The 72,089-nt window shown below is 34.5% G+C and overlaps 1 pseudogene; it reads right to left on the bottom strand.

Annotated features, from left to right (window-relative positions):
- Positions 1 to 39,511: 39,511 nt before the first annotated feature.
- Positions 39,512 to 43,271, bottom strand: LOC141511887 (H-2 class II histocompatibility antigen, E-S beta chain pseudogene; annotated as a pseudogene).
- Between the last annotated feature and the right edge of the window lie 28,818 nt (positions 43,272 to 72,089).

The following is a 72,089-nucleotide window of genomic DNA, read 5'->3' as shown; positions in this document are numbered from 1 at the left end:
CAAATACATGTTTGGTGTTCTTTTCTTTAAAAAAAATGATATTCAAATTCTCTCTCCCTCCTTCATTTCCACCTTGATAAAGCAAATAATTTGCTATTGATAATACATATACATCCAGTAATGCAAAACACATTTCTATGATAACAATGTTAAAAAAGAAAACAAACACTCAAGAAAAATCTGTAAAATTGAAAAGTATGCTTTGATCTTCATTCAGACACCTTCAGTTCTTTCTCTGGAGGTGAACAGTCCTTTTTAGCATAAAGTCCATTGAAATTGTCTTTGATCATTGTAATGTCGAAAATAACTTTCAACTATTGCTATTTCTCTGCACGGTGTTCTTCTAGTTCTGTTCCTTCATTTTGTATTAGTTACTACTAGTCTTCTCAGTTTTATCTGAAACCATCCTGCTAATGATTTATTTTAGCTAATAGTATTCTATCATAATCAATCAGCAGAATTTGTTTAATTATTCTTCAATTGATCAACACCCCCTTAATTTCTCTACTTCTTTATCAGAACAAAAAAGAACCATTATTAATATTTTACATAAATAGATAATTTTTTCTTTAATAATTTGGATATAGGCCTAATAGTGGTATTAATGAATCAAATAATATATTCAGTTTTATAGACATTTGGTCATAGTTCAAAATTGTCCTCCAGAATAATTTGATCAGTTCACAACTCTACTAACTACAATAGCATTTGAATTTATCTACATTTTCTCTAATATTTGTCATTTCACTTTTCTGTCTTATTAACCTATCTGATAACTGTGAGACATTGTCTAGAGCTTTTTTAAATTTGCATTTCTTAATCAATAGTGATTTGGAGAATTTTCTTTTTTTATTAATTAATTAATTAAATTTTTTTTAAGATTTTATTTGAGTTTTACAATTTTTCTTCCAATCTTATCTCCCCCCCCCCCCGACATGGAAAGCAATCTGTCAGTCTTTATTTTATTTCCATGTTGTACATTGATCCAAATTGAGTGTGTTGAGAGAGAAATCATATTGTAGTGTTCTGGTTTTTAATCCACTCTGCTATTCACTTCCGTTTTGTTCCCATTCACATTCAAAGTTATGATTACTAATTCTTTATTGCCCTCAGTGCTATCTTCCCTATGTTTGTATTTTCCCCCCTTTCCCCATCCTTTATCTGTATTCCCTAGTATTTTGTTTCTGTATATCACCCCCTGCAGTGTGTTTGCCCTCTTATTATCACCCCCTCCCCTGAGAATTTTCTAATAAGAAAAAAAGTAGATTTGATTTCTTCTTTTGAAAACTGCCTATTCATATCCTTTGAACATTTATCAATTGGGGAATGACTCATAATTTTACAAATTTGACTGAGTTCTCTGTATACTTGAGGAATGAGACCATTATCATAGAAACATAAAAATAATCTCAATTTTCAGCTTTCTTTCTAATATTGATAGCATTGATTTTGTTTGTGCAAATCTTTTTAAATTTGATCTAATCAAAATTATCTGTTTTTTACATTCTGTGATACTATCTATCCTTGCTCACAAATTCTTCCTTTATCTATAGATGTAACTGGTAAAAGATTCCATGCTTCTGTGATTTGCTTATGATATCCTATGTCTAAATCATTTACAAGTTTTGATCTTATCTCGGTATATGGTATGAGATCTTGGTCTATTCCTATTTCTGCCAAACTTCTTCCTAGTTTTCTTATGAATTTTTTGTGAAATACACACAGTTCATGTCCCAAAAAGTTTAGTTTTGGGGTTTACAAAACTTTACATTACTTTTGTCATTTTTTACTATGTATTGTGTCTCTATTATATTACACTAATCACTCCACTTCTTAGTGATACCATATTGTTTTGATGATTACTGTTTTGTAATATAATTTGACACCTGATACTTCTAGGCCAAATTTCTTCATATATTTTTATTGATTCTTTTGATATTCTTAAATTTTAATTCTTCCTGATGAAATTTATTCTTTATTTTTTTCTAGTTCTATAAAATAATTTTGGTGGTTTGATAGAGTTGACCCTCAGTGAATTAATTTAAGTGGAATTGTCATTTTATTATATTAATTTTGCATACTCATAAACAGTTAAATTTTTCTAATTGTTTAGATTAGACCTTAAAAGTATGAGATTATTTCGTATTTATTTTCATATAAATCTTGGGTTCATCTTGGCAGGTAGTCTATCATCTGAAGCTTTTTAGTTTTATTTATTTATTTATTTGTTGAAGGCAATATAGTTAAATGACTTGCCCAAGGTCACATAGTCAGGTAACTATTAAGTTCCTGAGGGCAGATTTGAACTCAGGTCCTCCTGACTCCAGGTCTGGTGCTTTATTCACTGCTACACTCTTTCTCAGCTGAGTCCTGTACTTGGAGATCAAACTGTATGTTATTTCACTAGCAAAGTTTGAAAGTTCCCTGTTTCATTGAAAGTCCATCTTTTCCCCTAGTGGATATGCAGTTTTTCTGGGTAGTTGATTCTCAGATGCAAACCAAGATCTTTTGCCTTCTGGAATATCATATTCCAAACCCTATAAGCCCTTAATGTAGATGCTGCCAGATCCTGTGTAATCCTGACTAAAGAGCCCTAGTACTTGAATTGTTTGCTTCTGGCAGCTTTTAGTATTTTCTCTTTGACTTGGGAGTTTTGGAATTTGGTATAATATTCCTGGAAGTTTTTCTTTTGGGATCTTTTTCAGGAGGTAACTGGTGAATTCCTTCCATTTCTATTTTACCCTCTGCTTCTAGGATCTCAGGGCAGTCTTGCTATATTATTTCTTGAAAAATGAAGTCTAGGTTCTTTTCCTGGTCATGTCTTTCAGGTAGCTCAATAATCTTTAAATTATTTATTCTGGATATTTTTTCAAGGTCAGTTATTTTTCCAATGAGATATTTCCTATTTTCTTCTAATTTTTGGCTTTTTTTTGGAAGAATTTTATTCCTCCCTGATTTCTCACAAAATCATCAGCTTCTTTTAGTTCCATTCTGCATTTGAAGTAGTTGTGTTCTTTTATCTCCTTTTCCAGATGACCAATTCTGCTTTTTAAGGCATTCTTCTCATTTGCCTTTTGTGTTGCTTTTTCCATTTGGCCTAACTGGTTTTTAACATATTATTTTCTTCAGTATGTTTTTTGTATTTCTTTCACCAAGTTGCTAATTTGGGTTTCATGATTTATTTGCATCACTCTCATTTCTCCTCCCAATTTTTCCTCTACCTCTCTTAATTCCTTTTCAAAGTCTTTTTTGAGCTCATCCATATCCTGAGTTTATTTTCCATTTCTCTTGGAGGTTTTGGGTACAGAAACTTCAATTTTGTCATCTTCTGAAACTTCCATGTGACCAAAGTAATTTTCTATGATCAGATTCCTTTTTTTTTCTTTTGTTTTCTCATTTCCTCAGTCTATGACTGATTTACTGCACTTCCAAGGCTTTGGGGTCTTTTGGAACAACCACAGGGACCTTTATTCCTCCAAGGTCTCATAATAGGCTCTGACTGCTCTCTTGCCTGTGCTTTGGTATGTGGATGACCACAGGTGCTCCCCTCTGCCCTAGAGCTCTCAGGAGAGGACCTGATCAGGTATGATAATATAGAAGCCCAACCTGAAACCTGGATCTGAGTGTGGGCTAGAAGGCTGAGTGTGGGCAGCAGGGCTGCTCTGAAATCAGCATTTGCTCCACACTCACTCTGGTGTGACAGATTTCTCTCACCACTGTTTCAAGCCCTTCAAGCTTTACCTGGTGATCCCTGGGCCAGGAAGTCTATAAACTTCCTCTTCTGATAGGGACCTAGGTGACAAGTTGGCTGTGCCATGTCTGCAGCTATGCTCACAGCGGCTTTTTCCAACCCCTGACCCCAGTGCAACAGACCTTTCCCGTGGAAATTCTAAGTTGTCTTGGACTGGGAAATTTTATCACTCAATCTTTCTGTGGGTTCTGCCCCTCTAAATTTTAGCTAGAGTTATAACTTGACAGCTTTTGGAGTTTGAGGGGATTGAATTTCTGGATATTCCTGCCTTCAAGCTGCCATCTTGGCTCCACCCCTATGTTCAATTTCCTTCAGAAGGCCAGCATATTCAACTTTTTCTAAAATTCTATTCATTTCCTTAACTTATTTCTCATTTATTTTATGATTAGATTTACCTAGTTCTAGCTGTAGCAATAAGAGAAGAGAAAGAATTTGAAGGAATCAGAACTGGCACTGAGAAAGGAAAGGTCTCACTCTTTGCAGATGATATGATGGTATACTTAGAGAACCTGAGAAAATCATCTAAAAAACTCCTTGAAACAATTAACAGATTCAGCAAATTAGCAGAATATAAAATAAACCCACATAAATCATCAGCTTTTCTATATATGAACAACAAAGCCCAAGATCAAGAGATAGAGAGAAATTCTATTTAAAGTAACTATAGATGACATTAAATACTTGGAAATCTACCTCCCAAGCAAACTCAAAAACTATATAAACACTATTATAAAGTTCTTCTCATCCAAATAAAGTCAAATCTAAATAATTGGAAAAATAAAAAATGCTCATTGTTAGATCGAGCTAATAAAATAAAAATGAAAATTCTACCAAATCAAATTGATTATTTTGTACCATACCAATCAAATTACCAAATAAATACTTTACCGAGTTAGAAAAAAATAGTAATAAAATTCACCTGGAGCAGCAGAAAGTCAAGAATGATAAGCAAACTGAAGAAAAAAATGTAAAGGAAGGTGGCCTAGCTCTACCAGATTTAAAACTATACTCTGAAGCAGCAGTCATCAAAACTTCCTGGTACTGGTTAAGAAATGGAGCAATGGGGGCAGCTAGGTGGATAGAGCACTGGCCCTGGAGTCAGGAGTACCTGAGTTCAAATCCGGCCTCAGACACTTAACAATAACTTAGCTGTGTGGCCTTGGGCAAGCCACTTAACCCCATTGCCTTGCAAAAAAAAAGAAAAAAGAAATGGAGCAATGGATCTATGGACTAGGATAGGTTCAAAAGAAACAGTAGTAAATGACTACAACAATCTACTATTTGACAAACAAAACTGGTAGAAGAACTCACTATTTGACAAAAATTGATGGGAAAACTAGAAAATAGTATGGCAAAAACTAGACAGAGATCCATATCTCATACCCTATACCAAAATAAAGTCAAAATGGGTACAGGATTTAGATATAAAGAGTGATATCATAAATAAATTAATAGACCAAGAAATAATCTATCAGATCTATGGAAAGGAGATAAATTTATGAGCAAATAAGAATTAGAGCACAATATAAACTACAAAATGAATGTTTTTGACTATATTAAATTAAAAAGGTTTTACACTTATAAAATCAATGCTGCCAAAATTAGAAGGAAATCAAAAAGCTGGGGAAAGATCTTCACAACTAGGAGTTCTGATAAAGGTCTCATTGCCAAAATATATAGAGAATTGCATCAAATTTATAAGGTTACAAGTCATTCCCCATTAGACAATTTTCAAATGAAGAAATTAAAGCACTATATATGCATATGAAAAATTCTCCAAATCATTATTGATTAGACAAATGTAAATTAAAACAACAATGAGGTATGACCTCCCACCCAGAAGATTGGTCAAAATGAGATAAATGGAAAATGATCAATTTTGGAGTGGTTTTGGGAGGATTGGGACACTGATGCATTGCTAGTGAATCCAATCTTTCTGGAGAGTAATATGGAACTAGGCCCAAAGAGCAATAAAACTATTCATATTCTCTGATCCAGCAATTCTAATTCTAGGTCTATATCCAAAAGAAATTATGAAAAAGGTAAAAGTCCTACATGTTGCAAAATATTCATAGTAACTCATTTTTTGTAGTGGCAAAGAATTGGAAATTGAGGGGAGGCCCATCAATTGGGGAATGGCTAAACAAGTTATGGTACATGAATATTATAAAATATTATTATTCCATAAGAAACCATAAATGTTTGGACTCTAGAGAAGCATCGAATGAGTCACAGGATCTGATGTTGAAAGAAGGGAGCAGAAGCAAGAGAACAATGTACATATTAATAACAGTATTGTGAGATGATCCGCCTTGATGGATGCAACTCCTCTCAGCAGTCCAGTGAGCTAGGACAATCATATTAGCCCAACTATGGGCAATGTTATCCCTATCTAGAGGAAGAAAAATAAACCAAAACAAAACACACACGCAAAAGAACCTTTCAGAATTTAATGAACACTTTATAAAAATTATCTCTTATATATCTCTTTCCCTTAATCTTAATTCCTCATACATAAAACAACTAATTGGAAAAACATTTTATCAAAAATATGTATGTACAATGCTAACCTGACAATTCACCACTGATATGGGGGGGGGGGTGATGATAAGGGAGAATGGAAGGAAATTTTGTAACTTAAAAATATACATGTGTAAATTGGTTGAAAATCAATTAAAAATAACAAAAAAATATTTGTCTAGTTCTAAGAGAGGAAAATTGAAGTCCCTTACTACTATACTTTACTTTCTATTTCCTCATGGAAATCAATTAACTTTTCTTTAAGAAATTAGATGCTATTCCATTTAGTATATATATTTTCTTCATTCTCTAAAATACCTTTTAGTAATCTGTAGTTTGCCTATTTGTTTCTTTTAATTAGATGTATTTTTTCTTTTGCTTTTTCTGAGATCATGATCGCTACTCCTGAATTAATTTACTTTAGCTTATACTAAAGATTTTTTCCATCCCTTATTTTTTATTCTGTGCATGTCTCTCTCTTTCAAATGTTCTTGTAAACAACATTGTGTCAGATTATTGTATTTTCTCCATTGTTCTATCTGTTTCTACTTTATGGGTGAGTTAATCTCATTCACATGTATTCCCTTCATTATATTTCTCCCCTATTTATCATATGGTTGGCTGGCTGTCTCTGTCTGTCTCTATCTATCTCTATCTCTCTCCATCTCCCTCTCTCCCATTCATTTTTATGTGAGATAATTATTTCCATTCTACCTGTCCCTTTTCCCTTTTCCCAGTGCATTCCTTTTCCTATTCTTTAATTTTATTTTTTGAAATCATTCTAGTTGACTCACACCCAAATCCTCTGTCTATATAAACTCCTTAACTGCCTAATAATGATAATGTTCTTAAGATTTACACATATCATCTTTTCATGTAGTAATTTAAATAGTTTAAACTTGTAGAATCATTTGTGATTTTTCCTTTCTCTTTACCTCATCTTACTTTACTTACCGTACTGAGACATTTGTTTGAAAGTCAAATTTTCTTTTCAGTTTTGTTCTTTTCATCATAGATGCTTAAAAGCCCTCTACTTCTTTAGAGTCATTCCCTGCCACTCATACCTCTACTTCACACCCTGAAGAATTATATTCAGTATTGCTGGATAGGTGATTCTTGGTTGTAATCCTATTTCCTTGGTCTTCTGGGATATCCTATTCCAAGTGCTCCTTTTTAGGAGAATCCTGGTTTGAACCAGGGATTTCTAGATTTGCAGTTTAATGCTGAACTAAACAAGGCAGGGAGTCCTTGGGAAGAATGGGGTTGGAAACAGCATCAACAAAGTAAGGTAGCTACTACTAAAGACCTGTGCATCTCAACCTGAATTCACCATTGCAGTAAACATTGGCATCTTATAGACTATATTATTGTAAGGAAAAGAGAGAGATGGAATGTGAGAGTGATGGAGGCAACATGTAATGCAGTGGACTAATCACAGATTTATTCTCTTGAAGCAAAATTTTCACATTCAACTGAATTAGCAGACCCTAGGCAAAAATAACTACTAGAAAAATTTATTTCAAGAGATTTGATTGCTTCTCTGAGGGGAAATAGTCATTCACGTGGAAGGAAAGTTGGGCCAACACATACAGTTGGCAACAGGGGAGCAGAAAATGAGTAGGAAGCTTTTAGAGATTTGTTGTATTGCACTTCATTTGCTCAACTGTGTCAGAACACTTACAAGCATCGACTGGTTTGATAAAAATGATGGGGATATAAAGAAGCTGCTAAATGAAAAACGAGAACTCCAAGATTTACCAGTAGAAAAGTTCATAGATATCAAAGAGGGCAGCACTTAATTCTAACAAAAGTAAAGTACAGGTGAAGCTTAGAGAGATGCAGAATTCTTGGCTATGGAAAAAGTTTTATTGGATAGTAGCAATCCAAAGTGCTTTTATAATGCACTGAAGGCACATCAGACTGATTGTATTCTAGATGATATTTACAAGACAGAGACCCATTACTCATACAAAAACTGACTGAGGGAAGGTTAAGTGGCTCAGTGGATAGAGCACTGGCCTTGGAGTCAGGAGTACCTGAGTTCAAATCCGGCCTCAGTCACTTAATAATAACCTAGCCATGTGGCCTTGAGCAAGCCACTTAACTCCATTGCCTTGAAAAATCTAAGACAAACAAAAAACAAAAAGAAAACTGACTGAAATTTTCCAGGTTATATGGCATGAGAATGTTATCCCCAAGAGTTCATGGATGCCTCCATTCTCTCTCTCTATAAAAGTAAAGGGAATTGATTGCCCTGTAACAATCACAGGGATAGGGGCGGCTGGGTGGCGCAGTGGATAAAGCACTGGCACTAGAGTCAGTAGTGCCTGGGTTCAAATCTAGTCTCAAAAACTTAATAATTACCTAGCTGTGTTGCCTTGGGCAAGCCATTTAACCCCATTTTCCTTACAAAAAAAACTAAAAAAAACACAATCACAGGGATAATTCTCTTTTAGTCATGTCTAGTAAGATTCTTGCTAAAGTGCTCCCTTAATAGACTTGTCCTTCATCTGGATGATGGTCACCCACCTGAGAGCCAGGTCAAGAAATGGTCAAAGATCAGTCAAGATGGTATTTGTTGTCTAACAACTCCTAGAAAAATGCCAGGAGGAGAAAAGAGATTCACAAACATTTGTAGATCTGATCAAGGTCAATTGTGAGGGTTTATGAAAGATTATGTCAAAAATTGGTTGCCTGGAGAAGTTCATCAGTGTTGTACATCAATTTCATGATGGAGTGCTTGCTCAGGTTATGGCTAGTGAATGATGCTCTCACAATTTTCCAGTCGCCAATGGTATAAAAACAAGGCTACATTCTTGCCCCCATGCTTCAGTTATGTTATCGATTGTCTTCTTTGATCATGAATTCAGCATCAAGATCATCTTCTGCATTGATAGTAAATTCTTCAACTTGAAAAGGCTACAAACCAAAATTAAAATGGAGAAAGTATTGGTGCCTGGTTTTCTGTTTGATTGTGCACTCAAAGCAGCCTCTGAAGCGGAGATGTAAGAAAGTATGGATCACTTCATATACTTGTGCTAATTTTAGCCTAACAACACCAAGAAAGCACAGATCTCCATCAGCAAACATCACACTATCCATATGTGGAACCATTAGTTACATCAAATAGAGAAGTTTTGAATACTGTGGATAAGTTCTCTTACCTTAACAATGTACTCTCCTGGGAGATACATATTGATAATGAGGTTGAAACACACACTGCTAGAGCTAACTTACTATTTGGAGGATACAAAAGAAAGTGAGGTAGAGAGTTATTAGTGTGACTACAAAACTGAAGGGTTACATAAGTATTATCTTGATTTTATTGTTGTATGCTGTGAAATCTGGACAGTCTATCAGCACCTTGCTGACATGCTTTCATTTAAATTTTCTTAGGAAGATTGTAAAGATCACTCCGTCTTAAGTAAACTGCCAAGTATTCAAATGTTACTAAAAAGAATACAACTCCAATGGACTGGCCATGATGTTCAAATATAGTAGCAATTAGTAGATTATTAATAAATGTTTGCTGATTGATTGATTGTGCCATCACTAAGGTCCCTTTTACCTCTAAAAATTCTTTGCTCAAGTTCTCTCAACTCAACTCTAAAGAACTTTGCCTATCAGCAAAGAAAAAATGTTTGTGGTACCTATGAAAATTTTCTTTGAATTTTCCTTTCATTCAATTGTACTCTTTCCACAGTTTTTCTCACTGTCCTTGAATTACCTAACTGATTGAACTTTTGCCAAATCTTGTCCTGTGCCAGACCTCCATATCATTTTCTGATCTTTTTCTTACTATGCTGCCAATAGTCCTTCTATCATTCTCATTTCCCTCTAGGGAAAGAGTCCAGTGTACCCAGCGAAGAGAAATGAGTTTTGGCCTTGTATTGTTAAAAACTGAGTCTTGACTCCACTTTCTAGCTCATTTCCACACCTATACAGGTGTGAAAATGGCCTAGAAAGCATATGTGTGTGAGTGTGTGTGTCCATGCATACATACCTTATTTTCTTCTTGCTATTATGCATTGTTTTCCTCCATTAAAATATAAGCTCCTTAAGGAAACTATCTCATTGGATTGAATTTTTATCCAAAGCTTAACATAGATCTTGGCAATAGTTAACTCTTTTTTTTTTTAGGTTTTTGCTAGGCAATGGGGTTAAGTGGCTTGCCCAAGACCAGACGGCTAGGTACGCCACCTAGCCGCCCAATAGTTAACTCTTAATAATGCTTTATCTATCTTTCTATCCATCTCTATCTAATTATCTATCCATCCATCCAACCATCATCTCTCTATCTCTCTATATCTATCTTCTGAATCTCTGATCACAGCATAAGAAGAGCAATGTAAATTTTATTTTCTCATTAAGGCTACCCTTAGTACTCTAACTATCCTTTTCTTTGAGAGACAACACAACAATTTTAGAAATTGTCAGAATCAAAAGAACTATTTGTTTTTGCTCAGAACTTGCCTAGTGATTTAGCAATTGTTTGAAGACCTAGACTAAAAAATCTGTAGGACACAGAGTAATTGTCTCCTCCCTTGAGAGCTGACAATGAAATTTAGCCACGGAACCTGAATTCAATGCTTTATATTGTCAAAGGCAAAAGAGGGATAAGAAAAGATGAAGATATCTTTTTCAGAAATTATAATGCATGGGGCGGCTAGGTGGCACCGGCCCTGGAGTCAGGAGTACCTGAGTTCAAATCCGGTCTCAGACACTTAATAATTACCTAGCTGTGTGGCCTTGGGCAAGCCACTTAACCCCATTGCCTAGCAAAAAACCTAAAAAAAAAATTATAATGCATAATGGTCTTAACTTTATAAAGTATCTTACTATCAGTTCCCAGTTTTAACCCCTTTAGAGATAGCTGGTGGCATGGAAAGAAGGCTGGACCTGTAGTCAGGAAGAACTGAATTCAAATATGACTTCAGATACTTGCTTACTGTGTGACCCTAGGCAAGTCATTTAACTATTGCTTGCCCCTCATTTTCCTCAACTCTAAAATGGGAATCATAATAGTCCCTCCTCATGGGGTTTTTGTGAGAATCAAATAAAATAATATTTGTTAAATGTGTAATGTCTGGTACATAATAGAGATAATTTAAGTGATTATTTCCTTCTCTTTGATTCTTATTTTGAGTGAACTGTGTGAAAATCTCCAAGGATAAAAATCTCTAAGTAATACTTAAGCTCTATTCGGTTTATATATCCATTCTTGATTTCCATTATTTTCAAGTATAGCTAGCATTTAACTGGCATTTAAATAACACTTTAAAGGTTGGAAAACAAAATTACATATGTTATCCATTTGAATATAGGCAAATCACAGCTCTTCCCTTACAAGTGAAGCAGAGAGAAATGAAGTCATTGGTCTGAGCTCACACAGAACACCATAAATTGAATTTTATCAACTCTCACTTCTCCAATCTTCCACATTTGACTGCTTCCCTAGAGAGCTGAGGGTTTAGGAAGGTTGATTAAAAATGTGTCTATGTTATTGTCAAGAAGTCAGGTCAAGTCTATCATTCTGGAAGAATTCATATTCTTCCTAGGTCTGGTAGATAGAAAACTTTGGAGCCTTCTTCTAGGAGATATTTAACTTAACTGGGTTAGGTGTCAGAAGGCAGTGAGTAGAAGAAGGAAAGATGTTTTTCTTTTTATTAGTTTCCCTGCATTGCCTTCACATTTAGTCTTTGTCTCATTATTTGCCCTTCATTCTCAAAAACAACAATGGTATAAGAGAGATGATGCTATGACATATAAGTGAATTGAATTTAAGGGAGGGAGCACTGTGCAAAGTCACCAGTCTCACTCTTCTCCAGTCATCTGAGTCCAGTGGCCAGATTTGGATCAGGAAGACTGGAAATGGCCCTGGATGCAGTAGGAGACCTTGGGCCCTGTCTCAGAGCGAATGTAAATAGCAAATCCTGGGGGTCTTCCATTCTCAAACTGATTTTTAAAAATTTATTATTAGGTAAAAAGGGTCATTCTTTGTTACATTTCTTTCTGATTTAGACTTAATCACGGAATGGTCAATGCCTCAATCAAACTGAGATTTGTTGGAGAGCTTAGCTTAAAAAAGACCAGTCTCCCATTGCATCCAGGGCTCCTTTAGATGTTATCTGTATCTTGTCACTGGACCCAGATGACTGGTGACTTTACACAGCCCTCCCTCACTTAAATTCAATTCACTTGCATGTCAGGGCATCATCTCCCTATTGTTATGGTCCTCTGTAAAAACAAAGGACTAAATAACAGCAACAATTTTACAGAGGACAAAAATGAGGCAGAGAGAGGTTAAGTGAATTGCCCAGAGCAATGTAGCTATTAAGTGCCTGAGGCCATAGCATCCTAGAGATTATAGGATTTAAAGCTAAGAGAATACTATGTTGTTATTGTTAAAGTCCTGTATTACTCTTCTGATCCCATTTGTGATTTTCTTGGCAAAGTTAATGGAGTGTTTGTCATTTTTCTTCTCCAACTCATTTTGCAGATGAAGAAACTGAGGGAAATAGGATTAAGTGACTTGCAAAAAGCTCACCCTTAGTATCTGAGGATGGGTTTGGAGTTAGGTCTTCCTGACTTCAAGACCAGCTCACTCTATTCACTGCATTATCTAGATGCCCAAAAGAGGATCTATCAGGATCCTTTCATTTAATTCCTTTATTTTTTACAGAGGAAGAACCTGAGGATCAGAAACATTAAGTGATTTGTCCAAAATCCCAAAATTTGGGTTTAGAACCCAGGTTCTTTTTGTGACGTAGTGTTTTACAGTATTTTGTAATTTTAATATGTCTTTAGAGTAGGGTTTTTAGAATGCTTTATTTGGAATCAGAATTTGGGTCTGAATCCTGTCTCATATATTTACCAAGTCACTTAGCCTCTACCAGTCTGTTTCCTTTTCTGTGAACAGGGGATAATGATAGCACTTCCCACAAAGGGGTTTTTTTGAGGCTCTGATGACATAGATATGAAGGTCTTTGAAAAGTAAAGTCCCTTAATAAATGTTAATTAAAATTATTAACACAAAGGAATAACATGATGGATAAGGGAGGCTAATCACACATCATTCAAGAAATGAAGAAAAATCCTTGGCCAATACATTATCCATATGTCATTACTCAGTATTCAAAGGCCTACTATGTATATGGAAAGTAATTTTTTATTTGTCTCTTTCTGGACCAGGTTGGAGTTTTGGAGTTTCCTCTTAAAAATTCCATTTTTGGGGAAGCTAGATATTGCAGTAGATAGAACACTGACCCTGGAGCTAGGAGGAGCTGAGTTTAAATTTGGCCTCAGATACTTAATTGTTACCTAACTGTATAAACCTGGGTAAATCACTTAATCCCATTGTCTTGCAAAAGACTTTAATCCAATAAGCCCTTTGGAGTATTGTGTAGGTGCTTTATAAATGTGTTTAAATGAATTGAAAAATTGAATTCAAAAATTATGAAATGATCATATCTGGTACCATTTTTCATCATGAATAGACACTGGAACCCAATGCTATGACAATCAGTATAGCAAGTCCTTCCCTGATTCCTTTCTAAAATTCAGATTAACATCCCTTCTCCTGACCCCAAAGGACTCTCAAGTAGTAAAATTCATCAGTCACTTGAGTAATACTTCTAGCCTTGTCCAATTCCCACCTTTGAAAGTTTAGTATCCTATTCCAATGAGAGTGCCTAAATATAGTCCAGATTTCCTCTTCAAGGTATCTGTAGTCCTCTAGCAATAATTAGCTATCTTTCATCAAAGGTACTGGCTGATCAAGTGCAGTGTTTTCTATTTTCCAAATAATGAAAACCAGTCATTTCTGAGTTGATAAAAAAGATGTGAGTCTGAGGTTTTTCTTTTAATTACCTAAGCTAATACTACTTAAAAAATAACAGTTCCTCTTTCTACTACTGGAAAAAAGGCCTGGGTCTTGTAGTGATAACAGAAGAGTCATTGGAATTTGGATTGGATCCTGTCAGAGCTTATAACCATTTTAATTGCTCCTCCAGGCTCTTCACAATCCCTGCCAAATTATTCATTTTGAAAGAAGGGGAAGCTGCCTTTATAATTATATAGGTAAAACTTATATTACCTCAGTGTCTTTAAATGTCATTCTCTTAGAATGGAAACTCTAAGGATGCTCAAATCAAGTCATTCAGACCATACTTAATTACTTGACTAGAATTGGTGACATAGCCCTCTAAGTATTCGGTTTCTACATTGTTATACATACTGGTGTGGTGAACCCATAGTAATCCTAGGAAGAAACTAAGAGATCACTACTAGAGTTAATATCAGTACCAAATTGTGGATAGGGCTGAATGGGAATGACCAAAACCAAGGCTAAGACGGGGAGGATAGATTCAGGGCTGTGAGTTCATTCAGATTCAAGAGTACAAGCAAAATTTAGTGGTCAAGATTGCCTTCTTGGACCAACACTTAGATATTTAAGCCAAGTAAATAACAGAGCCAGAAACAAAGTCAACATAAGGGGCTATGTCAAAGTAAATGGTCAAAGACCTGAGGCATCAATAGGCACAAGTTCAAATATTTGAAAAGATTTTAGGTTAGGGGTCAATGTAGGGACAAAACCCAGGAATATTCCTATAAAAGTAGACTGGTGATGTTACTGGATCCAAATTGTAACAATTCTCAACAGTAAAACTCCCTGTGGCTTTAAATTGAAGACATCTGTCAGGGAGCAATTCACACATAAACACACACACACACACACACACACACACATACACACACAAAATGATGTTTTTGCCTTTTGTCCTCAAAGAAGACCATGACATCAGGGAGATAATGCAATGGCAAGCACGTGAGTTGGATTTGAGTGAGGGGGGTGCTGTGCAAAGTCATCAGGCTCACTTTCTCCCTTGGAGACATCTAGGACCAATGGCCAAATATGAAACAGAACAACTGTTGCTCGCCCTAAATTTCAGGCTATTAAAGTTAAGTGACTTGTCCAAGGTCACACAACTTACAGGATTTGAACTTAAGTTCTCCTGACTTCAGGACCAGTGCTCAATACAGTATACCATCTAGTTGCTCCTTAACAACACATCCCATAGCTAATATCATCCCTTACTAACATTGATCATCAGAGCAAAGAAGGAACAAGGACATGGTATTAGAGTAGGTGAAAAGTAGACTTGAAGAGAGCTCAATTGAAAATATGTTCTGGGGGTGGCAAGGTGGTGCAGTGGATAGAGCACCATCCCGGGAGTCAGAAGTACATGAGTTCAAATCTGGGCTCAGTCACTTAATAATTACCTAACTGTGTGGCCTTGGGCAAGCTACTTAACCCCATTGCCTTGCAGAAACCTAAAAAAATATATATATATATATATATATATTCTAAACAATGATCACTCAATTCCAAGACCAATAATGTAAAAATCCACATTTTTCCTAGGGTAAGAGAGACCTTTCTCCTGCTTATGATTTGAACAGTCATTTTTCTTCACTTGCTAAGAGACCTAACATAGAGTTCCAATCTTTGGAACTCCCCAACCAGAATGCTTGCATAATACTGTATGCCCCTGGGAATTCCATCCCCTAGTCCTTTGAGTAGGCTATATGTACACTTTATTGGTCAGAGTCTTTGACTAAGGGACTGTATCATGGCCAAGAGAGCTTGAATGAATTGGAAAATAAAGGGTAATGTAAGTATTATTACAGAGCAATAAATACTCTTTAGTAATACAGATTAATTCTAACAAGGTTATGTAGGGAATTAAAAAAAATCAAGTTACTCTTCTGAAGTAATGGAACTGATGACACCTACTGATGAGAATTGTTCCTCCACAGGATCAACTAAGTTTGTCTGACAGCATGGCTATGGAACTCTCCTATTTCTTATTGGTTTTCCTGGGAGAAATCAGAGGTAAAATACCATGTCAGTCTGGTGGGTATATATACTAGAACAACCCTGGAATGATGGTTTATCCCAGAGCCATCTCTGCCCTTAACATTCAGTAGTCATGCAAGTGTGAATATTTTACTGAAATAAGGATGTGTGAGTATCTTACTGAAGTATTTTACTGAAATAAGGATGGTTTCTCCAGATTTTGTTCATTGAGGGAAAAAACCACTCTCACTATTATATCATCATGTTTGATTGAAAGAATTATGACATTGAAGTAAAGTTGGTGAACTTTTCATTGTAATCTTATTTGAGTAAAAGTTCACCTTAGGGATTTGAGGGAGCAAACAAATCAAGATAAGATACAGGAACTTGCCTAAGGACAAAGTGATATGACTGTCAAGAATTCTTCCAGAATATGTGATTAGGGTTGGATAAAGGTGGGATATTTAAGGCAAATTCAGTAGATGTTTGGATTCAGTACAACTATCAGGTGACTTTTCAGAGAATTGCTGCAACCTAAATTTGAAGATTGCATATGGCACCCAACCACATATTTTTTTTTAAATAGAGAGATTTACTATGGTTTAAGGATTAGAAGCTATCATAAACTATACTTGGATTTGAAACAGATTAAGCTGGAAAATGTAATCATTTGTTAAACTATGTCAAAATGGAATCAGATTAAGGTAAGTATATCTATTTTTGCTAGTTTGTACTTGAAGTTTTTTTTAAACTAAAATAGTTTTGCATTTTAGAGTGATCAGTATTATATTTTGGATGATACTGTATGAATAATAGCAGTATGGTATTGGGCTGCAAAATGGAACAAAAAAGGACTTCTGCTTGAAACAACCTTTGGTTGTTTAGCTATGATATTATTTTTTTTAAATGGTCCCCTGAATCTGAGCCTGAGATTTTTCCATATAAAAAAGGAGGTAATGCTACTTATTTCTATTCTTAATGTACTGTTTAAGAGACAATGAAAAACAGATTTCCAGAAAGATGGTTGAGTAAATAGTGATGTCTGTACCCTGATGCACAAGAAATACACTAAATAAAATTCATAGAAAACATTATGATATTTTAATGGATCTCTGGTTTATATGGTTTTGTTCTAACAGTACAATTATAGGATCTTGGGTCCCATCAATAGAGGTACTCCCTCACATAATGAAAATTACAACACATTCATGCCTGCCAAGCTTTGTTTTTATTTTTTTTCATTTCAGAGCTCTCCTATAAATAATCCACAGAATTCTTGTTAAATTTGTTGCAAGTTGATGATCCCAAAGACCACAACTTCTTGAATGAGAACTCACTATTTGACAAAAGCCACTGGAAAAATTGGAAAGTAGTATGGCAAAAACTAGGTTCATACTCCCTCGAAATGGGTACATGATTTATACAAAAGGTATATATGTATGTATGTATGTATGATATGTACATAAATATAACACACACAGAGGGGGATAATTTATGACCAAATGAGATGGAGATGATTATAAAATGCCAAAATGATAATTTTTATTACATTAAATTAAAAAGGTTTTGCACAAGCAAAACCAATGCAGTCAAGATTAGAGGAATACAGAAAACTGGCAAACAATCTTTATAACCAGAGTTTCTGATAAAGGACTCATTCTGAAAATATATATATATATATATATATATATATATATATATATATATATATATATATATATATAAAAGCAAATCAAATTTATGAGAATACAAGTCTTTTCCAATTGATAAATGGTGAAAGCATATGAATAGGCAATTTTCAAATTTAGAAATTAGAGTTATCTTTATTCTTCTGAAAAATTTATCCAAGTCACTACTGATTAGAAAAATGCAAATTTAAACATATGTGAGGTAGCATCTTTCTCCTATCAGATTGGCTAACATGACTGAAAAGGAAAATGATGAATGTTGGAGGGAATGTGAAAATACTGGACACTAATGCATTGTTGGTGTTGCTGTGAACCTGATTCAATCATTCTGGAGAACAATTTGAAATTGTGACCAAATGGCTATAAAAACTGTGCTTACTCTAGGATCCAGCAATCTCCTACTAGCTCTTTATCCCAAAGATTACTTAAAAAGGGAAAAGGAATCACATGTACAAATATATTTACTGCAGCTCATTCTTGTGGTGGCAAACAAGTGGAAATTGAGAGAATATGCATAAATTGAGGAATGCCTGTGAAGTTGTGGCATATGAATATAATGGAATACTATTTTTGTATAAGAAAAAATTTTACAGGAAATTCCAGGAAAACCTAGAAAGACTCACATGAACTGACGTAGAGTGAAGTGAGTAAAACCAGGAGAACAATATACACCTTAAATGTAACCTAGGGTGATGACCAACTATAATGGAGTTAACTCTTTTCAGAATAACAGTAATCAAAGATAATTCTAAAGGACTTATCATGGGAAATGCTATTCATCCACTTCCAGAGAAAGCAATATGAAATCTGAATGCAGACCAAGTATTTTCATTTTTTAAAATTTACTTTATGTTCTTTTTTCTTTCTTATGATTTTTTCTTTTGTTCTGATTCTTATTTCACAGCAAGGCTAATATGGAAATATGTTTAACATGATTGTACATGTAAAATCTATATCAGATTTCTCAATGTTTTGTGGAAGGGAAGGAAGGGAGAGAGGGAGAAAATGTAGAACTCAAAATTGTACAAAAATATATGTTAAAAATCTTTAAATTTAATTGGAAAAATTAAATAAAAATTAAAAAACAATTATAATGGAATTAAGTATTCTCTAGACATCTTAAATTGGAGTATTCATCAGATATCCCTTGCTCTTATCAAAGAACTATCCCATTTTTTTCCCTTCATATATCTTATTTTACCATTCCTCTTGCATTTTCTTTATGTTTACCAATTTATATCTTGTAATTCCAATGGTGCACCCCTCTGTTGTTCTTTACATGATCCTCAAATTTATTTCTTTAGAAACTTTGAATTGTTTAGATTTTAGAGACTTTGTGATGTCTGCAAATACAGTGAACATATTGTTCCTTAAGAGAAGCTTGATATCTTTAGAAGCACTGCAAAATAAAAGATAATAGGCAAAAAAAAGAAGTGAGAAAAGAAAAAAAGCACTCACATGGAAATATGAAAAGAGATAAGACATAGACTAAAGCTGAATAAATATATATTAGGTCTTAACACAATAAAAAACTATTTTAAGTTAAAATTTTCAAAAGAATATGGGGAAAAATTCCATAAAGAAGCAAATAATATTACAGGAATAGCTAAATGAAATGAAATTAGCAACTGTTTTTTTAGTGGCAAAGAATTGGAAATTGAGGGAATGTCCATCAACTGGGGAATGGCAAAACAAACTGTGGATAAGTATATGATGGAACACTATTGTTCTATAAGAAATCATGAGGGATGAGATTTCAGAAAAGCCTGGAAAAACCTATATGAATTGATGCTAGGTCTCATGAACAGAGCCAGAACAGTAATGATCAATCAAGATGGTTCATTTCAGCAACACAAAGACAATTTTAAAGTACTTGTGATGGAAAATACCATCCATATCCAGAGAAGGAATTGTGGAGTTTGAATGATGATCAATGTTTATTATCTTTAATTTTTAAAAGTTATCTTATGTATTAACTCTTTCTTCTATTTGGATATGACTCTTCTCTCACAACAGGTTCAGTATAGATCCTTGTTTAGGATGGTTATAAATATAGAGCTTGTATCAGATTGCTTTCTGTCAGGAGAGGAGGGCAGGGACAAAAACTGTAAAACTCAAAACCTTGTAAAAATGATTGGTAAATGTGTATGGGGGGGATGGGAGTGGAGACAAGATGGTAGAGTGAAGGCAGGAATTCCTGGAAACTCATTCAACAAAAAACTTCAAAAGTCATCAAATTATGACTCTAACCAAAATCTAGAGGGGCAGAACATACAAAAAGACTGTGTGATACAATTTCTCAGTCCAAGCAACTTGGAAGCTCCTCAGGAAAGGTCTGTTCCACCAGGATGGGGGCTGGAAAAAGCGGTGCAGAAAAGTCAGCTGGGCGCCTGGGTCAGTGGCAGAGAAGGTGGTTTCCAGACCTCCTGACCCAGGAATCCGGGGGGGGGGGGGGCAGCTGGAAGGGGTGGTGAGAGAACTCTATGGCATCAGAGTGAGTGAGTTGCTGTGCTCCGGACTTAGAGCAGCTCTGCAAGAGAACCTACAGTGGGAGTTGATAGAGCCACCCAGCATGTGCAGAGCTCTCAGCCCACAGATGGTAAAGGGGGTGGGGGAGACTGAAGAGGTCTCTCTGCTCTCCTGGGGCAGAACTCAGCCATTTGCCCACACTTAGATCCAGGTCACAGTCTGGACAACCATGCCACCATGGAGGAGCAGGGACTCTCCTCACAGCTCCAGGGCATGGGGAGGGCTTGAAAACCAGCAAGAGAGCAGTCAGAGTCTTTCATAAGACCTTGGAGGAATTAAAACCTCTGTGGGCTGTCCCAACCCCCCCCCCCATAAAAAGGGTAGGAAGTGTGGTAAATCAATCAAAGGCTGAGGAAATGAGCAAACAACAGAAAAAGAAGAATCTGACCATAGAAAATTACTTTGGTGCTGGAGGATCAAAATACTTACTCAGATGACAACAAAATCAAAGCTTTTGTAATGAAAGCCTCAAAGAGAAATAGAAAATGGGCTAAGGCTATGGATGAGCTCAAAAAAGACTTTGAAAAGCAAGTAAGGGAGGTAGAGGAAAAAAATGGGAAGAGAAATGAGAGTGATTCAGATGAATAACGAAAACCAAGTCAGCAACTTGGCGAAAGAAATACAGAAAAATACTGAAGAAAATAACATATTAAAAACAAGTTTAGGCCAAATGGAAAAAGCAATACAAAAGGCAATTGAAGAGAAGAATGCCTTGAAAAGCAGAATTAGCTAGCTGGAAAAGGCGATAAAAAAGCTGTGTGAAGCAAATATCTCCTTCAAATGCAGAGTGGAATAAAGGAATCTGATGACTTTGTGAGAAGTCAGGAAGAAATAAAACTATACCAAAAAACCCAAACAAAACTTAGAAGAAAATGTGAAATATCTCATCGGGAATAATAACTGAACTTGAAAGGTCATGAAAGTCAGGACCAGGAAAAGAACCTAGACTACATTTTTCAAGAAATAATACAATAAAATGGACCTGAGATCTGAGAAACAGAGGATAAAATAGAAATTGAGGGAATTCACTGATCACCTCCTAAAAGAGATCCCAAAAAAGAAAACCTCCCAGGAATATTATAATCAATCTCCCAAACTCCCAAGTCAAAGAGAAAATAATAAAAGCTGCCAGAAACAAACAATTCAACTATCAGGGTTCTTTAGTCAGGATTACACAGGATCTGGCAGCATCTACATTAAGGGCTCATAGGGTTTGCAATATGGTATTCCGGAAGGCAAAAGATCTTGTTTGACAACTGAGAATTAACTACCCAGAAAAACTGAACATACTTTTTCAGGGGAAAAGATGGACTTTCAATGAAACAGGGTACATTCAAACTTTCCTACTGAAACAACCAGAGCTGAGCAGAAAGCTTGATCTCCAAGTACAGGACTCAGGTGACCTATAGAGGGGGTGGATAACATGGACTAACTATGAAGAACTTAATGATATTGAACTGTTTGTATTCCTGCATGGGAAGAAGATATATTGATAACTCATGTGAACTTTCTCAAAAGAGCAGTTAGAAGGACCATATATAGATAAGGCATAGGAAGGAGCTGAATATAATATAGTAAAAGATGGAATCAATGGATGATAAAGGAAAGTACTGGGGAGAAGAGAAAGGAGAGGAGGGATGTCTAAGATATTCCAAATAAGAGTCAAGTAAAAGCTTTTTCATTAGAGTGGAACAGGGGTAGGTAAAGAGGAATGAATGAGCCTTCATTCTCATCAGAAAGCACAGAGAGGAAATAGCATACACACTTAATAGGGTGAGGAAATCTATCTTACCCTGGAGAAAAATGAAAGGAAAAGGATGGGATAAGGGGGAATGGGGGGAGGGAAGGGGGGAAATAGGTGATAGAAGAGAGGGAAGATCATGGGAGAGGGTACTCAAATCAAACATACTTCTGAACAGGGACAGGATGAAAGGAAAGAGAGAATGGAATAGATGAGAGTGGGGAGGAATAGAGTGGAGGGAAACACAGCTAATAATATTAACTGTGGGAAAAATATTGAAACAACTTCTCTGGTGACTATGATAGGGAAGGCAACTCATCCTAGAGATAGAGCTGTTGGAATCTGAACACAGCCTTAATTACACTTTTTTTTCTCTCTCACTATTCTTGATGTTTCTCATCTTTATTTGGGGGAAAGGGAGATTTATAATTTCTCTCACAACAAGATTTTTTGTAATATTACAAAATAAATAAATAAATAAACTAAAAATAAAAAAAAATTGGTAAAAACTACCATTTCATATAGTTGGAAAGAACAAATGAATAAAAGATTTTAAAAGTATATGAAATGAGAAAAACTTATAAAGTTCACAATTGTTTAGAAACAAGGAAATAATTAAAAGAAGATACCTAAAGCTTTAAGACTGAAAAGCCAAAGAATTGATTACTTTTAAAAAGTGAAAATGATTATTTAGAAAAAAAAATTAAATGATACAAAAAAACTGGTGGGCCCACTGAGAAAAAAAAGAAAGCGAAAGAGAAAACATGAAAATTAACATGCCAAAGCACAAATTTCAGAGAAAAAGCAAGTCATAAAGATAGAAAGAACTTTTGAGATCTTTACAAACAAAACAAATAGACCTTGAAATAAAAAAGACTGACAAGCTAATATGAGAATCATTAGTTTCCAAGAAGACTCTAATGTAATTTTTAAGATAATTATATAAAAACACTACCTAAAATTTTTAGTAATAGAGGGCTAAATGTACTTGGCCAGATTCCACAGGATGCCATAATAGGGAAACCAAAATTTTAGCTCATTCGAAAATGCAGTTTTCAGGTTCCAGAAATTTAGGCTCAAAAGAGAAAGCTTTTGAAGCTGTCAGAGAATAGTAAGTTCAGATAGCAAGTAACCATCAATTCAAATGTTGCATAATCATCCACAATGACAAGAAAAGAAATGGAATAAATAAATTTAAAAATACCAGTTTCCATATCATTATATAAGGTCATATAGCACTGAATATGCATCTCATGAAAAATTAAGAATCTTTTTTATAGGTTTTTTGGCAAGGCAATGGGGTTAAGTGGTTTGTCCAAGGTCACCCAGCTGTTAGGTAATTATTAAGTGTCTGAGGCCGGATTTGAACTCAGGTACTCCTAACTCCAGGGCCAGTGCTCTATCCACTGCACCAACTAGCCTCCCTGAAAAACTAAGAATCTTTAAAAAGATCACAGATATTTATACATTCTATTAAAAAAGCATAAAGTTTAAATGGACTCTTGAAGCAGAAACTCCAAAAATGGAGAAAAAAGAAAATTAAATAAATCTTTATAGCATGAAAAATTAGGTAATGACTCCATTTTTTGATTATAAAAGAAAGATTTTATTTGTCTTGAATTTAAAAATTTTCCCCCTAATCTTGTTTCCCTCCCCCCCCCACCCACAGAAGGCAGTCTGTAAGTCTTTACATTGTATCCATGGTATACATTGATCTAAGTTGAGCATGATGAAAGAGCAATCATATCCTTAAGGAAGAAAAATAAAGTATAAGAAATAGTGAAATTACATAATATGATAATGTTTTTTTTAATTAAAAGAAATAGTCTCTGTTCTTTGCTCAAACTCCACAATTCTTTCTCTGGATACAGATGGCATTCTCCATAGATACCCCAAAATTGTGCCAATTGTTGCACTGATGGAATGAGCAAATCCATTAAGGGTGAGCATCACTCCCCATGTTGCTGTTAGGATGTACAGTATTCTTCTGGTTCTGCTCATCTCACTCATCATCAATTAATGCAAATAATACCTGGCTTCTCTGAATTCCCATCTCTCCTGGTTTCTAATAGAACAGTAGCATTGCATCACATCATACATATACCACAGTTTGTTCAGTCATTCCACAATTGATGGACATTGACTCAATTTCCAATTATTTGCCAACACAAACAGGGCAGCTATGAATATTTTTGTGCAGTGATGTTTTTACCCTTTTTCATAATCTCTTCAGGGTATAGACCCAGTAGTGGTATTGCTGGATCAAAGGGTATGCACATTTTTGTTACCCTTTGGGAATAATTCCAAATTGCTCTCCAGAAAGGCTGGATGAATTCACAGCTCCACCAACAATGTATCAGTGTCCAAGATTTCCCACATCCGTTCCAACACTTCTCGTTGACCTTTCTGGTCATATTGGCCAGTCTGAGAGGTATGAGGTGGTACCTCACAGATGCTTTAATTTGCATTTGATTCAGAGCAATTTTTATCTGACTATGGATCACTTTGATTTCCTTATCTGTAATTTGCCTTTGCATATCCTTTGACCATTTGACAGTTGGGGAATGACTTGCTTTTTTAAAAATTTGATTCAGTTCTCTGTATATTTTAGAAATGAGTCAGAAATACTAGTTGTAAAAATATTTCCCAATTTACTACATTTCTGTTGATCCTGGTTACAGTGGTTTTGTCTGTGCAAAAGCTTTTTAATTTAATGTAATCAAAATCATCTAGTTTGTTTTTGATGATGTTCTTCATCTTTTACTTGGTCATAAAATGCTTCCCTTTCCATAGATCTGACAGGTAAACTATTCCTGATCTTCCAGTTTTCTTATAATTTTACTTTTTTATGTCAAAATTTTGTATCCATTTTGATCTTTTCTATAGGGTGTGAGGTGTTGGTCTAATCCAAGTTTCTGCCATACAAACTTCCAATTTTCCCAACAGTTTTTATCAAAGAGAGAGTTTTTATCCCAATAGCTGGACTCTTTGAGTTTATCAAACAACAGGTTAATATAATCATTTCCTGCTATTGCACCTAGTGTATTCCAAAGATCCTACTCTATTTCTTAGCCAATACCACACAGTTTGATGACTGATGTTTTATAATATAATTTTATATCTAGTAGGGCTAAGTCACATTATTTTGCACTTTTTTCATTAAATCCCTGGATATTCTCAGTTTTTTATTTCTCCATCTGTATTTACTTATATTTTTTAACTCATTAAAGTAATTTTTTAAAATTATTTTTTGTTTTTGCAAGGCAATGGGGTTAAGTGGCTTGCCCAAGGCCACACAGCTAGGTAATTATTAAGTGTGTGAGGCTGGATTTGAACTCAGGTACTCCTGACTCCAGAGCTAGTACTCTATCCACTGCGCCACCTAGCCAACCCTTTGAATTTTAATTGGTGGGGCACTAAATAAGTAGTTTAATTTTGGTAGAATTGTCTTTTTTTTATTATATTAGTTCAACCTATCCACAAGCAATTGATATTTGCCCAATTATTTAAATCTGATTTTATTTGTGTGAGAAGTGTTTTGTAATTGTTTTCAAAAAGTTTCTGAGTCTGTCTTGGCAGGTAGACTCCCAGGTATTTTATATTGTCTGAAGTTATTTTGAATGAGATTTCTCTTTTTAGCTCTTTCTGCTGCATCTTGCTAGTTCTATATAGAAATATTGAGGATTTATGAGGGTTTATTTTATATCCTGTGATGTTGCTAAAGAGGCTAATTATTTTTAGTAATTTTTAAATTATTTTTTTAGGATTCTCTAGTTAGACCATCATGTCATCTGCAAAGAGTGAGAATTTTATATCTTCCTTCCCAATTCTAAATCTTCAATTTCTTTTTCTTCTCTTCTTGCTGAGGCTAACACTTCTAACACAATATTGAATAGTAGTGGTGATAATGGGCATCCTTTTACACATTTGATCTTATTGGGAATGCCTCTAGCCTATCCCCATTGCAGATGATGCTTGTTGATGGTTTCAGATAGATACTCCTTATATTCTAAGAAACAATCCATTTATTCCTATGCTTTCTAGTATTTTTAGTAGGAATGGGTATTGTATTTTGTCAAAAGCTTTTTCAACATGTATTGATATAATCATATACTTTCTGATAGGTTTCTTGTTTTCCTAATATTAAACTAACTTGGCATTCCTGGGATAAATACCACTTGGTCATAATGTATTATTCTAGTGTTAATTTGCTGTAATCATTTTGCTAAGAACTTACTTAAGATGTTTGCATCTATATTCATCAGGGAGATAGGTCTATAATTTTCTTTCTCTGTTTTAAGTATTCCTGGTTTAGGTATTAGCACCAAATTGGTGTCAAATAAAGAGTTAGGCAGAGTTCCATCTTCACCAGTTTTTCCAAAGAGTTTATATAGAATTGGAACCAATTGTTCCTTAAATATTTGATAGAATTCACTTGTGAATCCATCTGGCCCTGGAGATTTTTTCTTAGGGAGTTCAATAATGGCTTGTTGAATTTCCTTTTCTGATATAGGGTTACTTACGTATTTAATTTCCTCTTCATTTAACCTGGGCAACTTATATTTTTGCAAATTTGTCAGTTTCACAGATTATCAAAATTTATTGGCATTGAGTTGGGCAAAATAAACTTGAATTATTAGTTTAATTTTTTCCTCATTGGTGGTGAGTTCATCGTTTTCATTTATGATATTAGCAATTTGGTTTTCGTCTTTCTTTTTTTTAATCAAATTGACCAGAGGTTTATCAATTTTATTGGCTTTTTCATAATGCCAACTCTTGGTTTTATTTATTAATTCAATAGTGTTTTTGCTTTTGATTTTATTAATTTTTCCTTTAAATTTTTAGAATTTCTAATTTGGTACATAATTGGAGTTTTTTAATTTGTTCTTTCTCTAATTTTTTAGGTGCATAGTTACTTCATTGATTTCCCCCTTTTCTAATTTATTTATGTAAGCATTTAAAGATATAATATATCCCTTAGTAGCTACCTTGGCTAGTCCTATGAGTTGGGAATGTTGTTTCATTATTGTCATTACTAGGATGAAATAATTAATTCTCTCTATAAATTGTTCTTTGATCCACGCATTCTTTAAAATGAGGTTATTTAGTTTCCAACTACTTTTGGTACTGTATCTCCCTGGCCCAATATTTCATGTGATTTTTATTGCATTATGATCTGAGAATGAAGTATTCACTATTTCTGACTTTCTGAAACATATTAATAGGTTTTTATGCCTAGTACATGGTCAGTTTTTGTGTAAGTGCCATGTACTGTAGGGAAAAAAGTATATTCCTTTCTATCCCCATTCAATTTCCTCCATAGGTCTAGCGTGTCTAGGTTGTCTAACAATCATTTACCTCCGTAACTTCCTTCTGGTTTATTTTATGGTTAGATTTATCTAAATCTGAGAGTGGGAGGTTGAGGTCCCCCACCAGTAGAGTTTTGCCAACTATGTCTTCCTGTACCTCCTTCAACTTCTCCTCTAAGAATTTGGATGCTATCCCATTTTTAAGGGAGAGTTTATCCCATTCACATTCAAAGTTATAATTACTAACTCTTTATTGCCCTCCAAGCTATCTTCCCTCTGTTTGTATTTTCTCCCTTTTTTCACCTTATCCATATTCCCTGGTATTTTGTTTCTGAATACCACCACCTTCCATATGTTTGCTCCCTATATCCAACACCCTCCCCTTTCTTTCCACTTTCCTTTTGCCCCTTCTTCCCTCCCTTCTTTCCATTAGTTTCCCCTTTTCCTCCCCTCCCCCTTTTCCCTTTTAATACTTGAAAGGTAAGATAAGTTTCTTAACTTAACTGAGTGTGTATATGTTAACTTTAAGCCAAATCTGATAAAAGTAAGCTTTGAGTGGTTTTCAACTCTTCCCTTCTTCCCCTCTATTGCAATAGGTCCTTTGTACCTCTTAATGTAATGAGATTTACCCTATTAAGTCTCCTCCATCCTCCTGTCTCCTTACTGTCCCCCTTTATAAGAAGGTATAGTTTTTAAATCATTCTATTTGAGTCACAGAAATATCATGTGTGTCCATCACTTCTGGCTAAGTATATTTTCTCTAATAGAGTTACAATTCTTGAGAGTTCTGAGAATCTTTCTCCCAGATGGGAATATAGCCAGTTTCATCTTATTGGATAGCAGCTTATTTTTACACTCTTTTTGTTTTAACCTTTTCATGTGTCTCTTGAATCTCCTGTCTGATGTCCAAATTAGCTCTGTCATTTTCATCAAGAAATGTTGGAAGTCTCCCATTGTGTTAAATGTTTACCTTTTTCCTCTAGAAGAGAAGGTGCAATTTTGTCAGTGGATTTTTGGCTGCATTCCAATCTTCCTTGTGCTTTGGAATATCTAATTCCAGGCCCTTTGATCCCTTAATGTTGATGCAGCCAGATACTGAATAATTCTTACTGTGGCTCCTTGGTATTTAAATTATTTCTTTCTGGCTGCTTTCAGTATTTTCTCTTTTACTTGATAATATTGGAATTTCATCACACTATCCCTTGATGTTTTGATTTTAGGTTCTCTTTTCAGAGGAGAGCAATGTCTTCTGTCAATAAATATTTTGCCCTCTGGTTCCAAGCTATTATGGCAGGTTTTTTTCTCTTTAGTATTTTCAGGAAGCCCAATAATTCTTAGTTTGTCTCTTCTTGATCTATTATCGAGGGCATTGTTTTTGCTGATGAGGTATTTTACATTTTCTTCTATTTTTTTGATCTTTTGCTATTGTTTAACAGAATCTTTTTGTCTCATGAAGTCATAAGTTTCCATAGATTCCATTCTTTTTTTAGAGAAGAATTTTCTTTATTTACCTTTTGCAACTCCTTTTCCAATTGGTCAATTCTATTTTTGAAGGAGTTTTCCATTTGCCCAAGTTTTGAGAGAATTAATTTCTTTTTGCATTTGCCCAATTGAGGATTTGAGAGAATTGTTTTCATTTTGTATTTGTCCAATTGCATTTTTGAATTATTTGTTTGCTTTTTATGAGATATTAGTTTTCTCTTGCAAGGTGTTAATTTTCTCTTGAGTTTCTTTTCCCAATTTTTCCAATTGTTTTTTAAACTCTTTCCTGATTTCTTCAAGGAATTCAATTTCCTTGAAATTTCCTTCTAATTCATAGTCTCCTCAGAAGTTCTATATATCTCTGGGTTAGGATCTGTGACTTCAAAATAATAATCAATGGGCCCCCTTTTCTTGTGGCCTTTCTTTATTTTGGGGAGGATTTTGTGTCAGAGAAGGGGCTGGATCTGAGGTTTGCTTTTGAAAACCCTGGAGACTTTTTTCATTTGGCTAAGTAACACCAAGTGGGCCAGTCAGTAAGGGGTGCTGATTGCTTTCTCTGGAGTGTTTGAGGCCCTCTCCCTAGGCCTGGAGGTAGTGACAGGCAGTAGCAGGGTCTGAATTATCCTTGAACAATGTAGGCTGGGTCCTGGGGGAAGTGGTTAAGCCTGAGCAGGTGTGGAGGAGGCTGTTACTTTTGCTCTGGGAAGAGGGCTCTCCTAAAAGTATCAAACTCCGTGCCCCTGAGCCCAGCAGGTCAATGTCCAGCTGTGCTCTGCAACTCTGTGCTGGAAGTTGCCCTGAAGCCCTGGCCAAGAATCATTGGACTCCCATTCCTGCAGCCAAAGATTCCATGGCTAAAGTTGGTCTGCAGACCTGCCACTCACCAAAGCCTCCACGGCTAAGCCTGGTCCTCTGGCTTTACCCTGCCTCCTGCTGGCTCTCTCTTCCCGGTTCACCCATGGTCCCTTTAAACAGATCTTTTGGTACGTGTTCTTCTCCTTGCTTCTCTTTCTGGGTTTTGGTGATTGAATTTCTGTTAAGAGGTTTCTTTTATCTTATATTTAATGGGAAATCAGGAGACCTTAGCACAGTACCTGTCTTCTCTCTGCAATCTTGGCTGGAAATCTAATGACTCCATTTTAAAATACTAGACAGTAGACTTAATATATATATATATATATACTTTCATCTTATGATAGAGTCATTGACTAAACAATGACTACAATAAATAACAAAGGGCTGATCCCATGCAGGTTAATTATTAGAAAGAATTCCAAAGGATAAAAATCAAAGAAAGTATTTATCAAAATTGAGGTATCACAAGTGAAGTTTGCTTAACCACAAAGAGGAAATATGGATGTATAAATAATGGTCGGATAAAAGAAAATATCATAGATATAATAAATAGCATTGTTAAAGAGAATGAATACTTCCTACCTGTGTGACACTGAAGAAGTCACTTAACCCTGTCTGCCTCAGTTCCTCATCTGTAAAATGAGCTGGAGAAGGAAATGATGAGTCACTTCAGTATCTTTAGCAAAAAATTCCAAAATGGGATCATTAAGATTCAGACATAACTGAAACCACTGAACAATAAAAATAGAAAGACTTTAATTAAATAATATACTATATTTTGTGAAATATAGCTTAAGATGTCTTCAAGGGAAAATATCACTGAACATATTGACAGAAGACAAAAATATAGGCTAAAACTATGAATCTAAAAACTTCCTCAAAAAGAAAAAAAACTCACATTGATTTCAATTCAATTTTAAGAGTTAAATACATGAGAAAGCAAAACAACTTCTAATTTTGCAATAAATATAAAGTTATTTTATTTCAAAGGAATAGCAAATAACTATTTTGAAGTGACAAAAATATAATTGTTATCAAGATAAAATGAGAAAGCAGAGTTCAAAAATAGAGAGGAAATAACATTGACAGCAACTTTTAATTCAATCATATTTTAACAAAGCTGAATTTTAAATGAATGAATATCTATCTAAAACTAAAATACACAAATGTATAAAATAAGAGATTCAAAATCTAAACATCTTAATCTTAGAAATGTTGAACAATTAACATATCAACTCTATACTTCCCCAAATTGTCCAGCAATATTTACCTGGATTTGAATTTTCAAATGTTTAAAAACAAGTCATCTTTATACTATTTAAATTGTTTTTTTAATGAAGATAACAATCTATAAATAATTGTTCCATGAAATAAATGAGATTCTGAAGAATTCCAAATCAATGCAAAATAAAGCAGAAAATGAGACCTTACATTCATGCCCATGGAATTTCTTCTCTTTTTTTAATTAAATTCATTATTCTAGTCTTGCAAGAACTCTTTTGATCCAAACATTGCCCTTCAATGCATTGCCTCTCTCTATTTTCATAGTATCTATAAACTTGGTAAGTGTTCTATTAATGTCTTTATGTAAGTTACTAACAAAAATGTTAAATAATACAAGTCCAAGACTAGAACCCTTGAACACTCCAGTATAATCTTCCCACTAGGTGTATATTGAACATTATTAACTGTACATTGTTCCCAAATAACCAGTCAGATCCAACTACCTCAATGAATTATTTTCTGGCTCATCGTGGTAGGATAATGAAGGACTGACTCTCTAGCTCAGTCCTTATAAGTATGTACAGTGTTTTTGAGACAATTTCTCATGTGAAAGAAGCTGGGGGATCAGATTCTAGGAGAATTATCATAATGTTTAATATGTGTCTTGAAGAAACTTGGGAGCATGTACAGATAGTCTATAACTGGTTCGAGTTTACTTTCCATAATTAGGAAGAGGAAGTAGAACTAGGAATGCATCAAGAAAGTGCTATTCAGTCTATTCCCCATTTCTCTTTGTCTCAACCATTTCTGCCCTTAGTATTCTGATGAAACAATGGAGGCAATATGGTAAAGGGAGAGGCCTTGAGTTCTCAACAGCCCAGGCCAACATGTAGTCCATAAAATGGCCTCAATTATGCCTTGATACTAGTTCTTTTGTTTAGCATGGGGAAGATTAATCTAGAGGTTACAACTTTGTGATTTTCAAATTTGTGATTACAAACCTTGTGATTTTCAAAAGGTCAGGATAGGGAGTCATCCAAAGTCCAAGAGTGGAGTCCACACCACTTTTTGCAGAATCAGTATCCTGAGATACAGTAAGTAACTATTGATTTTTTTTGGATCCAGCCCAATAATAGTTTGCATGAGGACTTATTTAGCTGAATGTAATATAGTAAACTTAATACTGTATAATGCATTAAGATGGTGCTCACTCTTCCCAGAGATCAAACTTGGTTATGGTTCCCCTGAAAGAAGGGACTGTGCTTTCATGCTTGATATATTTTGACACTGATTGATATTTTATAGTTGTATAGAAATGGAGTCTTAGCAGCTGGAAAGGGGGCTCAGTCAAGTGGCTTTAGGGAAAGACTGCAAATTCTCAGGTGTCTTCTAGAAAATTGAAGGAAAGATGTCACCAGTCTAGTTCTGGAACTGTATTTTCAACATATATTTACTTCATTAACAAGCATAACATATAAGATTTTATCATATATTTTGCTAATGTAATCTAGAGTATTCTAATCTAGCAGGCTAGCAATCATGTCAAAAAAAAAAGAAAATTAGCTTAGGAAGGTACTTGATCTAGAATTTTGCTAGAAATTAAAGGGAAGGTCATTAGTCTCTAGTTTTAAAATTCCTTTTTTCTTCTCATTTTAGAAATCCTGTACAGCATATGCCCTTTTCCAATCTTGTACCCTCTCTCCTGGTCTTCTTGAGCTAATAAAGTTCACTGACCTCTGGCTAAGCAAAAACCTGTAAGAGGTTGAATTTTTTTTTTGAGTTACATTGCATGAACCTTGTGACTTAAACTTATTAAGAATCACCAAAAGGGCAGTTAGGTGGTGCAGTGCATAGAGCACTAACCCCAGAGTTAGGAGGACTTGAGTTCAAATCTAACCTCAGACTCCTACTATTTACCTATTTGACCTTGGACAAATCATTTAACTCCTTAATTCCTTTGCTTTACAACCCCCCCCTCCAAAAAAGAGTTACTAAATGTTTTCTTACTGTTTCCTTAATTAGCTTAGGCATCAATATACTTTTTAGGTATCTTTCTCCATCCTTTCTACTTCAGAGATTTAGCTGACTCTTCCTTCTCTGTTGCATTATCCTATTCACTCCAAGTAGTGGTACTAGCCCTTTTCTGCTAGCCCTCATCCAATGCAGTTTAACAATAACAATATCAACAGCAACAAGAAGTTTTTTCTGTTTGCTTTAGTATGCCTTGACAGTCACTGTTCATTTCAAACTTAGTACTCCTGATACTGCCATGCTTTTATATTAATCTTCTACTATCTTCTATTGTTTCCATCATATAAAGATAATGAAAGATTATATATATATATACATATATATATATATATATATATATATATCTTTTTAAAAATTCTAAGTTGTTTGGTGACTTCTTTCTAATTCTCAAATTGTTCTTGATGAAAAGATTTTCATTTTCTTCCTCATTAGAAATGGGTGCTTTGTGTATCTTCAGAAATTCATTATCTAGTGCTTTGCAATCCTGAGTTTATTTTACCTGCAGAATTTTAGTCAATGGGATCCTATATATCTTTCTCTTGATTTTAGGAATTCTCTCCTAAAATCTAGAATGCATGTTGGACCATTTCAGTTTTTCTCTCCTCTCTCAATTATTCTAAAATGACATGGATAATTCTCTAAAATATTTTCATTACTGTTACTTCAGGACCAGTTCCCTGATTTTGGCTAAATATCAGATCCAGGATGGAGGTCCTCCTAGTTAATTCCTTCAATTTTTGAAGGATAAAATAATCATTAATGGCAGACAATAAACTATTAAATGCACCACTTGAAATAGTGTAAGACTGCCAGTAAATGTTCAGAAAATTAAATTCTTTTGGCATCATTATATTTTGCTCCTATACTGTGCTTTTAATCTCCTAAACTAATTTAATTCTTTATTCTGTTTCAGTGATTTATCAAGAAATGAACATTTATTAAGAACCCACTATGTTCCAAGCTTTACAATAAGGATTTCCACACAAATTTTATCTCACTTGATGCTCACAATTTGAAACATTAGGTAAACCTATTTTCCCCACTTTTATAGTTGAGGAAACTGGGGCAAACAGAGGTTGAAGGACTTGAACATGGGCACACAACTATTGTCAAAGGTTAGATTTAAACTCACCTCTTTGTGACTTTAGGTCCAGTGTTCTATCCACCACTAATTATGGATAGAGCACCAAACCTGAAGTCAGGAGGACCTGAGTTCAAATATGATCTCATACATTTGATACTTACTAGTTGTGCAAGTCACTTAACTGATTTTCTTGCATCCATGGTCATCTCTAGTCAAACTGGTTCACTTCTGGACTCTCGATCCAGTTGGTTCTGGAGGAGAAAGTGAAATATGTGACTTAGTAGAGCATCTCTTCATAAATCCAGTTCACATACTTGTCATAGCATTACCTCCTTTGTCATGATCTTCTTCAAAAATGAGAGACAAACATCATATCATTATCTACTGTGTCACTAAACTGCCTATTATATATATATATATATCTCAATAGCAATAATTATTCTAATTCAATGCTAAATACTCCTCATAAGTCTCAAATAAATATAAAGACTACTAAATATCCTACATAAGGGTTTCAATGCACCACCCACTGAGTTAGTTTTAAATGTAATGTTATCTCTAGATTTTTGTACTTTAAAATTATTTTGATCAATATTTCTCAATTGCATTTTAATCTTATTCTGGCCACATTTGTATGTATATTTTTCACCTCTGCTCTCCATCAAGTTTTCCCTTCTGATTTCTAAATTTTCTTACCTGAGCTTGTCTTCACATTATAAATTATTTTGCTTCATATTTTATGTAGTCCATCTATTTTAAATAACTATATTCTTAAAGAACTATATTCTTCTCTTATTCTTAGACTATATTAGAAGATTATGTCATTTACAATTGTAGATAGAAGATGGACATGAGATGGAAGAGATGACTAAAAAGAAATAATTTTATTTATTGAAAATCTAAAACATTTTGCACAAAAAATCAATGCACTTAAAATAAGAACAAATAAAGATTTTCAAAAAATCTTTTCATAAAAAACATGTTTATGAGGTTTCTCTTTCCCCTTCCAGCCTATTTTATCCTCTTTTCTTTCTTTTTTTTTGTTTTTGTATTTTTATTTTTATAGGTTTTTGCAAGGCAAATGAGGTTAAGTGGCTTGCCAAGGCCACACAGCTAGGTAATTATTAAGTGTCTAAGACCAGATTTGAACCCAGGTACTCCTGACTCCAGGGCCGGTGCTTTATCCACTACGCCACCTAGCAGCCCCCTTTCTTTTTTTTTTTTAAACAAACAGTTCCAACCTGGTTGATAAATGATGATCTCTAGTAAATTAATATGTCTAGTTCTGTTTCTCAGGCTCTAAATGCCTCACAGATACTAGTAACTTTCCCCTATGGCAGAGCAGAGCAAATTCATCCCCTTCTTTGTCCTGTGAATAAACCAAAGGTATTATTATTTAAAAAAAATCTTTTCATTAAATATTTCTGGAAAATATGATAGCTAAAATCTATAAGGAATTTGTATAAATATACAAAATTAATAGTCATTTCACTTCAATAATATCCTAGGTAAATTTGTTCTGGAGGGGGAGTCATAATACTTCTTTCACTTCCTTTGAAGTTAAATCCTCTACCTATTCTAGATAATACTCCCTATTTTATATTAGTCTCTAGATGCTTCTCCCTTTTTCCTCAAATATTAAGCACCTGACTTGTAGATTTTCCTTTCCAACTCCTGCCCTTAACACTATAGGACTTCAACATTTAAAGTTTCTAAATTCTCAAATACTTGTTTTCTTTAAATCTTATAATTTACTTCTTCACTCCAATTCAACCACATGAAGGAATGGTTATACAGTGACTCTCATCACTATACTGTGTTTCATTTTCCTATTTAATAATGGTGGTTTCTCTATCTGGTCATAATCTTCTAGCATGTTATTTCTCCTTATGCTTCACTACTGCTGGCAAAAAATATATCAAAATTCCAGTTCTTCCACCCATTGGTATTGCTCCAAGCCATTATAGCTGCTTGGAATCTACTTTCCTCCCCTCCAACTGTGACCCATATTTAGCCCATTCAGCTGTGTCCTCTACTCTTCTAATCCCTTGTCATCTAATTCAAACTAGTTCAGGACTTCTAGCTTTTAATTTTCCCTAATTGATTCTTTATCTTACTTCTGACAAAGCTTTTTCTAATTTTTTTCTTTCCTTTTCAAAATTCTCACACATCCACCTCCCACTTCTCACATAGTTGAGGAACTCAATTAATTTACTAAGAAAATTAAGGTCATTTGTTTTGAGTTTCCTCTTTTACCTATATATTTATCTCAAAATCTCTAGGAATTATTTTCCACATCCGCTTCCTTTCCCAAATTGACAATGTGGTAGTAAATTTTCCTACTTGTCAAGGGCAATATTATTACATGCACCCTTGATATCATCTCCCTTTGTTCTCTGTAGCACACTACGAACTCAAACATTCATATTCCTAATCTTCAACCCCTCTTATTTACTGCTCTTTTCATTCTTCCTTTAAACTTGCCTAACTCTTAATAGTCTTACCTACACCCTATCATTCTTTTTTTATTTTAGGTTTTTTGAAAGGCAAATAGGGTTAAGTGGCTTGCCCAAGGCCACACAGCTAGGTAATCATTAAGTGTCTGAGACCGGATTTGAACCCAGGTACTCCTGACTCCAGGGCCAGTCCTTTATCCACTGAGCCACCTAGCCACCCCTCACCCTATCATTCTTTCATGCTTTCATCTGTCCTTCCTTTCCTTAATCAAATTCTTAATTGAACCTATGTATACTCACTACCTACACTTTTTCTCCTCACTCATCCCTCAATTCTTTGTAATATGGCTTCCAACCTCATCACACAACTGAAATTAATCTCTTCAAAATTTTAATTACCGAATTCATTGCCAAATGTTATTTTTGACTTCCATAATAAATATTCTCCAGGTTCTCTTCCTACTTGTAGAACCTCTCCTTCTCAGTCTTCTTCATTACTTCTTCATTCAAATAAATTATATAATCAAGGCTGTCCATCCTCTTTTTTTATATTCTTCCTTGATCTGGAGAACCTTATCACTTCTCATGGGTTAAATTAATATTTTTTCCCTATCTATACAGGCAGAGCTCTTCCTTGTTGTATACAAACAAGGTAGAGTAATAACTTTAAAAAATGAAGTATTGCAGTTAGATTGTGTTTGTGTTTAAAGTATGATATATAATCTTCATCTAGGAAATGCCTCCCCGCCAATTTCACTAATATGAGCTTTAATGATAAAGATCTTTTCAACTGTTTGAAAAAATAATAAATATATTACATACATGTTTACATATAAACACAATTCCATGAATATATAATGAATAATCATTTAAATTTTGCTCATGGAAATATTGTATATACACATTTGTACCCACACATGTATGTATGAATGCATATATGTACAGATGTTTGTATCTATATGCAAATATACACTTACAAAATATACCTATGTAACATACATTAGATTTTTTAGCTCTTGTCAGAAGGCCAAATGATTTCTAAATTTGGGGACATGGAAGGAGGAAAAAAGGGTATGATCCCAAGGCATCTATGATCAACCAATTTCAAGGTAGGAAAATGGGTCACATCTCACTTCCTCTGGTCTCATACCTAATAGTAGGCTTACACACCATCTCTAACCTTTGATACTTTATAACTATTCATATTTTCACCATTCCAATTTAGTCTCTTATCATCTTTTCCTGAACCATTGTAATATTCTCCTAATTGTTTTCCCTATATAAATTCTCTCCTAAATTAATCTGAAGTAATAAAATTAATTGTATCTTTTTAAATTGATTGTTTATAGTTAATTGATTTTGTCCTAAAACTGCCTATGTCATGATTCTTTGTCTCTGAACTTAGTTCAGAAATTCAGTGTCATGAGTAAAGTTTAGAAATCCAGTTCTCTACATAATCATCAGTTTTTTTTTCTTGTGTCAAGGAAATCTGCTGCCTTTGAAGAAGGCAGGTGAACATCATGGAATCTGATCTAGTATCTTTATACCACAAAGTTATTCTCCAAGACTATTTGGTTTGTTTTCCAAAGAGGTCTGGTCCTTTATCTCTAATCTTACAGGTGGATTCTAAGAATGAATATGCATTAGCCACAGGAGGGAAGAAGGAAATTGTTGTTAGTCCCTCATTTCCAGTTTTTAATCAATTATTTTGTGCCTATTCCCATGAAGATATATGCTCTGTAATCAAATGCATTGTTTTCTTTATCTTCCCATATTTGTTCTTTGTTCTCTCATACTATTTCTAAACTGTATAAAGGGGAAATAAACCTTCATGGTCTATGGCCACCAAGAGTAGTCATTGACACAATTTATTGCTTACTTCTAGCCTAATAAATTGAGCATGCTCTATTGTCTCTCAGTTTACCTTAATTTTCAAATATAACAAATCCATCAACTTCACAGCTGCCAAAGTGATTTTCCTAAATCTGTTCATGTTGCTCACTTTCTCAACAAATTTCAGTGACTCCCTGTTGACTCTTAGATCCAGTATTATTTCATCTTTGTCACATCTGTTAAAACTTACTATTTTTGTGTAATTTTTATAACAAATATAATATAGATTCATGGATATAACATACATAATTAAATATGCATGTATTAAAAAGGTATGTCCTCTTTTTTAATGATCGGGTGGGTAATAAATTTTAAGGACTTCATAAAAAATTTTAGAGGCGACATAGGTTGGTGATGAAAGTTATCATTTTCCCCATTTTATAGATATAGAAAAGGAGACTTTTGAAAATTATATAACTTGCCCTTGAGTCATAGAACATGTTTTATTACTAAAATTTTTATTTTTTTCTAAAAGGCACATGTTAGTCAAGCACAGGCTACAGCAAATGATCAGAGAAGAGCTCAGCAGAAGTGATAGAAGGAAAGTCATCAGAGAAAGGGACAAATAGAAGGAGGTGCATCCTGACATAGAGAAAACTGAGATTCCAGGGCAGACAGCCTGTGAGGGACAAAGGTATCTATGCAATATCAAAAAATGTGGAGGAAAGCTAGTCATATGCTGTGGACAAGATGAAAAGGTGTGGATGGATCGCAATCTTTATCTCTGGATACATTTCACTTTTCGACAGATTCTACAAATCCCAAGTATTGAAGTTTCCTTCCTCTACTCCCCTCACTTTATCTCCATGTTACGAAGTTGTCTTGTTTATTGGGGTAAAGACTCAAGGGACAAAAATGTATAAAACTCAGGTGCAGAAACAAAAGAGGGTGCAGGGGATCTTTGAAGCTTTTCTGGGGAAATGTCAAAGTCTAGACAGAGTCGAAGGAACAAGACAGGAACTATTTCAGGAAGGGGTCAGGCAGGGCTAAACTCCTAGAGATCTGGGCACAGGCAGAGGCCTCCAAATGTAGGAGGGAGTTTGAGATGGGGGAGCGGGGGCACAGTTCCAAGGGACATAGCCTCACGGATCAACTGAGGAGTCCTGTTAGTTGTGAACCTCAGATTTCCTTTCTGACTCCTCTCCTGCACAATGAGGCCAACCCCCAAGAAGATCAGCCCCAGCACCAGGCCCCAGACTCCATCCAGTATCTTACTCTAGGCAGATTAGATTGTGCTTTCCTGTCCAAGATGATAGTTTTCATAAGGATGGAGTGCTCCACATGGCAGGTGTCGACATCTCCAGGCTTGGGGTGTGGGGGTGGGGGGTAATTTCCAGCATCACCAGGATCTGGTAGGTCCAGTCTCCATTGCTGAGCACGCTGTGGACACAACCCTAACTGTCTCCTCCTGTCCATTCAGGGGCTGTCTGACCTCAAGATCCCCAGAATAGAAAGCAGTGACAGAGCAGACAAGCAGGTTGTGGCATCCTATGGTTGCCAGCTTGGATGGAACCACAACCACCTTGGCTTCCACACTCCTGCACATTAAGAAGGGCTCACATATCTTGTAGTCGGGGCTGCACCCAGTATCCGCCAAAGTCCGGAGGCACTCCATGGAGCCCTTCTGGCTGTTCCAAATCTCAGCAATCTCCTGCCCCAGCTCGGTCACTGCCACTCGGTACTCCCCCAAGTCATTATCGAAGAGCAAAAACTCCTCCCCGTTATGGATGTGTCTCACCACAAGGCACACGTGTTGTGTCCCCTTCACGAAGCAACACTCACCTTCCAACTTCTCCGAGAGGTGCAGTTGGAGAAGGGGAGCTTCCAGGGGCGGGTCAGTGTTAAAGAACACCCCCTCGAATAGAAGCTGGTCAACCCCAGGCTCCCCTTCCTGCTCCTGCTCAGCCCTCTGAGATACAGAGACAGGTAGTAACTTCCCCTAATTCACACCGCAAATCTGGAATGGAGACAGGACTAGAACTCAGACCTCTGCTGTCTCTCTGCTGCATCACAGCTGTCTCTCAACTACCCCCAGCAAACACTCCCAGGATATTTTAACAAGCTCTCAAGTTCTTCGCCCCCCACCCCAATTCACCCTCTCTCAAATACTATCCCTCCAATGCATCTTTGAGTCATAGAATTTCTTGTGAAGAATTATAAATTTGAACTCAAAGCCTTGGATTCTAAGACCAGAACTCTTTTCACCATATCAGGTAACTTCCTAGGGTTAAGGACAACATTTCCAATTTTCTGTTATGGTTCTGCCTTATCTCTCTGTGGTATGATTTATTTCAAGTTCCAAAACCTATAGGTTGGATTTTTTTTTGCATGGATTAGAGAGGGTGTCAAATGATTCAAACTCCTTAGGTGGTGTTTGGAATCAGTGTATTGGCCTTTTGAATGCCAACCTAAGTTATAAGTCTCTTCCCTGGATTTATACAAATCACACATGAGCGTCAGGTGTTATTAACAGGGGAAACAACTTTTTAATGAAATATGCTCTTTAACTTCTTTTTATATTTGGTAATATCCCCAACTCTTTATCCAAATGAAGCATAAAGCACTTACAACTGTGTTTTGCCATTGCACTGACCGAGGAATATATTCATTTGCAGTAACACGGGATTCAATGGAGTGGAAAATAAGCTCTGAAAATTGCTCTTGCCATGAAATTGTATCAATAAATAGGAAAAACCCATTTAGATTTCTCTGGCCAATCTCCCCTGTGTGACGAAAATGAATGTGGCTGGATGTTGGAGGTAAAGGAAGCAAGAGGTGCCTGAGCCTAGAGCTAGCACTAGAGGTCCTGACCAGAGTGACTAATTTCAAAAACACAGATGGAAAGGAGAAGTGGGGAAAAGAAGGCAATGGAAAACAAGGGACTAAGAGGGTATAAGTGAAAATCTGGGAGCCATCTACCACTTTCTTCTATTACTTTTATTTAATCTGTAGACTGAATGAAACCCTTCTCCCAAACTATATAAGAAATTAAAGAGGCAAAGGAAAAAAAAAAAAAAATATATATATATATATATATATATATATATATATATATAGAGAGAGAGAGAGAGAGAGTTATTTTACTAAGTGGAAGTGGGGAAAGGTAGTTGTCTGCAGATTTGAACATTTATTTCATATTCTTATCATTAAATTCTATCAAATAACCCAAAAATGCATTAGTATTTTGTCTTTTTTCATATCAATATGTTCATTAATGACATAAGTTCAAATGTAAAATAGGTATGCTTGAAAAAAAAGATATGCTTAATATTGCAAATGTTAGGAAAATAACCTTTATAATGACTTATATAAAGTTTGAGGTTGAGTTTACTAAAGAAAATAAATTTCATAATTGATATATTAATTTTTTTGAGAATTACTTTCCAGATATGGCATCAGGATCATTATGATGTACTAGAAAGAACTGTGTCTGCAGGCTTGAAGTCTAGTTCTAGTTTTTTCACTAATTAGTCATGTGATCTTGGAGAATTGCTTACATTTTATGGGTTTTAGTTTCCTCAGTTGCATTAATAGAAACATAGTATCCAGAAAGAGATAAGTACAACATTCTCCTGTTCCATGACATATTCTGCCTGAGTCAACTTGAAAATCATTAAAAACTGAAATGAGCCCCCAAAAGGACCACCAGAGTGTCAAGATGACTTTCAGTTACATATCTACTCTATATAAGACCATGCATTAATAACACCAGATGAGAAATTATAACATTTTTATTTTTACACAGTGGATAATTTAATAAGAATATGTAAAAATAATATTACATGTGTTATGAGTGTTTAAAATAAAAATTTGCTTTATTAAATCAATTGCTTTAAAAACAATTAACAAATAAATACAATGAGATCTTGTAATCACTGTATATTTCAGTCATTTGGGTGATAATAAAGATGTGATCTACTGTGGAATATCTCTTGGATTCTTGGCTCAGTAAAAAGGCAGATGAAATTCAGTTTTATAACGATAGGAACATTCCAAAATACTTTTATGATGCCTTGAAGGCTATTTAGAGGCCAAAGACCTAGAATGCATCTCAAATACTCATCAATGATGAAGCAACATTAATTAGTAATATTGGCATGATCCTGAAAAGATAGGCTGTACACTTCCATAGTGTTCTTAACAATCATCAATCAATGATTCAACCATTGACCATATGCTTCCAGTTCAAGTCAATCCCTCTTTAGCCAAATTTTCACCTTAAGAAGAATTTTGAATGACCTTAGGCTCCATTCATATGGCAAAGTTCCTGGAGCTAATTCTATTCCAGCTGATATATGCAAGGCAAGTTGTCCATTGCTCATACAAAAACTGATAGAAATGTTTTGGGTTACAAGGGAAGAGAATATTATACCCAGGAGTTTAAGGATGCCTCCATTGTCCATCTCTATAAAGGTAAAGGAGATAGGTTGTCCTGTGACAATCATAGGACAGTCTATCTCTCTCTGAAACATTGTTAGCAAGATTCTAGCTAGAGTACTTTTTAAAAGAATGATCCTAACCTGAGAGCTTTAGAAAGTGTAGAAGAATGGTCCTTATGGTGTTTGCTGCCTGACAACTCTGGAAGAAATCCTAGGATCAGCTCTGTACACAATATTTATCAATCTGACAAGGCTGTTGATACTGTTAGTCAAGCACTTGTGAAAAATTATGTCAAAACTTCATTTTCTGCAGATGTTCATCAATATTGTGCATCAATTTCATAATGGCATACCTGCCCAGGTTCTGTATAATGGACTCTCATGTTTTCCCAATCACAAATGAAATGAAGGAAAACTATGTGCTTGTTCCAATTATGTTTTAGCTTGATGCTTTCAGCAATCTCCAACATCTCCAACAAGGACAAAAATAATCAATGTCAGCTACCAAACTGATGACAAATTATTTAACTTGAAAATGCTACAGGTCAAGACTAAAGTGGAGGGTGAGTTGGTGCATGTTTTTTTCCTTCAAAGAGGATTGGTACACTATCTAGGCTCTCAGATTGAGATGCAGTATTATGTAATAATTCTTTGATACTTCAGCTAACTTTGATCTAATTATTAATACCAAGAAAACACAAGTTTTCTAACAGTCATTACCACCATCCGTATATGGATCCATTGGTTATAGCAAATAGAGGAATTTTGAATGCTGTGGATAAGGTCACTTACCTTAACAGTATACTTTCCATGGATGTACACATAGATAATTAGTTTAAGAAATACATTTCCAGAGCTATTTCAGTGTTTAGGAGACTCCAAAGGAAAGGTTGGGAGAGAAATTATTAGACTGCCTACCAAACTGAAGGTCTACAGAACTGTTGTTTTTTTTTGTGCTGACCTTATTGTTGCATGTCTATGAAAATCTGAACAGACACTAGAATCATGCCAGGCAATGGAATTGTTTCCCATTTAACTTGTCTTAGGAAAATTCTGAAGATCACTAGGCAAGATAAGTTACTGGACACTGAGGTCCTTTCTTAAGGTAAATGGCCAAAAATTCAATGAAAGTGAAACTCTGAAGGTATGGCCACATTATTCAAATGCCAAAAAAAAATTAGCCTAAAAGACTGTTTTACAGAAAACTGACAAGTTAGGTACTCACATGGTGGTCAAAAGAAGTGAATCAAGGACACTCTCAAGGTATCTCTGAACAATGTTGGAATCGATTGTGTGACATGGGAGACATTGGCAAAAGACTTTCTAGCAAGATGTACCCACATTAAATAAGGGAGTGTGCTCTATGAGTGAAGCGGAATTGCAGTAGCTCAAAAAAAAATCCATGAGATGTACAAATTTAAGAGACGTCTACACTAAAAATGTTTATGTAGATTATTTGTGCTCATCCTGTGATAGAGCCTTCTGAGATTATATTGGTCTGATCAGACACAGTTGGACATGTTATACCTTTCCTCAAACATAGTGTTGTTACTTTGGCTCTTTTCATGAACAAAGGACAACAGTTATTTGATCTCTTGAAAATTATTGCAACATATGACTGAGAGATAAAACTAGGAGACATATATTTATCAGAATTGCAGAGAGAAGATAAGTTCCTCCAGCTGCATCAGATTTTTGCAGATGACATTATGCTACTTGAATCAGTTGATTAAGAATTTGAATGACCTTATGAGAATTTATAATTGTCCATTTAAAAGAATTTGAACTGGTCAATTATAGAGGAAAATCAAGTGAACAAAGGAAGTCTATTGCCTTGATTATTCTATTCAATTAAATTAACAACCTGTATAGTCTGTCTATTTATAGATAGATGGCTATAGTTATTATGATGTAAATAAATAGATTCATATGTACCTATATATCCATATCTATATTTATATAGTAATATTCACTTAGAAAAGCATAGAGAGGAAACTGGAACAAGCAGTAATAAAGTCTTTTGCCCATTATCCTAAAATTAGTAAATTTTAAGAACAGATTTGATCTCAGTGATTCTTCACTCCATAGCCAGTTAGATTTTATTTTCCATAGTACATAGGTAAATTAGACTTGCAATGAACTCATCGTAAGATTTAAAAACAATATCATCAATGATCCTGGAAAGATCCTGGAAAGCTGGAGAGAAATTGTAAGATTAGCACATATTATTACCCTGATTTTCAAAAATTAAATGGAAATAAATTTTTAAAAGATAATAAACTTAATTTTGATTTGACAAAATTCTAGAGCCCTTGATTAATGGAGGGACAGAGTACTTAGAGAAAGGCAGCATGTTTGATCAAGAACAAGTCATGTCATACTAATATTATTTCCTTTATTGAAAAATGATTCAATAATAGATCATTATTGTTGTAACTTTAATTTATTAAGATTTAAGTTAGAGAGTTTTTAAAGAATCTATTACTTTACCAATTTACACAAAAATGAATCAATGAAATGGTACAAAAAATCTATGAAATAATACAAATAGGTATAATTTGGAATTGGTTAAATAATGAGTCTCAAATAGGAGTCATTAATGGTCTCACATAATCTTGGAAAAAGGTTTTTAATGAAGTAACTTGAAGATCTATACATGGATCTGTGCACTTAACATTTTTATCAGTAACTTGAATGAAAGAATAGATGTCAAGCTTTTCACATCGATAGAAGATTAAAAAGGTGGGAAAGATTACTAACACATTGGATGACAGAGTCACTATTTGAAATAATGTAAATGAGCTTGAAATTTAGAGCTGATCTAATAAAATTAAATTTGATGGGGAAATGTAACACTTTGACAATTGGTTCAAAATAGCTACTTGATAAGGACAAGTGGGAAGGGTGACTAGAAAACAGGTTGTAAAAGATTTAGATCTTTTATTGGACTACAAATTTCAAGTGACTCAAAGGATAAATGAACCAATGGATTTATGCTTATTATACACCAAACATTGTGTTAAGCACCAGTGAAATATATTTTTAAAGTTAGTCCCTACTCTCAAGGATTTCACAGTTTAATTCACAGCCAACTTGTAAAGCAGAATTCAGGTACAAAGTGAATAGAAGGTTCGCAAGGACCTAAGGATTTGACTGAAATTTCCCTAGAATGATCATAAACTAAATTAAGGTGTCATTGCTTCAGTGTCAGAGTGGAGAGAGTATTTTGGGTTTTCTCTCCCCATTTTGAGGGTTCAAAGTCTGAACAGGAAGGGGAAAGACAGGAATATTCAGGTGATACTTATAAAATATTACCCTTCTTCCTTGGGTTTCTACATAAGATTCATTTATGGGAATCTCTTCCCCTTCTACCAAAATTTCTGTAAATAGTTTAATCTGGGAAATAGTGGTTAAATTAAAAGATAAAAAGTTAATTTAATTAGAACAGGTTCCTCCCTCCCTCCCTCCCTCCCTTCCTTCCTCCCTCCCTTCCTCCCTCCCTCCCTTCTTCCCTCCATCCATTCCTTTCTTCCTCCCTCTCCCCTTTCCTTCCTTCCTTCCTTCCTTCCTTCCTTCCTTCCTTCCTTCCTTCCTTCCTTCCTTCCTTCCTTCCTTCCTTCCTTCCTTCCTTCCTTCCTTCCTCCCTCCCTCCCTCCCTCCCTCCCTTCCTTTCTTCCTTCCCCACTTCCTTCCTTCTTTTCAGTTGTTTTGCAACCTGGGCAACTTGTTTATACAGGCTACTTAAATTCATCCATAGGGGTGGCTGCAATAAGACTAATTAGAGTGGACACAGTTCAAGATAAAACATACATCAGAACTATTAGTAAAAAAAAAACAAATCAAGGATTAAATGACAAGAAATCATACAGGAGATTCTAGGACCCTGGACAGCTCAGCAAGGATATTATTACCCTAGGTTTAGCACAATGTTTACAAGGATTGTCATTCAAAGTGAACTTGAATTTTTGTTCCAGATTCTGGCTTCTGGGAGAAGAGGATCAACTTCATTTTCTAGTACTTCATAGCATTATATTCAGTGGTAATGCTGTATCATCTGACCCAGCAGGAGATCTTAAATTTCATGAAGTTTCTATTATTTGGATCTTATGAGGGATAAAGTAAGGTTTGACTGAATATGGAAAAGATTTCCTCAGAGTTGTTATTTCTTAGAGTCCTTATGTCTTCTAAGCAAGAACTACAGTTCTGGGCATTGCCAATCATTTCCCATCTTTATGTGTCTGTTTTATCAATTGCAAAATTATTATTAGACCATCTGTCTCTTACTTACACTCTATCCCAACCTCAAAATATGGGAATTGTACAAAATAATTGAATAATGGTATAAAATTATTATGTTTCCTAAAAAGTAAGTGGGAAAAATACAGAACATGATGAACCCAAATTCCTTTTTATTTAAATAGAAAATTGCATGCTTATTTGACATTTACCATATGCTTTATTTTATATATATTTTTAAAAGTTACAAACATTAATAAAGTAAAAATATTTTTCTGGTAATCTTTTGCCTCATTGCCAATAATTACTGAACTGATATAAGTGTATCGAAATAACTACATGCAATATTAAATATATGAAGCTTAATGCACATGGTACTAATGATATCACATTTTGTAGACTGTAACACTCATGGTCAAATATCCATAAACATCTTAAAATTCAAAGAGAACTTCTTCCTACCTACTTAATATTTTATTGACCCTTTTATAGTCTTCCTTTGTTTTGTTTCACTATAATATCTCTCTGAGATGAAAGGGGTCAAACTTCCTTACTATGAAATTCTTTCTAGAGATTTTTTTTTGTTTTTCTAGAGAGTGCAAAATCTGTGCTTAACCTTCACCCCTCTGATTTTTCATCTGTTGCACATTTAGCCTTTATTTAGCTTCTTCTCAGGATTTAAGCCTTGGCATTATTAACCTGAATAACGATAGCATTGATGATGATGGTGATTCACCACGTTGAATGTTTGGCAACACACAAGTCAGAAAGTCCTGAGTATGAATCTCACCTCATATATTTAAAAACTGACCCTGGAAAAGTCATCTATGTCTCTTCTTTGCATTTTCTTCATATAAACCATAAAATATCTGGACTTGACAGTCTCTTTCTAACTATTAATTTCTGATCTACAACCTTGAATAATGCCTTTATCTAAGGCATTGATCCCAGGTTCTGATTCCAGTCCTTTCTGGTTTAGTTGCCTTATTTTATCCATGCTTGGCACCTTGCAAAACAAATAATAATAAATTGGATCAATCAGACTTGCTCATGGTAAGGACTCCCTAGTAGACTTAAGACATTAACCTTTCAGTTTATAGTTGAAAAGTTTTATCATGGAGCTGGCTACATTTCTACCCTAAAATTTTGGTTCTTTTTGGCATCTTTTGTCAACAAAATTGATATTATGTTCATATATTAGAGTATTAGACCCTCCTAAAGATATAAAATCCTAAAATGTTTTACTCAAAATACTAAGCTGTTGGAAGATTTTAGTTCCCTCAGAGGAAAATAAAATTTATATGGAATGACTCAGTTTCTCTAATGACTTTATATTTGAATTATTCATAGAACCACAAAACCATAAGTTCATCCCTCTGTCTTTAGGTAGTTCTTCACTCACACCATCCCAGAGTCACTTGACTCCATTCTGTCTTTATAGCCCTCTGGAGGAAGGCATTATTCAAGGCCCCTCATCATAAGCAATTCTGACATTTAATAACCCTTCTTGTCAGAAGGTTCTTCCTTATATCTTCCCTAAATCCCTCATGTAGTAATTCAAAGCCATTTCCTCAAGGGAAATGGAGAATAACTTGTCACTATTCTCTGTGCTCCCACAGCACTTAGTAAAGTTCTGGATAAATAACAAGTGTTCAATAAATACTTGTCTGCTAACTCATCTCTTTGACTTCAATTGTCCAGTTGCCAAATCACAGCAAGCTTGCCTCTTAAAAGCAAAAGAAGGAATTATTCCCTTCCCCACTCAAAGTTCCCCTGTCTGCTCTAAAAATGAAGTTATAGGGGCAGTTAGATAGTGCAGAGGGGAGAGCACCAGCCCTGAAGTTAGGAGGACCTGAGTTCAAATCCAGCCTCAGACAATAATTATCTAGCTGTGTGAACTTGGGCAAGTCACTTAACCACATTGCCTTACAAAGCAAAATGAAGCTATGCAGAAGGCTTTTGTGGTCATTAGACAAAGTTCTGATTTGTACAGTCAAGCTGTTTGAAGCAGGATCTCTCTGTTCTTGCCTTACTTCTACTAATTTCTTGCTCTTCTCAACTTGTTCATTCTGCTGAAACTTCCCAACCTCTATATCTAAATGGCGCCTGCCTCATCCAGCCCCTCTCAATAAAATATTTACCCCTTTCCTATATTGGGGAGTCTTGCTGTATGAAACTGACATATGCTTGCTGATACACACACACACACACACACACACACACACACACACACACACACGGGAACAAGTGGTATGAGTTATGTATAGACTTAAAGGCCAATCCAAGTAGTTGCCTCCCACATTAACATCAGTCTTCTTCCTTCTTCCATGATGGCCTTAAATTCATCTCATCCAAAATCTTCTAGACTATCAAAATAATAGATCCTTGTTGTCAATTAAGAAAGCAAGTTTTTCTTCTTCTGATACATACTTATCTTTCCTTCTTTCCTTTTCTCTCACCTTTGCTGCTCTTTCTTCAACCTTACCCCTAATCCCATTCTCAGATTATACGCAGTCTAAGGTAAAATGCCTTAGTGACAAAGTTCATTTTTAGTGTTACTGACTGGTTCACATCTGAGAAAATGTCTTTAAAAACAACTGGGACAAATGTATCAGGACACATAACCTCTCGCTGGAAAAATGACCAAAGTCTCTTGTCCATTTGACTCTTCCAATTCTAATTTTGTTTCTTTGCTTGATTTCCTGCCTTATCCCATCTGCATTTTTAGCCACTATTTCATCTAGCTTTGTCTTAATTTCATCTCAACATCTCTTCTTTTCTAACCTCATTATTTGACTTTAAGGCTTGCTCCTTAATGTTTCAGTGCCAACTATTTCTGCAACTTTGGCAGTTTGATTCCATTCCACCTAACCTATTGATTCTGCAGTCTCAGTTTCTGACATGCCTCCCTAGTAATGGATGTAGTAGCCATTCTGGTCTCAATCATCATTGGTATAGAACTTTTGTGTTTCCAATTGACCATTTTCTTCTCACAACCTTTGAAGCAGATTGTAAACAAAATGATGTCATGTTTCCTAAGTTTTATCCATTTTGAGACCTTTTCCTATATTCTTTCCAAGTCTTCCAAGTAAAATATGGGAGATTGTTCCAAAGAATTTAATACAGGGGTAGAGAGGTCCAAATGCTAAGTAGAACCTCAAAGACTTCCTAATAATAAGGGCTTGTAGAGAAGACAGATGGCTTCTTTAAAACCTAAGAGATTTCTACTCACTGAACATTTGTGATAAAATTGAAAAGTATTTACTCTGGGAAATCAAATATATGCTTTTGAACATTTTTTATGTTGTTGAAGCCAGGAAGACCTGCACTATTTTGTCCAATATTCCTCTCTATTCCTTATTTCTGTCATAATACATATGCTCCTAAAGAAAGCACTTATTCTGTTTTATGATACTTTTCTTTATTATTCCATTACTTATAATATCACCAGAAGTGTCTGAGACACCCTAACCATCTTAGCACCAATATTTCATATAGCACAATTCTAAAGGGAGTCATTTTAGTGTAAAGGAAAACTAGATGGATGTTTCAGAGATAGAACTCTGATCATTGTATTAGCAAATATGGGTTAGACTATAGGGTATGGTATTACCCCTGTGACTTTGGGCAAGTCATTTCATCTCTTTGAGCTTCATGTTCCTTATCTGGAAATATTCACTGCATTTGCATAGCAGTTTTATTGTAAGGAACAAATAAAATGATGTATTTACCACAATGGATATTAAAAATAGCAACAAAAATTTTTGATGAACAGGGAAAGGGTATCACAAATGATATGACCAAAGAAAGGAAATTGAGCAGACATAAACAATTATCAGAGTTTTATTTTTAATTATTTCTATCAATTTTAATGAAAAAATATATTTATTTAGTGTCCTTACAAAAGAACATGTAAAGAGAATAGATAGACTTTTGTATTCTCCTATATAAGGATATAATTCCTATTACAAGAATTAGTCTTTAAAATTATACAGAATTCAGTTAATTGTATTGTTTAATATTTATACTATTATCATCATTGTGAAATCTATTTCTTAGTTCTATTTACTTTACTTTTCATTTGTTCATTAGATATTCCTACATTAATCTGATTTCTTGCATTCATAATTTCTTATGGCATGATAATATTAATTACATTTATTTGTCACAATTTTCTTAATCTTCAAACAATGGACACATGCTTTTTAAAAAAAATTATTATTTGCCATATGCCAATAATATCCAGTGTCATTTTCAGCCCTAAAATGTGATCCAATGATCTCTACATAAAATGGATGGCAGGATTTTATCAGATATTTCATAAGATTTTCCTCTGTCACCACAATTGGAAACACCTTGTTTATATCACTGAAAATGTCCATTTGATTATCCGTGAAAGCTAATTTATCCTTTGTTTGGTTAGGAATTACTGTCCCATGGGGCAGAGTCAAAATGGCAGAGAGAAGCCAGGAAGATGCCTGAGCTCTTGCCAGTTTCCCACAGAAACAATGTTAAGTCAGGCCTCTAAAAGAATGCTGGATTGACAGAGCCCACAGAAAAAGATTGAAACAATTTGTCAACCCAAGATAACTAAGAAAGTTGTCAGGAAAGGTTTATTTCATTGAAGTAAAAGGGTAGTGGAGCCAGCCCAGGTGATATCTGTGCAAAACAGTGGGAGGACTTTAGTCATAGCACAGACCAGCCAAAGAAGACTATCTGTGAGGCCTCCACTCCCACCAAATTACACAATCTACCAACCCCAGAATCCAGGGTAAAATAGGAGGGACTAGGCCAGATCACCTTTGTTCAGCAGACAATGTTAGACATAGAGGCCCTAGTGCAAAACTCTTGGTGCAGTGTACTCTGAACACCATGAGCAGAGCTCAGTTTAACAAAATGAGCAAAAAAATCAAAAAAAGCCATGACCATAGACAGATACTATGATGACAGGCAAGATACAAACACAAACTCAGAGGAGGATCGCAGTGTCAAAATGTCTACCCACAAAACCTCAAATGGGAAGATAAATTGATCTCAAGCCAAAAATATCCACTTGGAGGAATTCAAAAAGAATTTTTAGAACCAGTTAGGATAGGTAGAATAAAAACTGGGAAAAGAAATGAGAGTTTTACTGGAGAATTATGAACAACTTAAAAAAGAAAGCACAAAAATTAAATGAAAAAACAATTCCTTAAAAAAATTGAATTGGTCAGATGGCAAAAAAAAATCCATTGAAGAAAACAACTCCCATAAAAATAGAATTGGCCAAATAGAAAAAGAGATACAAAAGTTGCCTGAAGAAAATAATTACTTTTAAAAGAAGATAATGAATCTATGAGATATCAAGAATAAGTCAAACAAAATCCAAAGATTGAAAAAAGTAGAAGAAAATGTAAAATTGCTCATTGAAAAATACAACTAACCTGGAAAACAGATTCAAGAGATGTAATTTAAGAATTTTTAGACTACTTGATAACTGTGATCAAAAAATATCCTGAACAGTATCTTTCAAGAAATGATAAAGTAAACTCTCCTGATATCTAGAACTCAAAGGCAAAATAGTCACTCAAAAAATGTTCTAGTCACCTCCAAAAAATGATCCTAAAATGAAAAGTCTAATGAATATTGTAGCAAAATTCTAGAATTATCAGGATGAGGAGAAAAATAGTGTAAGCAGCCAGAAAGAAACAATTCAACTATGAAAGAACCACAGTTAAGATTACATAGTACTTAGTAGCTTCTACATTACAGAATCTAGGTCTTAGAATGTGATATTCCAGAAATCAAAGGATTACAACCAAGAATTAACAGTCCAGCACACCTGTTCATATTTTTTCAGAGTAAAATATGGATATTCAATGAAATAGGGGACTTAAAAAATTTCTGCTGCAAAATTCAATCAGAGTTGAATCTGATCTTTGAAGAAATTATTTATTTATTTTTCATCCATATGCACATCTATATTTTTAAGTTACAAAATTTCCTTCAACCCTCCCTTCCCAGCCCCCTCCCTTTAGTGGTGAACAGTCAGGTTAGCATTGTACACTCAAATTTTGATAAGCATGTTTACAGATTAGTCATTTTCAGTATGAGGAATTAGGATTAAGGGAAAGATGCATAAGATGCATTTTTCTAAAGTGATCATCAGATTCTGAGGGTTTTTTTTTTTTTGCTTGTTTGTTTTGTTATATTTTTCTTCTTTTGGATGGGGATAATATTATCCTTAGCTGGTCTAATATGGTTGTCCTGGTCCTCTGAACTGCTGAAAAGAGTTGCTTCCATCAAGGTTGATCATCTCGCAATGTTGTTGTTAATGTGTATATCATTCTATTGGTTCTGCTTCCTTTGCTCAGCATAAGAACCAATAAGTCATTCTATGTTTTTCTAGAGTCCAAAAATTTATGGCTTCTGATAGAACATTAATATTTCATAGTATCCAAATACCATAAAATATTTAGTCATTCCCCAATTTTGAGGCATACCCTCAATTTCCAATTTTTTGCCACTACAAAAAAGTTGCTATGAATATTACATAACATGTAAGACTTGTCCTATAATTTATAATTTCTTCTGGATATAGACCTAGTATTGGAATTGCTGAGTCAATGGGAATGAACAGTTTTATTGCTCTTTGGGCATATTTCCATATTGCTCTCCAGACTGAATTTGATCTTAAAACACAAACACCTTTGCTTTCTGAAATATCACATTCTAAATTAATAATCATAACTATAAATGTGAATGGGATGAACTTTTCCACAAAACAGAAGAAGATAAAGAATGAATTAATATCAGAATTCCACATTATATTATTTACAAGTAACACATTTAAAGCAAAACACACAGAGTAAAGGTAAAAGTCTGGAGCTGATTACATTATACTTCAGCTTAAGTTAAAAAAAAATCAGAGGAAGAAATCCGGATCTCAGACCAAGCAAAAGCAAAATAGATTTAATTAAAAGAGATAAGGAAGAAAACTATAACTTTCTAAAAGGTATCATAGGCAATGGAGTAAAATAAATGATAAATATTTGTGCACTAATTGATATGTTATCTAAATTCTTAGATGAGAAGGCAAATAAATTGCTGGAAGATATAAAGAGCAAACTAATGCTTGGGGATGACCTCAACTTCATTCTCTCAGAATTAGATAAATCTGACTACAAAATAAACAAGAAGGAAGTGAAGGAGGTGAACAGAATTTTAGAAAACTAAGATATAATATGCCACTAGTGAAAATTGAATGGGGGGGATATACATATATATATATATATATATATATATATATATATATATATATATATATATCTTCTTATGGTACATGGCATCTACTTAAAAATTTACCACATATTAGAGCTTGAAAAGTCACCATCAAAGACAGAAGACACAAATATTTAATGTGTCCTTCTCAGTTCATGATGCAATAAAAATTGTGTGTAATAAAGAACCACAAAAACATATAATGAAATTAATTGGAAACTAAATAACCTAATTTTAAAGAATGATTGAGTCAAACACAAATCCTAAAATTAATCAATAATTTCCTCCAAGACAATAACAATATCGGGACAACATCCAAACTTGAGAGATACAACCAAAAAACTTATTACAGAAATTTCTCTTATATCTGAATGCTTTCATGAATAAGAGAAAGGCAAGACTAAAAAACAAGGAAAAGTAGAAATTAAAAATATCCAATTAGATAACAAATTTGTAATTCTGAAAGTCAAAGGAGAAAATAAAATTGAAAGAAAATAAAATTATCAAACTAGTAAATAAACTAAAATTTGGTTTTATGAAAAAAAAATTAACCATTTAATCCTTTGGTTAAGTTAATTTTAAAAAAAAGAAAGAAAAAAAGCAAAATTACCAGTATCAAAAATTAAAAGGTGATTCACCACCAATGAGGAAGAAGTTAAATAAAAAATGTGGAATTATTTTTGTCCTACTATATGTCAATTTAGCTGATAATCTAAGTGAAATGGATGAATATTTACAAAAATATAAATTGCCCAAATTAACAGAAAAGGAAATAAAATACTTAAGTAACTTCACTTCAGAAAAAAAAGAAATTATGCAAACCATCAATGAACACCTTAAGAACAAATTCTACAAGGCCAGATAAGTTTATAAGCAAATTTTACCAAATATTTAAAGAATAAATAATTCTATTTCTAAATAAACTATTTGAAAGATAGATGAAAAAGGAAACCTGCTAAATTCCTTTTATGATACAAATAAATGTTGATATTTAAACTAGGAAGAGACAAAGTAAAGAATATTATAGACAACCTCCTTAATGAATAATGATATAAACATTTTAAATAAAATATTAGCAAAGAGATTACAGCAATTTGATATTAGACTACTACACTATGATCAGGTAGGATTTACAGTGAAAAAAATCAGCATAACCTTTTATATCAATAATAAATCTGACAGAAATCATATTATGATGTCAGTAGATGATAATCAACAAAATACAGCACCTATTCCTATTCAAAACATTAGAGACCAAAGGAATAAATGGCGTCTTCTTTAAAATGAAAAGCAATATCTATCCAAAACCATCAGCAAGCATTATAGGTGATGGGATAAGCTAGAACCCTTCACAATAAGATCAGGGATGTCCATATTTACTATTATTATTCAATATTATACTAGAAATGCTTACTTTAGCAATAAGAGAAGAAAAAGAAAAAAAGGAATTAGCATAGGCAATCAGGAAACAAAACTATCCCTTTCTACAAATGGTATGATCATATACTTAGAGAATCCAAGAGAATCAACAAAAAAAAATCTACCAGGAACATTAACAACTTTAGCAAAGTTGGAGGATGTAAAGTAAACATACACAAATTGTCAGCATTCATATATTTTATCAACAAAATCCAGCAGTAAGCCATAGAAAGAGAAGTTCCATTTAAAGTTATTTGTAGACAATATAACATATGTGACAGCCTACTTGCAAAGGTAAATCCAAGATTTATATGATCACGATTATATTTTTCACTCAAATGAAGTCAGATCTAAGCAATTGGAAAGATGTAAATTGTTCATGGGTATACCAGGTTGATATAAAAATTATAATTCAGGTTACATTAATTAATTTATTCAGTGTCATAGAAATCAAACTACCAAAAATTTTTTGTAATAACAAAATTCATATGGAAGAATATTAAATCCAGAATATAAAGGAATTAATAGAAAAATGCAAAGTAAGTCATCTTGGCTGTAATAAATCTAAAACTGTATTCTAAAGCAGCAATTATAGAGCTTTTTCATACCGAATAAGACATAATGTGAGGGATCAATGAGATAAATTTGGTATACAAGACACAGTAATAAAAGACTATAGAAATATATTTTTTGATAAACCCCAAAACTCCAGTTCCTGGTAGAGATCTCACTATTTGACAAAAACTTCTTTGAAAACTGGAGAATAACATGGCAGGAAGTAGTTATATACCAAAATTTCACACCAAGTTAAAAATAGTTACATGATCTAAACATAAAGAAGGAAATCACAAGCCAAATAGGAGGGCAAAAAAACAACTTAACTGCTAGATATATTTAGATGGAAGCATTTTTGACTAAAAATGAAATGAAGAAAATTATGAAATGCAAATTGAATAATTTCAATAAAATTAAATAAAAAAGTTTTACATAAAAAACTAATGCTATCAAGATTTAAGGGAAAAAAGGGAAACAATTCTTAGAATCAATGTTTCTGATAAATTCATCATTTCTCAAATACATAGAGAAATGAATCAAAGTCATAAAAATACAAGTCATTCCCCAGTTGATGAATGGTCAAAGGATATTAACAGGCAGTTTTCATATGAAGAAATCAAATCTATATACATATGGAAGAAATGCTTTTATAATTTTTATTTTATTTTTTAGTTAATTTTTATTAAAGATATTTGAGTTTTACAATTTCCCCCCCAATTTTATTTCCCTGCCCCCCCCATGGAAAGCAATCTGTCAGTCTTTACTTTGTTTCTATGTTGTACCTTGATCCAAATTGGGTGTGATGAGAGAGAAATCATATCCTTAGAGAAGAGACAAGAATTCCAAGAAGTAACAAGATCAGACAATAAGATATCTTTTTTTTCTAAATTAAAGGGAATAGTCTTTGAATTTTGTTCAAACTCCACAGTTCCTTATCTGGACACAGATGACACTCTCCTTTGCAGACAGCCCAAAATTGCTCCCGATTGTTGCACAGATGGAATGAGTGAGTCCTTCAAGGTTGATCATCACCCCCATGTTGCTTTTAGGGTATACAGTGTTTTTCGGGTTCTGCTGATCTCACTCAGCATCAGTTCATGAAAATCCCTCCAGGCTTCCCTGAAATCCCTTCCCTCCTGGTTTCTAATAGAACAATAGTGTTCCATGACATACATATACCACAGTTTGCTAAGCCATTCCCCAATTGAAGGACATTTACTTGATTTTCAATTCTTTGCCACCACAAACAGGGCTGCCATAAATATTTTTGTACAAGTAATGTTTTTACCCTTTTTCATCATCTCTTCAGGGTATAAGCCCAGAAGTGGTATTGGTGGATAAAAGGTTATGTACATTTTTGTTGCCCTTTGGGCATAGTTCCAAATAGCTCTCCAGAAGGGTTGGATGAGTTCACAGCTCCACCAGCAGTGTAATAATGTCCCAGATGTCCCACAACCCTTCCAACAATGATCATTGTCCTTTCTGGTCATACTGGCCAATCTGAGAGGTGTGAGGTGGTACCTCAGAGAAGCTTTAATTTGCATTTCTCTAATAATTAATGATTTAGAGCATTTTTTTCATATGGCTATGAATTGCTTTGATCTCCTCATCTGTAAATTGCCTTTGCATATCCTTCAACCATTTGTCAAGTGGGGAATGGCTTTTTGTTTTAAAAAATATGAGTCAGTTCTCTGTATAATTTAGAAATGAATCCTTTGTCAGAAACATTAGTTGTAAAGATTGTTTCCCAATTTATTACATTTCTTTTGATCTTGGTTACAGTGGTTTTATCTGTGCAAAAGCTTTTTAATTTAATGTAATCAAAATCATCTAATTGGTTTTTGGTGATGTTCTCCAACTCTTCCTTAGTCATAAACTACTCCCCTTTCCATAGATATGACAGGTAAACTAGTCTTTGATCTTCTAATTTGCTTATCATATTTTTTTTTTTTATGTCTAAGTCCTGTAACCATTTGGATCTTATCTTGGTAAAGGGTGTGAGGTGTTAGTCTAATCTAAGTTTCTTCCAGACTAGCTTCCAATTATCCCAGCAGTTTTTATCAAAGAGGGAGTTTTAATCCCAATGGCTGCACTCTTTGGGTTTATCAAACAGCAGGTTATGATAATCATCTCCTCTTTTTACACCTAGTCTATTCCACTGGTCCACCACTCTATTTCTTAGCCAATACAAAATAGTTTTGATAACTGATGCTTTATAATATAATTTTAGATCAGGTAGGGCTAAGCCACCTTCTTTTGCACTTTTTTTTTCATTAAGCTCCTGGCAGGTCTTGACTTTTTAATTCTCCATAAGAATTTACTTACAATTTTTTTCTAACTCATTAAAGTAATTTTTTGGAATTTTCATTGGTAGGGCACTAAACATAGAGTTTAGTTTTGGTAGAATTGTCATTTTCATTATATTAGCTCTACCTATTCATGAGCCATTGATATTTGCACAGTTATTTAAATCTGATTTAATTTGTGTGAGAAGTGTTTTATAATTGTTTCCAAAAAAGATTCTGAGTCTGTCTTGGCAAGTAGACTCCCAAGTATTTTATATTGTCTGAGGTTACTTTAAATGGGATTTCTCTTTCTAGCTCTTCCTGCTGTATCTTGCGAGACATATATAGAAAAGTTGGGGATTTATGAGGGTTTATTTTATAACCTGCAATTTTGCTAAAATTGCTAATTGTTTCCAGTAGTTTTTTGCATGATTTCCTTGGATTCCTAGGTAGACCATCATATCATCTGCAAAGAGTGAGAGTTTTGTCTCCTCCTTCCCAATTCTAATTCCTTCAATTTCTTTTTCTTCTCTATTTGCTGATGCTAGCATTTCTAATATAATAATGAATAGTAGTGGTGATAATGGGCACCCTTGTTTCACCCCTGATCTTATTGGGAATGCCTCTAGCCTCTCCCCATTGAATATAATGCTAGTTGATGGTTTCAGATAGATACTACTTATAATTCTAAGGAACAGTCCATTTATTCCTACACTCTCTAGTGTTTTTAATAGGAATGGGTGCTGTATTTTTTCCAAAGCTTTTTCAGAATCTATTGATATGATCATATGATTTCTGATAGGTTTGTTGTTGATATAATTGAGTATACTAACAGTTTTCCTAATATTGAAACAACCCTGATTTGTGGAATAAATCCTACTTGATCATAATGTTTTATCCTAGTGATGACTTGTTGCAATCATTTTGCTAAGATTTTATTTAAGATTTTTGCATCTATATTCATCAGGGAAATAGGTCTATAATTTTCTTTCTCTGTTTTAACTCTTCCTGGTTTAGGTAACAGCACCATATTTGTTTCATAGAAAGAGTTAGGCAGAGTTTCATTTTTCCCTATTTTTCCAAAGAGTTAATATAGCATTGGAACCAATTGTTCCTTAAATGTTTTGGTAGAATTCAGGCCCTGGAGATTTTTTTTTAGGGAGTTCAATGATGGCTTGTTGAATTTCTTTTTCTGATATAGGGTTGTTTAGGTATTTAATCTCTTCTTTATTTAACCTGGGCAACTTATATTTTTGTAAATATTCACCCACTTCACTTAGATTATAAAATTTATTGGCATAGAGTTGGGCAAAATAATTTCAAATTATTACTTTAATTTCCTCCTCATTGGTGGTGAGTTCACCTTTTTCATTTATGATACTAGCAATTAGATTTTCTTTTTTTAATCAAATTGACCAGAGCTTTATCAATTTTATTAGTTTTTTTCATAATACCAATTTTTGGTTTTATTTATTAATTCAATAGTTTTTGCTTTCAATTTTATTAATTTCTGCTTTAATTTTTAGAATTTCTGATTTGGTATTTAATTGGGGATTTTTGATTTGTTCTTTCTCTAATTTTTAGGTGCATGTTTAGTTCATTGATTTCCTCTTCCTCCAATTTATTCATGTAAGCATTTAGAGCTATAATATATCCCCTGAGAGTCACTTTGAATGAATCCCATATGTTTTTGTATGTTGTTTCATTATTGTCATTATCTAGGATAAAAATCAGTAATTCTTTCTATAATTTGTTTTTTGGTCCACTCATTTTTTAAAATGAGGTTATTTAGTTTCCAATTTGTTCTGGGTCTATATCTCCTTGTCTCAGTATTGCATATGACTTTTATTGCATTGTGATCTGAGAAAGATGTATTCACTATTTCTGCCTTTCTGCAGTTGATCATTAGGTTTTTATGTCCTAGTACATGGTCAATTTTTGTATAAGTTCAATGTACTGCAGAGAAAAAGGTATATTCCTTCCTATCCATGTTCAGTTTCCTCCATAAGTCTACCCTATCTAATTTTTCTAACAATCTATTTACCTCCTTAACTTCTTGCTTGTTTATTTTATGATTCGATTTATCTAGATCTGAGAGAGAGAGGTTGAGGTCTCCCACTAGTAGAGTTTTGCTGTCTATGTCTTCCTGTAGTTCTTTCAGCTTCTGCTGTCCCACTGGGTGTACATATATTCAATATTTAAATGACTTTATTGTCTATGGTACCTTTTAGGAGGATAAAGTTTCCTTCCTTATCTCTGTTAATGTTTTCTATTTTTGCTGCTGCTTTGTCTGACATGAGGATTGCTACCACTGCTTTTTTTTACTTCAACTTTTTACCTTTACTCTATATGTATCTCTCTACTTCAAATGAGTTCCTTGTAAGCAGCATATTGTAGGATTCTGGTTTTTAATCCACTCTGCTATTTGCTTACATTTTAAGGGACAGTTCATCCTATTCACATTGAAAGTTATGATTACTAATTCTTTATTGCCCTCTGTGCTATCTTCCCTCTGTTCATATTTTCCTCTCTTCCCCCCCTTTATCCATATTCCCCAGTTTTTTGTTTCTGAATACCACCCCCTTCAGGGTCTTTGCCCTCCTATATCATCCCCTCCCCTTTCTTTCCCCTTTCCTTTTTTCCCTTTTCCCTTCCCTTCCTTTTGCTATTGCCCCCTTTTCCCCCCACTCTCCTTCCCTTTCTCTGTCTCACCCTCCCCTTTTCCCCTTTTAATACTTGAAAGGTTAGATGTTTTATAAGTTAAATGAGTCTGTGTAGGTTGACTTTAAGCCAAGACTGATGAGAAGAAGATTCGGGTGTTTCTCATCTGCTCCCTTCTTCCTCTTTATTACCATAGGTTTTTTGTACCTCTCAGTGTAATGAGATTTACCCCATTCAATCCCCTCCCTCCACCTGTCTCTTTCCTGTCCCCCTTTTTAAGTAGGTAGTGTTTTTTAGATCATTCTATCTAAGTCATAGAAAATTCTGAGTGCCTGTCCCTTCTAGTTCAGTATATTCAATCAAATAGATTCAAAATTCCTGAGAGTTATTAGAGTCTTTCTCCCAAGTGGGGTTAAAGTCAGTTACATCTCTTGAGATAGCAGTCTCATGGATAGGGCATGAATGTCCATCATTTCTGGCTAGGTATATTCACTCTGTTAGAGTTACAATTCTCAAGATTTATGAGAATCTTTTCCCCATGCTAGGATATAGCCAGTTTTAACTTACTGGATAGCATTTTTTTCCTTTTACCACACCCCCCTTTTTTTACCTTTTCATGTGTCTCTTGAACCTCCTGTTTGACGTCCAAATTTTCTGTTTAGCTCTGGTCTCTTCATCATAAATTTTTGGGATTCTTCCATTTCATTAAATGTCCATTTTTTTTCCCTGGAAGAGAAGGCTCAGCTTTGTGGGGAAGTAGATTCTTGGCTGCATTCCAAGCTCCCTTGCTCTTCAAAATATCTCGTTCCAGGCCCTTCAATCACTTAATGTTGATGCAGCCAGGTCCTGCATGATCCTTACTGTGGCTCCTTGATATTTAAATTGTTTCTTTCTGGCTGCTTGCAAGATTTTCTCTTTTATCTGATAGGGAATTTGTCCACAACATTCCTTGGTGTTTTCATTTTAGTATCTTTGTCTGGTGGGGATCGATGTACTCTTTCAATAACTACTTTGCCCTCCAATTCCATGATATCAGGTCAGTTTTTTACCACTAGATCTGTAATATTAAGTCCAGGCTTTTTTTCTCTCCAATGTTTTCAGGAAGTCCTATAATTTTCAGGTTGCCCCAACTCGATCTATTCTTGAGGTCAGTGGTTTTGTTGATGAGGTATTTTACATTTTCTTCTATTTTTTCTATTTTTTAATTTTGTTTAACTGACTCTTGCTGTCTCAAGGATTCATTAGTTTCTTTAGACTCCATTCTCTTTTTGGGTGAGCAGTTTTCTTCATTAACCTTTTGCAACTCCTTTTCCAATTTGTCAATTCTACTTTTGAAAGAGCCTTCCATTTGACCAATTGAAGTATTGAGAGAATTATTTTCTTTTTGCATTTCCCAATTGAGGATCTGAGAGAATTATTCTCATTTTATATTTGTCCAATTGAGGATCTGAGAGATCTATTCTCCTTTTGGATTTGTCCAATTATACTTTCTAAGGTTTTGTTTTCTTGTTGCAAGGTATTAATTGTCTCTCCCAAATTTTTAAGCTCCTTCCTTATTTCTTAGAGACTTAGAGACTTCCTTAGTCTTTCTGTGCTGAAGATCAGATTGTATTCTCCTCAGAGGTTCCAGGGTTCTCTGAGTTCGGGTCTTTCCCTTCCAGGAATTTTTCTATGGATCCACCTTTCCACTGACCCTTCTTCATTTGGCTAATACCTTGAGTTGAGGGCTGGCTGGTTCACAGGGACTTGTGATCACTAAAGGCTTTACTCACTGAGTGTACTTTCTCTGGCTGGCCAGTAGGAGGTGTTGGTTGCTTTTTCTGGAGTGTTTGTGACCTTGATTGAGGCCTTCTCCCTTTGCTTGAAGGGAGGAGTTGGAGCTATTGAATTTTTCGCCTTCAATCAATGGTGCTCTTTACCCTGGCCTGATGTCATTCCTCAGCTGGTCTAGTTCTTCTGCTCACACACCTGGGCCTGAGGCAGAAGTAGTCTGCATTGGGAAGAGGTCTGAGCTGCAATGGGACTCTGAGTTCCTCAGATCAGAGGAGCCCAGGGATGGTGTCCATAGCTCTCCTGCTCCAGAATTCTCCCCCCAGCCCTGTCTGAAGGCTCCCGGTGACAGCACCAACTCCAGTGCCTCTACTCCCTAGTTGACTCAAGCCCCCACCATCTAGCCCTACCACTGATCCAGCAGGTCTGTCTCTCCGGCCCTCAGACTCCCAGGTCCGATTCAGCTGCTAATCTCTCTGACTGGGGCTGATCCTCCCTCTGAGGCCAGAGTCACCTGCCCAAATTCAACCAATGCTGCTGCTGGGGGAGACAAATCCTGAGTAGATGTTCTTTCTCCTGACTTTTCTTTCTGGGTTTTGTGGGTTGGATTTCTTTTAAGAGGTTTGTTTCATATGATTTATAAGGGAAGATAGGGAGACTTTAGAACTGTGCCTGTCTTCTCTCCGCCATCTTGGCCGGAAGTCAAGAAATGATTTAAAAAATTATTGATTAGGGAAATTTAAATTAAAACAAGTACTGTTTCACACTTATCAGGTTGGCTAAGTTGATTGAGAAGGAAAAAATGAAATGATGGAGAAGATGGAACTGTGAACTCATCCAGTCATTCTAGAGAGCAATTTGGAACTAACCCCAAAGGTCAATCAAACTGTACATAGTCTTTGTTCCAGTAATATCATTACAAGCTTTTAACTCAAAGGATTCACACAATGACAAAAGACCTATTTGTATAAAATATTTATAGTAGCTTTTTATGTGGTGACAATGAATTGGAAATTGAGGGAATATCCATCACATGGGGAATGGCGAAACAAGTTGTGGTATAGAAATTGAAATATTATTGTGCTAGAAGAAATGATTACACGTGGATTTCAGAAAATCTGTAAAAATTATATTAACTGATGCTGAGTAAAATGAGCAGAACCATTGTACACAGAAATGCTAACATTGTGCCATGATAATCTATGATTGACTTAGCTTTTCTCAACAAGAAAATTCCAAAAGACTTGTGATAGGAAAAAACTATCCATATTCTGAGAAACAACTATGGAGTCTCAATGGAGGCCAAAGTATATGATTTTTATTTATTTTTGCTTTTTGTTTTTCAGGGCTTTTCCCTTTTGTTCTATTTCTTCTTTTGTAACATGACTACTATAGAAATATGTTTACATTTTTGTACATGTTAAATCTATATCATATTTATTTCTGCCTTGGAAAAAGGGGATGGGAGGGAGAGAAAAAAAATTTGGAACTCAAAATTTTATTAAAAACGAATGATGTAAATTCCCTTTATAGGTAATTAGGGAAAATATTTTTTCAAAAAAATTTAATCTTCCCCTAGGAGAAAGTCAATATGACAGCATGCAGGTAAGCAACTTATCTGAACACTCCCAATATTTTCCTGCAAATAACTTTAAAAGTAACTTCTCAAATCAAATTTTGGTCAACAATGCGAACTAAGATAACATAAGATGTCAGAAAGAGAGCTTCCTGACACCAGAAAGAGAGCAAACATGAAGCAAGGCAGGAGCACTAATGGTGGGCCTTGGATGTGACTATGACTTATAACATATACTTTAGGAACGCATGGATAGCTTTAGAAAACTAGTTGGAAAAAGATGACTTGAGACCCTTACATGGCATTGGGTAAAGCTGATTATCCCATAAGCAAATCTGGTTTGCAGTTCCAGGGAAGGAAAGAGAATTTGTATTTGGTCAAAAAGAAGGTGGGTGAGTGGAGCCAAGATGGCAGTGTGGAGACAGAAATTCCTAGAAACTTATTTTCCAAAAAACTCCAAAAGTCATCAAAATATGACTCCAGCCAAAATCTAGAGGGGCAGAACTCACCAAAAGACTAAGTAATACAATTTCCCAGGTCACAACAACTAAAAAGATCTCCAGGTCAGGTCTGTCCTACCCAGACCAGGGATTGGAAAAAGCTGTAGCACAGCTGCAGTCACAGCACAACACAGTCAGGCTGGGAGCCTAGGCTAGTGGCAGAGGGGGAGGTTTAATCATCAGGAACAGTTGAAAGTGGTGGTAAGAGAAGTCTACTGCACTAGAGTGAGTACAAAGCAGAGCACCAGCCTCAGAGAAGTCCTGTGGTGAGAATCTGAAGCTGGTGTCCACAGCACCACCCAGCACATCCAGAGTTCTCAGCCAGCAGACAGTAAGGGGGTTGGGGGAGTCTGCAGAGGTCTCTCTGCCCTCCCTGGGGTAGGAATCAGCTGATTGTCCACTCTCAGATCCAGTTGCACTTTGGTCTTCCAATCACCATAGCTGAGAAGGGACCCTCCTCACAGATCCAGGGCAGAGGGGAGGGCCTGAACACAGGCAAGAGAGCAGTCAGAGCCTCTCATAAAACCTTGAGGAATTATGGTCCCTGTGGGTTTTCCCAAAAAATCCCCCAAAGCCTTGGAAGTGCAGTAAATCAGTCACAGGCTGAAGAACTGAGCAAACAACAGAAAAAGAAGAATTGTACCATAGAAAATTACTTTGGTCCCTTGGAGGAACAAAATAGATACTCAGACACTTAGATGATGACAAAATTGAAGCTTCCATATCCAATACCTCCAAGAGAATTAGAAAATGGGCTTAGGCTATGGATGAGCTCAAAAAAGACTTTAAAAAGCAATTACGAGGGGCGGCTAGGTGGCATAGTGGATAAAGCACTGGCCCTAGAGTCAGAAGTACCTGGGTTCAAATCCAGTCTCGGACACTTAATAATTACCTAGCTGTGTGGCCTTGGGCAAGCCACTTAACCCCATTTGCCTTGCAAAAAAACCTAAAAAAAAGCAATTACAGGAGGTAGAGGAAAAATTGGGAGGAGAAATGAGAATGACGCAGATAAATCATGAAAATCAAATCAGTAGCTTGGTGAAAGAAAAATAAAAAATACTGAAGAAAATAATATGTTAAAAAAAATTTGGGCCAAAGATTGAAAAGAAAATAACAAAGCTCTCTTTAGAAAATAACTCTTTCAAATGCAGAATGGAACTAAAGGAAGCTGGTGACTTTGTGAGAAATCAGGAAGAAATAAAACTGTACCAAAAAAATTAGAAGAAAATGTGAAATACCTCCAGGAGAGATAATTTATAAAATAATGGGCTACCTGAAAGTCATGACCAGGAGAAGAGCCTAGACTTCATTTTTTTCAAGAAATAATACAGCAAAATTGCCCTGAGATCCTAGAAGCAGAGGGTAAAATAGAAATTGAGGAATTCGCTGATCACCTCCTGAAAGAGATCCCCAAAGAAAAAAGCTTCCAAGAATATTATAGCTAAACTCTGAAACTCTCAAATCAAAGAGAAAATGCTAAAAGTTGCCAAAAACAAGCAATTCAACTACAGTGGCTCTAGAGTCATGATTACACAGGATCTGGCAGAATCTACATTAAGGACTCATAAGGCTCGGAATATGATATTCTGGAAGGCAAAAGATCTTGATTGACAACCAAGAAACAACTATTCAGGAAAACTGAACATCCTCTTTCAGGGAACCAGATAGATTTTCAATGAAACAGGGGAGCTTTCAGACTTTCCTACTGAAACAAACAGAGCTGAACATAAAGTTTGATCTCCAAGTTCAAGACTCAGGGGAGCCATAGAGGGGGGTGGATGAGAAGGACTAATTATGAGGAACTCAATGATGTTGAACTACTTGTATACCCACATGGGAAGAAGATACTGAATAACTCATATGAATTTTCTCATACATAAGAGCAGTTAGAAGAAGCATATAAAGACAAGACATAGCAAGGAACTCAATTTAATGGTATAATATAGCAAAATATGTAGTCAATGGGTGAAAAAGGAAAGTACTGGAAGGAAGAGAAAGGAGAGGATGAAGGGGCTAAGATATTTCACATAAGAGTCAAGAAAAAGCTTTTTCAATGGAGTGGAACAAGGGAAGGTGAGGGGGAATGAGTGAGCTTTCATTCTCTTCAGAAATGGCTCAGAGAGAAAATAACATACACACTTAATAGGGTATAGAAATCAATCTTACCCTAGAGAAAAATGAGAGGAAAGGGATAGGATAAGGAAGAACAGGGGGAGGAAAGGGGAGGAGTAGGTGATGGAAGAGAGGGAAGATCATGGGAGAGGGTACTCAGATACAACACACTTCTAAACAGGTACAGGGTGAAAGGAGAGAGAGAATAGAATAAATGATAATGGGAAGGAATAGAGTAGAGGAAAGTACAGCTAGTAATAGTAAGTGTGGGAAATATATTGAAGCAACTTCTCTGGTGGCTATGATGGGGAAGGCAAGTCATCCCAGAGACAGAGCCATTGGATTCTACACACAGACTGAAGTACAATTTTTTTTTCTTTCTCTCCACCTTTCAGACTTTTCCTCATTTTTGGGGGGGGGGGGGATGGTGGTTTATGATTACTCTTACAACAAGATTATTGTAACAATATAAAATAAATAAATAAACAAAAAAGGAGGCAGGGTACTTGGTCATAGTCCCAGTGTTAGGAAGAGCTCTATAGCCCTATTAAGAAGGGGCTTTAAAAGTGTGCATATTCTTTGACCCAGTAGTATCAATATTAGGTCTTTACCCTAAATAGATCAAAGAAAAAGGAAAAGATACTATGAGTACAAAAAATATTTAGAATTGCCCTTTTTGTAGAGGCAAAGAATTGGAAATTGGGGGATACTTATAAATATGAAATGAAGTGTGGCATATGATTATGGTGAAGTATTACTATGCTACAACCTATATAACTGATACATAGTAATATGAGAAAAACTAGGAGATCATTGAGCACAGTCACAGGAAATGTTTTAATGATGATTAACTGTGAGAGACTTGGCTACTTTGATCAATACTGAGCTGACATTTCCAAATAACTCATAATGAATGTTATGTACCTGAAGAGAGAGAAGTGATGAACTCTGAGTGAAAATTGAAATATAATTCTGATTTTCTTAATGTTTTTATTTTTATTATATAGCAAATACAGAAAAAAGTTTTGCATAATTTCACATGAATAAATAAGTGATATCATTTTCTTCCTTTCTCACAAGGAAAGGGAGGAAGAGAATTTGGGACACAATGTTTAAGAAAATTAATCTTTAAAATAAATATTAAAAAATAATTCTTCCCCTAAACTTATGTTTCAAGTGAATTTCTAGCTTCCCTCCTGCTATCTCTTCCACCCTGTATTTTTAAGCATGTGACATTTTATATTTATAATGAGTATATTTAGACTACTTTGTATAAAATTTTATTTTGGGGGAGTACTAAAATGTCTTACCAATTTATCCAGTTATTTTTTCCAAGGAAGGAATACTTGGATTATTCATGTTATTTGGCTTACTGTAACCTAGACTTTTGTATTTGGTTGTATCTTATTTTTGTTTATGGTTGCTAGGTCACTGATCTATTTTTCTATTTTTTGAACTGGTATCAAATTTCAAAAATGACAACTGAACATAATTTGATTCCCAGATGTGCTATTTTCTTTTCTGTCTTACATTGTTTTCTTTATTTCTTTTGATATTCCAGACTTTTCTCCCCTCCAAATGTAATTGATTTGTATAGCTTTATAAAACAAATTTGTAGTATGAAGTAACACTTAATCTGTCTAATATAATCAATTTTATTATATTGGCACAATCCAACCATAAGTAATTATGTACACACACACACGATTGAATATATTTTGATTGCTTGAATACAACATAATTTATAAATTTAAGTTATTTTGAATGATATTTTCCTTTCTATCATTACCACTAAGCTTTTGTTATTGCTATATGGAAATACTAACCATTTTATTTATTGATTTTGCATTCTTCTAATTTATTGAAGGTATTGTTGTCTTAATAAATTGCTCTAAAATTTATAATTCATATTATTGGCAAACAGATATTTCATCTTTTTATTGCAATTTTAATGCCTTTAATGTATTTCTTTTAGCTTTATGTTATTTTTAGTATTTATACAATTATTTCAAATAATAGTGGAATAGAGGGTATCCTTGCTTTAACATGTATTTTTTTGAAAATCTATTGTTTCTTACTACAAATAAGGCTAGCTTTTGTTTTAGACAAAAAGTTTTATAATGTCAAAAATAGCCCTTTATGTCTAGGCCTAAATATCTTTTAAACATAAGAGCTAAACTTCTTCAAAGTCTTTTTTCTCTTGCATTTCTTCATATAATCATTTCTATTATTTTAATAATTAATATTTTCATGTATTAAGTTTTAAAAATTACTTTATACAGATTTTCACATATGATACTCAAATAATCTAGTGAAGTGGATTTTTTTTATTAATTCCATTTTATATTTAAAGTACCAGAGAATAAGAGAAGTCTCATGAATTGTCCTGAGTTACACTGTCAGTAAATGTCTAAGGTTCAAGCTCAAGTCTTCCTAACTCCTTGTCCACCTGATATTTCCTTATTTTTGCTTTATTGTTTTTGCTGTTTGTTTGTTTCTTTTTAATAGGATTATTATGTGAATTATTTTACTAACTTTGACCCATTTTTGTATAATTAGCATAAATGGAAGGGTCATAGCCACCAATTTTTGAATATATTAATATAGTCATATTCAGTAGAAATTTATTTTTAAATTTTTATATAATATTGATTAGTGATGTTAAACTATGGTTCTTTTTCTATATTTATACTTCCGGGGGAGGCTAGGTGGTACAGTGGATAAAGCACCAGCCCTGGAGTCAGGAGTACCTGGGTTCAAATCCGGTCTCAGACACTTAAGAATTACCTAGCTGTGTGGCCTTGGGCAAGCCACTTAGCCCCATTGCCTTGAAAAAGAAAGAAACCCTAAAAAAAAAGAAATCCTATATTTATACTTCCTTAGTTAATTATCAGACAATATTTTCATTTTCAAGGAATTTGGTAAAGTTTTTTATTTTTTAATTTACTGATAACAGTATATGGGAGAAGTGTTCATTTTAGATAGCAGAGCATAGTAGATAAAGGACTGACCTTGGAGTCAAGAAGACCTGTGTTTAAGTTTTGCCTTAGATATAATACTGGATTTGTGACCTTGAGTAAATCATATAACCTCTTAGTACCCCAAGAAACTCTGTAGTACTATTCCTTGAAAAGAAGGTTTCCATCACTATTGGTAAAGAAAATTCCTGAGTGCAAGCTTTACACATTTTTGCAATTTTTCTCTAGAAAATAAAGGTTCATTCCACAAAGAATTTAAATTTTGTGATGTTTGTTTTCTGATATTGCTGATACATTTATATCACTCTTGGATATTGTCAATATTTATTTCTTTAAGGCTATTAGGTTGAAGAATTGTGTTGAAAAGGACACTTGCTGGTTATATGAATTAAATCAACCTACATCTTTACCATTACAATTAACTGAGATTGGGAATTACATAAAAATATATGATTATATTTTGTTTCTTGTTTGTTGATTGACAATGTGTCTTACAGTAGTATATAAGTATGTGTGTGTGTGTGTGTGTGTGTGTGTGTATATACACATATGTATCTGTATATATACAGACACACATGAGTGTATATGTGTGTTTTATGTGTGGATATATATACATATGTATGTGTGTGTGTGTGTGTGTGTATGTGTATATATATATATATATATATATATATATATATATATATATATATATATATATGCTGTGCTTAGAATTTGATCAGGCATCAATGATGCCAAGGTCATCCATTGCATCACGGCTATCTTGACTTTTGTTCTGCCACTGGACTTCAATGACTCAGGAAAACAAAGTGTGGCTTTGGCTTTGGAGCAACCCTACCTCCTTTAATTCAATTCACATTCAAGTCAAGACATCATCCATGATGTCATTAGTCCTCTTCAAAAATAAAAAAATGAGCAACAACAGCAACAGGTCTATAAGATTTCTTAATTGGTATAACAATCAAATCAATTTTATTCAATAATTCTAAGATCATCATTAGACAAAGCATATATATATATATATATATATATATATATATATATATATATATATGTTTCTCAGAGGCATTTTTTTCATTAACAAACTATTAAGCACACAGTTTAGTTGGAAGATCAAAGATCTTCCAAGTGTTCCTTTTTGTGATGACACTGAGTTGATTGTAACAAAACCCGGAGTCAAAACACTCAGAAGAGATTGGTTTAACTATCCACAATGCAAAAAACCCAAATGGATAAAGAGCAAAGGTCATCCATTAGCATATTATAGGCATCTTAAAAAGAAATTTTATATGACTGGTGAACTGGGTCAAGAAACAAGGAGAACATAATACTGTATGGACTTCAGGATGATCTCTGGAAATAATCTTTCTTAGATTGATGTTCTTGCAGTTATGGTATATTGCTATGAATTATGGAATACTATAAACTCAGGATAATCAAAATTGCATGTTACTTAAAGGGACACCAGAGAGAGAGACATAGCATATGTATGGAGAGATTATCCCTAATCATGACTTTTATGCCAGAAGTTGTTTAAATAACCAAGGAGATGACTAATTGGAAACCAGTATGGGCTATTCATGCAATCAGAGGAAGGGATAAAATCTTTGTACCACATTCATTTCCATGTAATGTTAAAATACTTTTCACTTTAGGTGAGCTCTCTTTATGGAGAGGTTATTGAAGGGGATAAACAAGAGTGATATAAGATAAGAATTTATGGGTTGTGAACTAACCCTTAGAAACACAGAGTACCCATATCAGTGAAATAATAATTAAATGAAGTCAGTTGTGGGATTAAAATAAATTAACAACTGGTTTGCCCAATTCAACATAAAATTAAGTATTGGTTCTGCCAAACCAGTGCAAACTGGCTGAATTCCATCTGTGGAGACCCCTGATTACAAGTGCCATTTTAACATCTGGTTTGCAGAAT

Source organism: Macrotis lagotis, chromosome 2 (genome assembly GCF_037893015.1).
Source record: "Macrotis lagotis isolate mMagLag1 chromosome 2, bilby.v1.9.chrom.fasta, whole genome shotgun sequence".
Classification (NCBI taxonomy): Eukaryota; Metazoa; Chordata; class Mammalia; order Peramelemorphia; family Peramelidae; genus Macrotis; species Macrotis lagotis.
The sequence above is the reverse complement of the archived record's forward strand: the minus strand, read 5'-3'. Positions and strand labels throughout refer to the sequence as shown.